Source organism: Carcharodon carcharias (genome assembly GCF_017639515.1).
Source record: "Carcharodon carcharias isolate sCarCar2 chromosome 37 unlocalized genomic scaffold, sCarCar2.pri SUPER_37_unloc_1, whole genome shotgun sequence".
Classification (NCBI taxonomy): Eukaryota; Metazoa; Chordata; class Chondrichthyes; order Lamniformes; family Lamnidae; genus Carcharodon; species Carcharodon carcharias.
Window position 1 is genome coordinate 1668717 of NW_024470758.1, and position 72089 is coordinate 1740805.

Consider the following 72089-nt stretch of genomic DNA (forward strand, 5'->3'; position numbering starts at 1 on the left):
CAAGGGCAATTAGGGACGGGCAACAAATGCTGGGCCTTGCCAGCGACGCCCACATCCCATAAGAAAGAGTACATTTTAAAAATCAAAAACAGAAATACCTGGAAAAACTCAGCAGGTCTGGCAGCATCGGTGGAGAAGAAAAGAGTTGATGTTTCGAGTCCTCATGACCCTTCCACAGAACGTTCCGTTGAAGGGTCATGAGGACTCGAAACGTTAACATTGCTCTTCTCCGCCGATGCTGCCGGACCTGCTGAGTTTTTCCAGGTAATCCTGTTTTTGTTTTGGATTTCCAGCATCCGCAGTTTTTTGTTTTTACCTTTACATTTTAAAAATCATTGGGAGTAGTCCGCTGGACATTGATTCAGTGACTGATTCCTCACTTCCCCCATATTCTTCTACCAAATTCAGTTCAGGCTGTCCCATTTGGGCAATCTCCTGGGTAGGAGGCCCCAGCCCTTCAGTTTGCTCGTAATTAATTGGTCCCTATCAGGTTTCGAGGAAGCTGACTGACACGTGCCGATTCGTGGTCTGATTAATGACTCGCCTTTGATCTCTCTCGACAACACTGCCTGGCTTCGATAACCCATCCGGACCGTTACTTCACATGAGCTACTTCACAGAAGGCATCTCACAGTTCAGCAGTCGAATAAAAGCATGGGATACTGCGCGTGCTGGAGATCGGAAATGAAATCAGAAAGTGCTGGCGAAGAAACACAGCAGGTCTGGCAGTGTCTTTGGAGAGAGAGAAAGAGAGTCAACGTTCCTGGTCCAATATGAATCTTCCTCACTTTCTGTTTTTACTTTTGTCACAGTTCAGCATGATTGACAATAATAAGTTGTTACCCATCAGCCCCTCTCCTGATATCCCAAAGCATGCTGGGTAGTTTTAGAAAGCTTCAGCATCTTATCTTGCATCATGGTTGTGGCGGGGGGGCGGGGAGGGGGCCTGCACCGGTCCTTCTTCCCACAGCTTCCATATCCGACACTTGGTGGTTGAGGGATACGGTGAGTTGGTGAGTGAGGGACATGGTGAGTCGGTAAGTGAGGGATTTGGTGAGCGAGGGATATGGTGAATGAGGGGTATGGTGAGTCGGCGAGCAAGGGATGTAGTGAGTCAGCAAGTGAGGGACACGGTGAGTCGGTAAGTGAGGAATTTGGTGAGTGAGGGGACATGGTGAGTCGGTAAATAAGGGAATTGGTGAGTTGCTAATTAAGGGATTTTGTGAGTTGGTAAGTGAGGGCTAAGGTGAGTGTAAGTGAGGGATTTGGTGAGTGAGGGACGTAGTGAATCAGTAAGTGAGGGATTTGGTGAGTCGGTAAGAGAGGGATATTGTGAGTCGGTAAGTGAAGGATGTGGTGAGAGAGGGACATGGTGAGTTGGTAAGTGAGGGAATGGTGAGGGAGGGATATTGTGAGTCGGTAAGTGAAAGATGTGGTGAGTGAGGGATATGGTGAGTCGGTAAGTGAGGGATTTGGTGAGTGAGGGATGTAGTGAATCAGTAAGTGGGGGATTTGATGAGTCGGTAAGAGAGGGTTATGGTGAGTCAGTAAGTGCGGGACATGGTGAGTTGGTAAGTGAGATATTTGGTGAATCAGTAAGTGAGGGATATGGTGAGTAGGTAAATGAGCAATATGGTGATTTGGTAAGTGAGGGATATGGTGAGTGAGAGATATGGTGAATCGGACAGTGAAGAATTTGCTGACTCAGTAAGTGAGGGATTAGGTGAGTCAGTAAGTGAGGAATTTGGTGAATTGGTTAATGAGGGATATGATGAGTCAGTGAGTGAGGTGTTTGGTGCCTCAGTATGTGAGGGATTTGGTGAGTCGGTGAGTGAGGGATTTGGTGAGTGAGGGATATGGTGAGTTGGTGAGTGAGATATGATGAGTTAAGTGAGGTATTTGGTGAATTGGTAACTGAGGGATTTGGTGAATCATTAAGTGAGGGATATGGTGAGTTCATAAGCGAGGGATATGGTAAGTGAGGGATTTGGTGAGTCGGTAAGTGAGAAATATTGTGAGTGAAGGACACGGGGAATTGGTAAGTGAGGGATTTGGTGAATGAGGGACATGGTGAGTTGGTAAGTGAGGGAAATGGTGAGTCCGTTAGTGAGGGATTTGGTGAATCGGTAAGTTAGGGATTTGGTGAGTCAGGGATATGGTGGGTTGGTGTTCCATGGATGTGGGGAGTTGCTTGGTGAAGGGGTTATCTATCAGCATGGTTTTCTGAGCTTTTACCAATTAACAATAGCTCTGGGGCCTGGGCTGTTTACATCCAAATGGTAGATGCTCAGCTCAGGCATCTGGGGGAGCCAGGGAGGATCCTGCAGAATATTTCAGTGGTCCTGGACGAGGGCCGAGGAAGAACTGTCAACCAGCTTTGCTGCCCTCCACCCGCCTCGGCGATGGATGACAATGGCCTCCATGGTCAAGCAGCCCATTGACGTTCAACGCCCAGGCTAAGATATTGGACGAGAGCTCAGGCACTCACCGAGTTTCGAAGGAGGAGCACGAAGGGTGGAAGGACGTGAAAACGAATAGGCTTTAAGGTGAATTGAACACCAACCAGCTCATTCAGAAGGCGATGCAGAAAGAGGATGGTCCAAGAGTAATGGTCTCCTCAATAATCCTGACAGCTAGTCAACAAAAAGATATCGGGATCTTGGGACAAGCTAATTAAGTTGCGAAGAGAATTACTCTGGCCCAGGGGCTCAGTCTACAGCTCCAACCCCCGTAATTGGGTGGGTACATGTGGGGCTGAGGTCTTTAAATATGTTCCAATGTGGGGTCCAAATCAGGGGTCACCTTGGGGTCAAACCACCCCCACCCTGGGTCCCAGCAACTAAATAAACAGTCCCATATGGGGGTCCTGAGTGATAAACACAGGATTGATCAGGGTTGACCCCCCCTCCCTGGTTGATGCTGATGTGAGCCAATCTTGGGTGGACACGGGGTGAGGGGGCCTGCAGCGGGGCATGGCTTCAATCATCCTTAAAGACCTGGGGAAGGGTAGCAAGGGGCATTGGTGGGTGGTAAAGCTCCTGACCAGTGGCTCAATCCATCCCCCTCCCCACAACCCAGGCTAGAACCTGTACGAGGGCAGGAATGGAATCAGCTGTGATGCCCCCCATGTACGAACAGCCCACCAGCAGGCTGTGTGGACAAAGAGCAGCCGGCTTTTGGATGAGACGTTCAACCGAGGCCCCGTCTGCCCTCTCGGGTGAACGTAAAAGATCCCAAGGCCGCTATTGGACAAAGGGCGGAGGCCGGGTGGGGGCAGGGGTGGGTGCAGGAGTGTTGGGTGGAGTTATCCTAGGTGTCCTGGGGCCCAATATTTATCCCTCGACCAACATCATAAAAAAAAAACCATGATTGTCCGGTCACTACCACATTGCCGTTTGTGGGATCTTGCTGTGCGGAAGATAGGCAGCCACATTTCTTGCAGCAATGTGCTAAGGCTAACTGGATGCATATATTTGCGCACAGATATGCTCACACACACACACACACACACAGTCAGTACAGACAGGCAAACTGGTAGCATTAACAAGGGTGCCAACCCTGACGGAGTTTCACTGGGATGGGCATCAATTGAAAGGAGATTGGGTGGGGGGGGGGGGGGGAATTTGATCGAGGTGGACACGATTATGACAGGTTTGGATAAGGTAGACAAAGAGAAGCTGTTTCCATTAGCTCTTGGTGCAAGAGCGAAATGGCAGGGTGGAACAGATTTAAGGTTTTGTGGAGAATGTGAGGAGGAACCTTTTTTTTCGCAGTGAGTAGTGATGACCTGGAACTCGCTGCCCACGAGGGGGTTGGGGGGGTGGGGGTGGAAGCGGAGACGATGGATGATTTCAAAAGGATGTTGAATGGGCGCGCGAGGGAAATAAACTTGCAGGGATATGGGGATAGAGCTGGGGGAATGGTACTGAGTGGATTGGTGTACGGAGAGCCGGTATGGACTCGATGGGCTGAGTGGCCTCCTTCTGTGCTATATTGACTCCAAGAACTTGTAACCATATCGATAAACATCACAGGAGCATCATCAAACAAAATTTGACCCACCACCCCCCCCCCCCACCATAAGCCACAGAAAGAGATATCAGGGACAGGTAACTTGAAAGCTTGGTCAAAGAGGTCGTTTTTAAGGAGTGTCTTAAAGGAGGAGAGAGAGGCGGAGAGGTTTAGTGGGGGGATTGCTAGAGAGAGGCAGAGGGGTTTAGGGGTGGAATTCCAGAGCTTAGGGCATCCCCCAGGCAACTGAAGGCACGGCCGCCAATGGTGGAGCGAAGGGAATCGGGGGGACTCGAAGGGAATCGGGGCAAATCATCAAGAGGCCGGAATCAGAGGGACGCAGAGACCTCGGAGGGTTGTGGGTCTGGAGGAGGTTATAGAGATAGGGAGGGGGGGGTGTTGAGACCATGGATGGATCTGAAGAGAGGGGTTAGAATTTTAAAATGGAGGCGTTGCTGGACTGGAAGCTAGTGTAGGTGAGAGAGCACAGGGGGCGATGGGCAAGCGGGACTTGGCGCGAGTTAGGACCTGGGCAGCAGAGCTTTGGATGGGCTGAAGTTTACAGGGGGGTAGAATGTGGGAGGCCACAGCAAGGGGAGCATTGGAACTGTCAAGTCTGGAATAAGCAAAGGCCTTTGCTTGGATGGGGGCAGATGAGCTGGGGTAGAGCCAGAGATAGGACTATCTGCGCAATTTTGAAGTGGAGGCAGTCGGACTCCCAGGACTTGGCTGATCTCTGGAAGTGCACCTTCTTATAGGAAAATCTTCTTGTCCACAAGGTTTGTTTCCCTGGATATAACCTGCTGACTATGAATTTTTATGAGCCTATTACTGGTGGCTATTTTTAGTTTCTAAGTAACGCTCTCAGAGAGGACAGTGGGTAATCTCAGCTGAAGTAAACCATGGGCTGATCTGCAGGAGGCAAGGCGATTGCACGTCTATGAGTTTAGCTCTGTTTAAATCGTCCCGCCGTGGGTTTAACAGTCTGACTGGGGCTAGGCCGCAGAATAGAAACAAAGGCCGGGAAACTGAGAGACGATGGGTGGCCCCACGCGCAATATGGGACCGTCAGGTCAGCAAGCGGTGAAAACCGGACGACTCTTCTCCAGCGCATATACCAACGTCCTGGTCAAACAGGAACACAGGCGGTCCCGAGTTACGCTGTCAGGCTGCGGCCCGGTGTCTCTCTTTTCTCTCCCTCTCGCGCCTCCGAGCCAGAAATTGCTGGGCTTCGAGCCCCCTCGCTTCCCAGGCTGACACCTCCCCCCGCCCCCCGCCCCCCCACCGCCAGTGCCGGTGCCAAGGGCATCCTGCACTCTCTTTTTTGTTGAGCTGAAACCCCGCCTGCCCTCTCAGGTGGACCTAAAAGATCCCACGGTCGCGACTGGAAGAGTGGGGGTGGAGGTGGGGTGCGGTGCGGTGGGTTTGTTGGAGGGTGGGGGGGGGTGGTGGGGGGTTGCTTCTTCCCTGTCTCCCGGGTCCTCGATCGACGCGACTACAAACTGGGCGTCGTCACGCTGCTGCTGGTGGGATCTTCCTGTGCACAAATTGGCTGCCACGCCTCCTCCGTCACAACGGTTGACTTCGCTTCGTGGGGTGCCTCGTCGGCTGGAAAGCGCCTTGGGCCCTTCGGGAGGTTGTGAAAGGCACAAGGGGTGGGATTTTCCCGTACCCATCCGCCGCTTGGATCTTCCGGTCCCGCCGCATGTCAATGGACTTCTGAGGCCTCGCCCGTGACTAGGCCGGAAAATCCCGGCCTGTATCGTGGCAAGGTTTACTCTTCTTTCGGGCGCTGGGTGGAGACGGCCTGGCTCTGGAGGGGTTCATGGAAAGGCAGCAGCGATGGCTGGCCTAGCAGAATCTCCCCCTTTTCCCTTTCTCTGTAACCTCCGCCAACCGCCTGTGGTCTCACCCCTTCCCCATCCCTGAATCCTCCCCCAGCACACCCACAACCCTCTGAGATCCCCGCACTCCTCCAATTCTGGCCTCTTGAGCATTCCCACCTCCCCCACCCCCCCGCGATTTCCATTGCTCTGCCTTTGGGCGGCCGGGGCTTCAGCTGCCTGGGGCAGGTTGGCGGGGGGGGGGGGGGGGTGGCGGGGTGAGGTGGGCCTCCGCTCTGGAATGCCCTCCCTAAACCTCTCCCGCCTCCCTCTCTCTCTCTCCTCCTTTAAAACGCTCCTTAAAACCAACCTCTTTGACCGAGCTTTGCGTCACCTGTCCCTAAATATCTCCTCTTGTGGCTGGCGGGGGGGGGGGGGGTCAAATTTTGGCCAAAAAAACCCTCCTGTGAAGCACCCTGGGACGTTAAAGGGCTGACTGTTGCTAACTGCTGCTATCATTTAGAAATTACGTGCCCTTATGCATATTAACTCTCCACAGGGACGCACTAGCAAATCCAATAGTCACCTCTCCCGACTGCTCCCGTAAGACTGAGGAGGCGCTTTATGCTGACTCAGGACAAAGGTTTGGGATTAATAATTTAATGCCTGATTAGCCGGCCATCACCTGCCGAGGGAGAGGCAGGAGCACTGAGTAGACAGACGCGGAGGGTGCAGGAGGAGGGAGCAGAGACCGGATCCCCCAGCATTCAGCCAAGGTGAGTCCCCAGTGTACCGTCTTGCCAGGCATGCAACAACGATGAGCACCCAGCCCCGATTTGGGACCCTGTGGGCGGCCGGCTAATATCTCTCGTGGTGGGAATCCATTGGGATCTGGGGGCAGCAAAGCTGGAGCTTAACTCCTTAAAGACTGGAGGCCGGGAATGTTTATTCACCAGTTTTGCATCAGTTGTCTGTTCTCTCTTCTAATAGGAATTCGAAGGTCCTGGTCCTTGGCCTGTGCATCAACCTTTGAAGGACATATTGAGAGCGCGGTTAGCAAAGTAGATGGGATCTTGGGGCTTCATATAGACGGGAACTGTGTACAGAGAAAGGAAAATTACACTGAACCTTTATAAAGCTTGAGTATTGTGTCCAGTTCTGGTCACCGCACTTTGGGAAGGATGTGAGGGTCTTTGAGAGGGTGCGGAGAAGATTGACCAGAACAGTCCCAGGGATGAGAGGATTTTAGCGACAGGGGTTAGGGGGTTGGAGAAGCTGGGGTTCTCCTTGGGGCAAAGGAGATTGAGTGGGGGGGGGTGGGATTTGATAGAGGTGGACAAGATGATGACAGATTTGGATAAAGTAGACGAAGAAAAGCTGTTCCCATTAACTGGACACAGGTTTATGGTTTTGGGCAAGAGGTGCGGGGGGGGGTAGGTTATGAGGAGGAATGTTTTTCCCACAGCGAGCGGTAATGACCTGGAACTCGCTGCCCATGAGGGGGGTGGAAGCGGAGACGATGAATGATTTCAAAGGGAAATTGGATGGGTGCTCGAGGGAAATAAACTTGCAGGGATACGGGGATAGAGCGGGGGCGAATGGGATTGACTGGGTTGGTATAGAGAAAGCTGGCATGGACTCAATGAGTCGAATGGCCTCCTTCTGTGCTGTAATGACCCTGTGAGTCTACTTGGACATTGAAACAGGAGTTTTTTTGGCCTTTCACGGGATATGGGTGTCGCTGGCTGGGCCCAGCATTTGTTACCTATCTATAACTGCCCCTTGAGAAGGTGGTGGTGAGATGCCTTCTTGAGCTGCTGCAGTCCTGGTGGTGTAGGTACACCCACAGTGCTGTTAGGGAGGGAGTTCCAGGAGTTTGACCCAGCGACAGTGAAGGAACGGCCAATATATTTCCAAGTCAGGGTGGTGAGTGTCTCGGAGGGGAGCTTGCAGGTGATGGTGTTCCCATGTGTCTGCTGCCCTTGTCCTTCTGGATGGTAGTGGTTGTGGGTTTGGAAGGTGCTGTCGAAGGAGCCTTGGTGAGTTGCTACAGTGCATCTTGTAGATGGTACACACACTGCTGCTACTGTGCGTCGGTGGTGGAGGGAATGAGTGTTTGAGAGAAATCATGAGCCCAGTACTTGAACTGTTTCCAGGCCCCTTATTCCCCCCTCCCACTCCCCCACATTAACCACCCCCCTCAATCCTGCATGATATTTTTTCCCCTTTCAAGATTCGCCAATCAATTCACCAAACAATCATAGAAAGGTCCTAGTAAAATGATAATGCCCATTGTTGGCATCTGGTTACAAATATTGTCTGATATCTATGCAGTGTGGGTCACTAGCTTTAAGAGCATGATGGGGTTTCTATAAATGCCCTTTATGTTAAAGACCCTTTATGCTGCTTCTCTGCGATTTGAATGGATTTTTTTTTTACCAGAGGTACAATGGATGATCGGGAATATTCCCCACGTCCCCTTCCCCCAGAGAAATTTTAATTCCACAGCGTGACCACCTTCTGCTAGATTTTAAACAGGATGGTGCAGGGCGGGGTGAAACTAGGTTGGAGTAGAGATTTGTAAAACCTTTCTTTGAACAATCTCTCGGTGACAAAGAAGGATTTCACCCCCAGGCTTTGTAAGAATAATAAACCGGCCGAGAGTGAATCAACACCTTGTTTTGCATCACTCCCGGTTGATAGTTTCTTACACTGATTTTGATGAGGCCCAGGATTCTCAAGCTCCTGCTACATCAATGCCGCATGTCCTCAAAATTGTGTCTACTTCAGGGCACAGTACACATTTAGACTGCTATTTACCCACTGGTTTAAACTCAAGAGGGAATTTGGAGAAGCATATAGTATTCAGTTTTCCGGTACTAAACCTTAAAAGTGACAACCCCAATCTCCCACCCCCCAAACCCCCAACCCCCCCCAACATGAGATAAGGAGGAATTTCTTCTCTCTGAGGGTCGTGAGTCTGTAGAATTCTCTCCCCCAGAGAGCAGTGGAAGCTGGGTCACTGAATGTATTCAAGGCTGAGCTAGACGGGTTTTTGATCGACAAGGGGGTCAAGGGTTATGGGCGTCGGGAGGGGAGCAGTCAAGGATGTAGAGCTGAGACCCCAACTAGATCAGCCATGATCTTATCAAATGGTGCAGCAGGCTCGAAGGGCTGAATGGTCTACCCCTGCTACTAACTCCTAGGGTCCAACTTAACCCCACTCCCAACCATACCCACAAACTCTCCCCCATCTCCAACCCCCTACCTCCCTCCCACTCTCCCCTCAACATCCTCCCAAACTCCCACCCCCACCTCCAAATCCCCTACCGCCCCCCCAACCTCCACCTACACCCCCACCCCAACCTCCCCCCGAACACCGCCACAATACCACCAACCCCCCTACTACACCCGACCCCCCCTCACCGCACCTCCAATGCCCCTACCTTCCCCCAAACCCCCTCACCACGCCTCCAATGCCCCTACCTCCCCCCAAACCCCCTCACCGCGCCTCCAATGCCACTGCCTCCCTCATCCCCCCTCACCACACCTTCAATGACCCTCATACCCCCAAACCCCAATCACCACACCTCCAATGCCCCTAATGCCCCCAAACCCCCATCACCACACCTCCAATGCCCCTACCTACCTCAACCCCCCTCACCACACCTCCAATGCCCCTACCTACCCCCCAACCCCCCTCACCACTCCTCCAATGCCCCTAATACTCCCAACCCCCATCACCACACCTCCAATGCCCCTACTTACCCCAACCCCCCTTACCACACCTCCAATACCCCTAACTTCCCCCCAACCCCCCTCACCACACCTCCAATGCCCCTAATACCCCCAACCCCCCTCACCACACCTCCAATGCCCCTAATACCCCCAACCCCCATCACCACACCTCCAATGCCCCTACCTACCCCATAACCCCTCACCACATCCCAAATGCCCCAATGCCCCCAACCCCCCTCACCACACCTCCAATGCCTCTAATACCCTCCAACCTCCCTCACCACACCTCCAATGCCCCTAACTACCCCCAAACCCCCTCACCACACCTCCAATGCCCCTAACTACCCAAACCCACATCACCGCACCTTCAATGCCCCTAACTACCCCAACCTGCCCTCACCACACCTCCAAAGCCCCTACCTAACCCCCCACCCCCAGCCTCCAACCAGCCACCACCTCCCCGCCGCCGCCCTCTCCCCCACCACCCCACCCCTCACCCAAACACACACAAGCGTCCAATTGGCTCTGGAACGATCACAGGGATTGCACTGACCGTTTTCCAGCCGGGAGCAACCTCGCGACAGCTGCCTGTCTGCTGCTGAACTCCGGGCGCAGAAAATAAAATGGCAGCCAGGAAGCTGCGGGCGGGTCCCTAAGACCATAAGACATAGGAGCAGAAATGAGGACATTCGGCCCATCGAGTCTGCTCCGCCATTCAATCATGGCTGATAAGTTTCTCAACGCCAATGGTCGGAGGCAGCAACGTAGCAGCTGCCAGTCAAAGTGACCCAAACGACCGGCTTTAAAAAATATTAAAAATACTCGGACCCCCTGTCAGCCTGATCTTTTTATAAAGACCTTGTCCTGGCTGGACAACAACGAGGAACTCCATCCTGAACACCCAGCCCGAGCTCCCCCTAGCAACCCCCCTCCGCACCCCTGGTGATTGTCGGAGCCGCACTCATCTAGGCAAGAGGATCTGAGTACAGGAGTAGTGAAGTGTTGCTTCGATTGTATAGAAGCTTGGTTAGGCCGCACCTGGAGTAGTGTGTGCGCAGTTTTAGTCCCCTTACCTCAGAAGGGATATTATTGCCATAGAGGGAGCGCAACGAAGGCTTGTTCCGGGGATGGCGGGACTCTTATGAAGAGAGATTGGGGAAACTGGGCCTGTATTTTCTAGCGTTTCGAAGAATGAGAGGTGATCTCACTGAAACCTACCAAATACTTAAAGTAATAGACAGGGTAGGTGCAGGGAAGATGTTTCCCCTGATCGGGGAGTCTAGAACCAGGGGACACAATTTCAAAATAAGGGAGAAGCCACTTAGGACCAAAAGGAGGAGACATTTCTTTACTCAGAGGGTTGTGAACCTTTGGAATTCTGTACCCCAGAGAGCCGTGGACAATAACGTAAAGGGTTATGGGGATAGTGTGGGTAAAAGGCATTGAAGTGTTCGATCAGCCATGATCGTATTGAATGGAGGAGCAGGCTCGATGGGCTGAATGGCCTCCTGCTGTTCCTATGTTCCCACGCGGAGAGTATTCCATCACACTCCTGACTTGTGCCTTGTGGATGGTGGGCAGGCTTTGAGGAGTCAGGAGGCGAGGTGTCACAATGAGTGTGTAACAGAGAGGGTGTCATAACTGGGAGTTTGATGTTGCAGACGGGAGACTCCCTGGAGTTGCTGCCTGGCTTTTAGCGCCTGTGGGTTGTTTCTCTCTTTTGAGCCAGTGTCCGCGCTTTGAAGGCAAACATTAGGATAATCCCCAACGGAGAGATGTCTGATTGAGGTGGAGGCTCAGATGAAACGCCTGTCGTTAAACAGGATCAGCGCGTTCCCCATGCCAGTTCCTGAGCTGACAATTTTGTTCCCCGAGGCATCTAATCTCACTTCCCCGGGGTAAATCTAAATTTTACATTCGATGTTAACTTCCTAGGTTCAATGGCACAGGTGGGTGTGGTGGTGTGTACATAGAGCTGCTTGCACAAGCTGTCAGAGCATTTACTGTCGTGTTGGAAGTGGTGTCAACCGTGCCTCACCGGTTCTCTTGCTCTGTCCTCTCAGCCAGAAAGCCCTGGGATTGGGCGTCCCCGCGAGAGGCTTGTGCACAAAATCCAAGCTGACATAACCAGGAAGGGGGGCGCTGCACTGTTGGAGGGTCAGTACTGAGGGTGTGCCGCACTGTCGGAGGGTCAGTACTCAGGGTGTGCTGCACTGTCGGAGGGTCAGTACTGAGGGAGTGCTGCACTGTCAGAGGGTCAGTACTGAGGGAGTGCTGCACTGTCGGAGGGTCAGTACTGAGGGAGTGCTGCACTGTCGGAGGGTCAGTACTGAGGGAGTGCTGCACTGTCAGAGGGTCAGTACAGAGGGAGTGCTGTACTGTCGAAGGGTCAGTACAGAGGGAGTGCTGCACTGTCGGAGGGTCAGTACTGAGGGAGTGCTGCACCGTCGGAGGGTCAGTACTGAGGGAGTGCTGCACCGTTGGAGGGTCAGTGCTGAGGGAGTGCTGCACTGTCGGAGGGTCAGTACTGAGGGAGTGCCGCACTGTCGGAGGGTCAGTGCTGAGGGAGTGCTGCACTGTCAGAGGGTCAGAACTGAGGGAGCGCTGCACTGTGGGGGTGTCATCTTTCAGAAAAAGCATTAAACCGAAGTTCCGACTGCTGTCCTGTGCGGATGTAAAATACTCTGTGACTGCTATTGGAAGGAGAGCAGGGGGGAGTTCCCCTCAGTGTCCTGGGGCCAGTATTTACCCCTCAACCGACATCATGATGACAGATGATCTGGTTATTGTCACATTGCTGCCTGTGGGATCTTGCTGTGTGCAAATTGGCCACTGTGTTTCCTACATTACAACAGTGGCTACACTTCAATAAGTACTTCACTGGGTGTGACATGCCTCAGGATGTCCTGAGGGACACCCACTCTGTTGTTCCTCCTTCCTTTGCCGGGGACACTGGAGGGTAGATATCTGCCTAAAAGCAGCACCCGGGATGTGTCGATCAACTGCCCTCTGTCATTGTGACTCTCTCCTGCTTGCCATGAGTGCTTCGCGGGGCATCGCCTGATCTGGCCTTGAGCTATTTGGCCATGGTAGGCAGCATGGCCCAGTCAATTCTGACCTCACCCTGACCTCGCCCACCCCACCACACCCACTGTGACCCTTGCAATTGGGCAAGGCGGGAGGGAAGATTGGGAGTGGTGGGGAAACATCCCCCTCCCACCCACCACTCTGGTGTCAGGGCTGACTGAACAAGAGAACCCATCGCTCACCGTGAGGCTTGGCATCGGGGCCACCGCATGTACCCACCTCGATGGAAACCAGTGAATTCATTGATGTCCCGTTCTGGACTGTCATTAGGATCTTACAGCACAGAAGGCGGTCTTTCTGCCCATCCTGTCTGGTGCTGGCCCCTCCAGATGAATATCACTCCCCACTCTCTTCCTCCGTAACCCTACACAACCGAAGCTTGTCCTGCCCCCTGCCTCCCACACAAACACCTGATACAGGAGCAGGAGTAGGCCACTCAGCCCATCGAGCCTGCTCCGCCATTCAACACGACCATGGCTGATCTTGGGCTTCAACTCCATCTACCCCCCCCGGCTCCCCAATATCCCTTCATTCCCCGAGACACCAAAAATCTGTCTATCCCGCAGCCTTAACTGGATTCAACGATGGAGCATCCACAACCCTCTGGGGTAGAGAATTCCAAAGATTCACAACCCCTGTGAGTGAGGAAATTTCTCCTCATCTCAGTCCTAAATGATCGGCCCCTTAGCCTGATACTGGGGCCCCCCGTGTTATAGATTCCCCGACCAGCGGAAACAATCTCTCAGCATCCACCCTGTCACAGCCCCTTCAGAATCTTGTAGGTTTCACTGAGATCGCCTCTCATTCTTCTAAACTCCAGAGGATATAAACCCAATTTACTCAGCGTCTCACCATAGGGCAACCCCCTCATCCCAGGGACCAATCTAATGAACCTTCGCTGTACCAACACAAGTCTATTCCCCCCCCCACGTCCTCCTCCCTGCTTCCCCGGGTGGGCCAGACCGAGTTAAGGGAAGGTCTGAAGAACATCATTACTAGAACGTCACTGGTTAGGCCCCAGCCGGAGCATTATGGGTAATTTTGGGGAGATGGTGGTGTAGTGGTAATACTGCTGGACTAATAATCCTAGAGGCCCAGGTTAAAGTTCTGGGGACACGGGTTCAAATCCCACCAGGGCAGTTGGTGAATTATTCAACTAATAAATATGGAATTGAAAGCTAGTCAGTAATGGCGACCATCATCGATTGGTGTAAAAACCCCATCTGGTTCACTAATGTCCCCTTTAGGGAAGGAAATCTGCTGTCCTTACCTGGTCTGGGCCTACATGTGACTCCAGACCCCACAGCAAATGGGGTTGACTCTTACCTGCCCCCTGAAATGGCCTAGCGAGACCACTCAGTTCAAGGGGCAATTAGGGATGGGCAATGAATGCTGGTCTTGCCAGTGAGGCCCACAGCACATTGGAAAAAAAATGTGGTTCATGCTTTTTCTCTCTTCCCTCATTCCAGAGCTCGCCACTCGCTCCTTGCCATGTTCTTCTCCTCCATCTTCCACTTGAATGATCGCCACCTGGGCCTCACGCCCCCCACCGAGGAGGAGCTGGTCACCAACACCCTGACCCTGGAGCTCAGCTCGCAGCTCAAGCGGGCCGAGAAGATGCACCGCGAGCGCCTGGCCGAGTGGAAGCGGGCGAAGCAGGGGGTGGACTACAGCTGGCTCATGGCCCAGCCCAGGCACGGCTACCAGATCTCCCCGCAGGAACAGCTCGAGCTGGAGGAACTGTGCTCCAAGATCAAGCCCTCCCAATGTGGGCCTTTCATACTCAGGTACAGAACCACCTTTCAAATCCTGGCCTCACCTCCTTCCGTTTTGAAATGTGTAGACGGGCAGAGAGAACCTAGATTTAAGACAGAGGAACTGTAGAAAAGGGCCGAAGTGGAGGCCACTGCCTGGAGTACCATGAGCAGTTTGGTCTCCCTTACCCAAGGAGGGGCAAGTTTTGCCATATGGGCCGAATGGCCTACTTCTGTGCCATAACAACTCTAAGGATACCACCAAGTATTATTATGAGGGGCATAGGCAGAGTAAATGTGAGTGGGCTCTTTCCACTTCGATTAGGAGAGATGAACACGAGAGGACATGGCTTTAGGGTGAAAGGGGAAAGGTTTAGGGGGAGCATTAGGGGGAACCTCTTCACTCAGAGAGTGGTGAGAGTGCGGAACGAGCTGCCATCTGACGTGGTAAACGCGGGCTCACTCTTAAGTTTTAAGAATAAATTGGATAGATACGTGGATGGGAGAGGTCTGGAGGGTTATGGACTGGGTGCAGATCAATGGGACTAGCGGAATAATATTTCGGCACAGACTAGAAGGGCCGAATGGCCTGTTTTTCTGTGCTGTAGTGCTCTATGGTTTTATGGTTCAAGGTTCACAATCCTGAGTTCTGGGATAACAGGACTGTGCTTTGAGGAAAAAATGAGCAAATTGGGCCTATATTCCCTGGGGTCAAGCAGAATGAGGGGCGATCTCATTAAAATGCATCAAATTCTTAGAGGGCCCTGACAGGGTAGATGCGAAGAGGACGTTTCCCCCTCTGGCTGGGGAAATCTAGAACACACGGGGTCATGGTCTCAGCCAAGGGGGCGGCCATTTTGGACTGAGCTGAGGAGGAATTCCTTCACTCGGATAGGCTGTGACTCTTTGGAATTCTCCAGCCCCGGAGGGTTTTGGCTGCTCAGCCGTTGAGTATATTTAAGGTTGAGATGGATAGATCGGGAAACGAGGGATATTGGATAGCGCGGGAAGGTGGAGTTGAGGTGCGTTCAGCCATGATTTTAGCCAATAGGCGGAGTAGGGTTACCAACTGTGGTTCAGTGTATTCCTAGAGGTTTCATCACATGACTTGACCCCACGCTTCAGCCATTAGTCGGCCAACACATCCATCCTTGTGATGTACGGCCTTCCTACGCCAATTGGAAAACAAAAAGACTCATTACCTATTGACTCATTGATGGTCAGCCAAACACCCCTTCCTACCGCCACCCCATCCCCTCCACATTTTCAATATTTTTATATCTGGTGAAGAGAAAAGTTCAAGGACAATGACAAAAAAACCTTCAATCTTTTTTAATCTCCAGATGATTTTCCCCAGTGTCCTGGAGATTAATCTTCAATTCCTGGAGGCTCCAGGCCTGTCCTGGAGGAGTTGGCAACCCTAGGTTCAAGAGGCCAAATGGCCGACGTTTTTATTCTTATGTACAAATCTTTAAAGATGGCAGGACAAGTTGATGAGGTGGTTAATAAGTTATGTGGGTTACTTGGGTTTATAAATAGAGGCATAGAATGTAAAACAATAAGATCATTACTAGAACGTCACTGGTTAGGCCCCAGCCGGAGCATTATGGGTAATTTAGGGGAGATGGTGGTGTAGTGGTAATGCTGCTGGACTAATAATCCTAGAGGCCCAGGACAATGCTCACCAGGTTCAAATCTCACCAGGGCAATTGGTGAATTTATTCAACTAATAAATATGGAATTGAAAGCGAGTCAGTAATGGCGACCATCATCGATTGTTATAAAAACCCCATCTGGTTCACGAATGTCCCCTTTAGGGAAGGAAATCTGCTGTCCTTACCCGGTCTGGGCCTATATGTGACTCCAGACCCCACAGCAAATGAGGTGGACTCTTACCTGCCCCCTGAAATGGCCTAGCAAGACCACTCAGTTCAAAGGGCAATTAGGGATGGGCAATAAATGCTGGTCTTGCCAGTGAGGCCCACAGCACATTGGAAAAAATATCCTGGGCCCTGCAATTCAGGAAAGATGTAACAACCTTGGAAAGAATAAAGAGGTGGTTTAATAGAATGTTATCAGGGATGAGGCACTTTATAGGAATGCAAGAGGCTATTCAGCCTCTTGAGGCTGTTCCTCCATTCAATGAGATCATGGTTGATCTGAGACCATATCCCTTAAAACCTTTGGTTAACAAAAATCCATCAATCTCAGATTCAAGATGAACAATTGATCCAGCATCGATCACCATTTGCAGGAGAGAGTTTCCAAACTTCTCCCACTCTTTGTGTGTGGGAGTGTTTCCTAATCTCACTCCTGAAAGGTCTGCCTCTCATTTTTAGACTCTGGCCGCTAGTTCTAGGCTCCCCCAACCAACGGGAATAATTTCTCTCTATCGACCCTATCTGTTCCCCTTAATTGATTGAAAACTTCAATTAAATCTTCCTTCAACCTTCTAAATCCCAACCCCAGTTTGTGTAATCTCTCCTCGTAATTTAACCCTTGGAGTCCAGGTATCATCCTGATAAATCTACACTGTGCTCCCACCATGGTCACTATATCCTTCCTAAGGTGTGGTGCCCAGAGCTGCTCCCAGTGCCTCCAGGTGCGGCCTAACCAGGGCTTTGTACAGCTGAACCCTGACTTCTACCCCCCTTGTGTTCCAGTCCTCCAGATATAAAGGCCAACATCCCATGAACCTTTTTGATTATTTTGTGGACCTGTTCGTGACATTTTAATCACCTGTGTACCTGACATTGAAGTGGGGATATTCGCTGATGATTGCACAATGTTCAGCACCATTCGCAACTCCTCAGATACTGAAGCAGTCCATGTCCAAATGCAGCAAGACCTGGACAATATCCAGGCTTGGGCTGACAAGTGGCAAGTAACGTTCACGCCACACAAGTGTCAGGTAATGACCATTTCCAACAAGACAGAATCCAACCAGCGCCCCTTGACATTCAATGGCATTACCATCACTGAATCCCCCACTATCAACATCCTGGGGGTTACCATTGACCAGAAACTGAACTGGACTAACCATATAAATACTGTGGCTGCAAGAGCAGTTCAGACGCTGGGAATCCTGCGGAGAGTATCTCACCTCCTGACTCCCCAAAGCCTGTCCACCATTAACAAGGCACAAGTCAGGAGTGTGATGGAATACTCTTCAATTGTCTGGATGAGTATAGCTCCCACAACACTCAAGAAGTTTGACATCATCCAGGACAAAGCAGCCCCGCTTGACTGGCATCACATCCATAGACATTCACTCCCTCCACCACCGACACACAGTAGCAGTAGTGTGTGTACCATCTACAAGATGCACTGCAGGAACTCACAAAGGCTCCTTAGACAGCACCTTCCAAACCCACGACCACTACCATCTAGAAGGACAAGGACAGCAGATAGATAGGAATACCACCACCTGCAAGTTCCCCTCTGAGTCACTCACCATCCTGACTTGGAAATATATCGGCCGTTCCTTCACTGTCGCTGGGTCAAAATCCTGGAACTCCCTCCCTAACAGCACAGTGGGTGTACCTACACCACAGGGACTGCAGCGGTTCAAGAAGGCAGCTCACCACCACCTTCTCAAGAGGCAACTAGGGATGGGCGGTAAATGCTGGGCCCAGCCAGCGACGCCCACATCCCACAAAAAATGGAAAGAAAATACCTGGACCCCTGAAGTCTCTTTGGGCCTCCACTGTTTCTGGCTTTTCACCATTTTGAAAGTCCCCCTGTTCTATCCTTGCTCAGTCCAAAGTGGGTGACCTCACATTGAAATCCATTTGTCACAGTTTTGTTCATTCACTTAATCTATCAATCTATTTGTAATTTTAAGCTTCCATCTACCCGATCTTTGTGTCACGGATAATCTTGGATCTGTGATTCTCTATCCCATCATCCAAGTCATTAATAAAGACGGTGAATCGTTGAGGCCCCAACACAGATCCTAGTGGGACACAACTAGTCACATCCTGACAATGCGAGTACCTGCCCATTATCCCTCCTTTCTGTCTGCTGTCGCTCAGCCAATCCCTGAACCAGGTTACTGTGGTATAACGGTCCAGCACATTGGTTGGATCCAGTGTCGTTGGTTAGTTGGGGCTGAGAGTTCTGAGTTGCACACTTGTTTTGGGTTAACCGAGTTGGTACAGAGACAGAGAACATTAGTAGATGGTTGTTAAAAATGCTGTTTATTTACAAACGGAACTCAGCAGCTACACTTGTGTGCTCACAACTTAAAACTCTGTCTTCTCTCTTCAATGTCTAACTCAAGACTCTTCTACAGAGGTAGCCTGCATTCCTGCAGTGGTTCAAGAAGGCAGCTCACCACCACCTTCTCAAGGGCAACTAGGGATGGGCAATAAATACTGGCCTGCCCATCGAAGCCCACATCCCGTGAATGAATTTTTAAAAACCTCTGCTATTGGGTATTAAGACCATATGATCTTACATTATAAAACTTGTCTTAAAGGTATATTGCACATCAGATTACAACATCCCTGCCCCTTTACTGGAAAATACGTTTTACAATTTTAAAAAATATATCAAGTCATTTAAACAGATCAATTATTTACAAAGTCAGTCTCTCTGGGGATTTCCTTATGTGTGTAAAGCGTCTCAGCTCCACAGCTTCTGAAGTTTGATTTGGAACCTCCTCTACTGGAGTCGCCTGAGCATCTGGTTCTTCAGTAGGTGCCTGTAAATCTGTTTCTTCAACTCTCTAAGGTACAGTCAGCCCTTCAAACACATTTGAGTTCTTTCAACAGGAGACGTTGATTCAGTCTTGAACACTGATGGAATCACTTCTGGGTATTTGGTTTCTCCTCTTATGTGATCCACATGTCTCCTTATTCCTCGAACTTCGGCTGTCACCTGGTAGGAAACAGGTCCAGTTACTGCACTTATTTCACCGAACCACCATGCTGGTCCTTCTCTAAAACTTTTCCACAAATACTTTCCCTCCTACGTTAAATGTTCTGTCCCCGACTGTGACAATCATCTCCAATTTTCTGACCTCCCTGCCTTCTTTCTACCTTCCTCTCCCAAGCTTGGCATCATTAGGCTCAGTCTCGATTGGAGACAGCGCTTCATCAACAATTCCACAGGTGTGACACCTATTGTCAATTGAGGGGTGGCCCTATAATGGAAAAGGAAACGCGCTAATTTAATTGCTATCGAATCCTCCAGACAATTTCTTCATACCAGATTTGAACATCCGACCTGCTCTCTCAGCGAGTCCATTAGAAGAAGGGTGGTATGGAGATGGTTTCACATGAACAACACCGTCGAGGCTCGTAAATCGGTTCAATTCAGCGCTCGTGAATACTGTTCCATTGTCTGATACTAGCACTTCAGGTAGTCCATTAATTGCGAAGTCTCTTCTAGCAGAAGGTGCGGGCGACCCCACTTCATATATGTCTGTCCATTTCGAATGAGCGTCCGAGATAAGTAGAAACCTTTTTCCCATAAAAGGTCCCACACAGTCGAGGTGTACCCGTTCCCGTGGCCTTCCTGGCCACTCCCAGGGGTGTAACGGGGCTGTTGCAAGTAATTTTGGTACTTGTTGACACTGTATACCACTTCTCACTAAACTTTCTTTTTCTCCATCCATTCCCGACGAACGTATAGCTGCATGCCATTGCCTTCATTTTGGAAATTCCAGGATGTGCACTGTGAAGTTCGGATAACAATGGCTTTCGTCCTTTTGGAAGAACAATCAGTCAAGCTCCCGGCAATAAAATACCTTCTTGGCTGGGTTATCTCATATCTTCTCTGGAAACACGGCTTCATTTCGTCAGATGCTTGTTTTTGTGACCAACTATGATGAAGAACTTGATTTCTGATTTTGCATAAGACGGGGTCTCGATTTGTCCAATCTTTAATCTGTCTGGCACATATCGGTGATGAGTCCAGGAAGTCCAATAACAAAACGTGTTCCTGAGGAATTGGAACCTCCTCATCTTTTACTTGCAAGGGTAAACCGCTGAGTGCATCTGCATTTGCAATTTGACTTCCGGGTCTATGACTAAAAGTATACTCATACGCTGCCAAGGTCAACGTCCATCTTTGTACTCTTGCTGAGGCTATAGGAGATATAGCATTGTCTTCACTGAATAGTCCTAATAAGGGCTTGTGGTCCATTATGATAGTAAAATGGTGACCCTGTATATATTGATGTAACTTCTCAACACCGAAAATGATCGCCAGGCTTTCTTTTTCAATTGGAGAGTACTTTTTCTCTGCAGTACTGAATGTTCTTGACACATAAATCTATAGGTCGTCCTGATCCATCACCCATTCGATGGGAAAGCACTGCTCCCACTCCATAGGGAGATGCGTCACACGTTAATATCAACTCTTTCTTTGGGTCAAAATGTAGTAGAAGGGCCGATGATTGTAACAACTGTTTCACTTTTGTGAAAGCTTCCTCTTGTGTTTGCCAAGACCATCTCTAGTTCTTCTTGAGCAAGTAATACAGGGGTACCAGCACTGTCAACAAATTAGGCAAGAAGTGTCCATAGTAACTGATCATCCCCACCAAAAACGATTTCAGTTCGGGTGTATTCTTTGGTGCTGGGGCTTCTTTAATGGCTTTCACTTTTTCTTCAACTGGACGTAGGCCTTGTGAATCGACCCTGTGACTGAGGTAAGTCACCTCTTTCGCCTGGAACGTGCGCTTTTCCTTTTTATCAATCTCGCTCCAACCTGCGAGAAACATTTTGGAACTTCCTCCAGGTTCATCAAGTGTTCCTTTTCAGTGAGTCCAGTTACAAGAACGTCATCCAAATAAACTACAACGTGGGGCAGTCCCTGTGGTAAACTTTCCATGGCTCTCTGGAATATGGCACAAGCTGAAGATATGCCAGAAGGTAAACAGGTGGATTAGTACAACCCTTTTTGTGTATTTATGGTGACAAATTTCCAGGATGCCTTCTCTAATTCCAATTGTTGGTCGGCATGACTCATATCTAATGTCATGTAGGCTCCTCCACCTGCCAATTTAGCATATAATTCAATTTTACTTATGGGGTGTCTATCCAATTTTGCCACTATATCGACTGTTAATTTGTAGTCCCCACAAATTCGAATGCTTCAAGTCAAGCAAGTACAATTGGTGCTGCCCACTCTGAAAATTGCACTGGTTGTATCACTCCCAGTTTTTCTAATCTGTCCAGATCGGCTTCTACCTTAACCCACATTGCATAAGGTACTGGTCTTGCCTTCATGAATCTTGCTGTTGCTTCTGGATCTACATGAATTTTTGGCTTGCAGCCCCTCAATTTTTCCAAGGTCTTCCTTGAAAGCGGAGACATATTTTTGTCACGGCTCTGATAGCCCATTAGTTCTCAGCTGGAAGATTTCAGTCCATTCTAATTTAGTTTCTTTCAGTCAGTTCCATCCAAGGAGACTAGGCCCCTTGCCAGCTGCTACCATCAAGGGTAATCTCACTGTTTGAGCTCTGTGGTGTACTGTGACTTTACATACACCCTTGACTTGTATGTCTTCTCCTGGGTAAGTTTTTAATTTGGTATCAATTTCTTCTCAATTCAGCTTACGTTCTCCATGATTCAGGTATCTGAAAGTACGCTCACCAATCACTGTAGTGGCTGCTCCAGTATCCACCTCCATTCTGATAGGCTTCTCATTCACTCTCATGGTTCCATAGATAGGCTCTGTTCTTCCTACCTTTAAATTATACAATGAATAGGTATCAGAATCTATTACTTCAGGCTTTTCAATGCTGTTTATCTCAATGGGTTTTTGTTTTTGTCTGAAAGTCTGCCCGATTCTATCTTTACAATGTCTCATGAGGTGTCCATTTCAATGGCAGAAGGAACATTTGATCTTTTAAAACTGTGATTCATTACAAGGTTGTCTGCTTCCGTCTCTCTTACTATTATGTCACGTTTTTGCTGCTAAGTTATCCCTTTTAATTTGTCTGCTAGCGGTGGCTGCTTCCCCCTTCTGCTCTTTTAGGTTGAGGGTCCCCAAACAACATGGAGGACGGTGCCATTTTGTGGACCTCACGTGGCTCCTGAGTCTCGCGCCGCACCTTCTATTGCCACAGCGATTTCCAATGCCTTCCGAAAATTTAAAAATTTGTTTCGGCCAGTAATCTCTTCTGAAGCGCATTTTCATTTATACCGCACACCAGATGCTCTCTAAGCACATTGACAGATGGACCAAACCCGCAATATTCAGTTAATTGCTTCAGGCTTGCCACATAACTAGCGACTGCCTCCCCTGAGATTGGCTCTATTCCTCGAGTTAAATTTAAACCGTTGCATCGTCACCGACGGCTTGGGCTGGTAATGGTTCTTTACAGGGTTTGGTAAGTCATTAAAACTTTTCGAGTTTGCTGCACTGAGCGCCAACAGATTCTGAATCAGTCTTACTCCCACACGTGGACAAAAGGATCGTGTGCCTCTTGTCCTCATCCGTAACGTCGTTCACTGGGGAGAAGAACGCGAGGCGTTCAACATAGTGAGACCAGTCATCCGAGGCTGGGTCGAAAGGCTCCAAATTGTGCCAGGCTCTGAAAGGGATTACTCCAACGATCAAGAAGGAAATTTTCATTTACTTACAACCATCGTGCGAGGTATGGCCCAATTTCAGTTCTTCTGATTTCCTTCGTTTTCTTGTTTTTTTTAACCTCGTTTCTTTCCGTGGTTTTTCACGCTTTTACCCTCATCGCCAGTTTGTTGGATCCAGTGCCCTTTGGTTTCTTTTAATTCAGGTTGCACGATTGTTCCGGGGTGACCGAGTTGGTACAGGGACAGACAACGTGCGTAGATTGTTGTTAGAATAAACACATGCTGTTTATTTATAAACTAAACTCAGCAGCTACACTTGTGTACTCATAACTGAAAACTCTGTCTTCACTCTTCAGTGTCTTACTCGAGACTCTGTCACAGAGGTAGCCCGCGCTACTCTGCTATTGGGTATTAAGATCATGTGATCTTACATTACAACACTTGTCGGAAAGGTATATTACACATCAGATTACTACAACATTCTAAGTGGGATAGATTTCGAACAGCTCTACCAACTCAAGACTGGGCATCCATGAGGCACTGTGGGCCATCAGCAGCAGCAGAATTGTACTCAAACACAATCTGTAACCTCATGGCCCAGCATTTCCCCCACTCTACCATTACCATCAAGCCAGGGGATCAACCCTGCTTCAATGAAGGGTGCAGGAGAGCATGTCAGGAGCAGCTCCAGGCACACCTAAAAATGGAGGTATCAGCCTGGTGAAGCTACAACACAGCAATACTTGCGTGCCAAAAAGTATAAGCAGCAAGCAATAGATGAAGCTATTGCTCTGAGGGAGTGCTGCACTGCCAGGGCTCAGTACTGAGGGAGTGCTGCACTGTCAGAGGGTCAGTACTGAGGGAGTGCTGCACTGTCAGAGGGTCAGTACTGATGGAGTGCTGCACTGTCAGAGGGTCAGTACTGAGGGAGTGCTGCACTGTCAGAGGGTCAGTACTGAGGGAGTGCTGCACTGTCGGACGGTCAGTACTGAGGGAGTGCTGCACTGTCAGAGGGTCAGTACTGAGGGAGTGCTGCACTGTCAGAGGGTCAGTACTGAGGGAGTGCTGCACTGTCAGAGGGTCAGTACTGAGGGAGTGCTGCACTGTCAGAGGGTCAGTACTGAGGGAGTGCTGCACTGCCAGGGCTCAGTACTGAGGGAGTGCTGCACTGTCAGAGGGTCAGTACTGAGGGAGTGCTGCACTGTCGGAGGGTCAGTACTGAGGGAGCGCTGCACTGTCGGTGGGTCAGTACTGAGGGAGTGCTGCACTGTCAGAGCGTCAGTATTGAGGGAGTGCTGCACTGTCAGAGGGTCAGTACTGAGGGAGCGCTGCACTGCCAGGCTCAGTACTGAGGGAGTGCTGCACTATCGGAGGGTCAGTACTGAGGGAGTGCTGCACTGTCAGAGGGTCAGTACTGAGGGAGTGCTGCACTGTCAGAGGGTCAGTACTGAGGGAGTGCTGCACTGCCAGGGCTCAGTACTGAGGGAGTGCTGCACTGCCAGGGGCCTTTGGATTTCCAGCATCTGCAGTTTTTTTGTTTTTATCTTTTTGTTTTTATCTCAGTACTGAGGGAGTGCTGCACTGTCAGATGGTCAGTACTGACAGAGCGCCATAACCAACTGATCAGATCTAAACTCTGCAGTCCCATCCAGTCGCAAATGGTGGTGGACAATTAAACAACTCACTGGAGGACGAGGCTCCATAAATATCCCCATCCTCATTAATGGGGGTGCCCAGCAAAAGATAAGGCTGAAGTATTTGCTACAGGTACAGCGATATATTTCCAAGTCAGGATGATGTGTGGCTTGGAGGGGAACTTGCAGGTGGTGGTGTTCCCATGTATCTGCTGCCCTTGTCCTTCTAGATGGTAGTGGTTTTGGGTTTGGAAGGTGCTGTCGAAGGAGCCTTGGTGAGTTGCTGCAGTGCATCTTGTAGATGGTACACACACTGCTGCTACTGTGTATCGGTGGTGGAGGGAATGAATGTTTATGGATGGGGTGTCAATCAAGCGGGGCTGTTTTGTCCTGGATGGTGTCGAGCTTCTTGAGTGTTGTGGGAGCTGCACTCATCCAAGCAAGTGGGGAGTATTCCATCACACTCCTGACTTGTGCCTTGTTAATGGTGGACAGGCTTTGGGGTGTCAGGAGATGAGATACTCTCTGCAGGATTCCCAGCCTCTGACCTGCTCTTGTAGCCACAGTATTTATATGGCTGGTCCAGTTCAGTTTCTGGTCAATGGTAATCCCCAGGATGTCGATAGTTCATATTTCCTTTCTGTCATTTTTTTTTTGCTGTTCCTTGTACCTTTTCCACTGGCCGGGTTCTGCGATGTCTTTTGGATTTTTCTAAGCTTTCTCTTGTAGTTTCACGTGGTCTTGTACATCTTCGGTTGTCCATGGCTGTCCTTTTCAGCAAGAAGGACTCTTTCCCAATCGGTGCTGTGTCCAATCAAATTCTTTTTTTTCGAACACCTCGCACTGTTCTGTCAGTTTACCCTTTAACAGGTTAGTCCAGCTGACAGCGGGCAGTCCCTGTCCCCTCCTATTGAAGTCGGCCTGATTGAGAGCTGGAATCTTAACGGCTGCCTCACGTCTTCTCCCTTTCAAACACTACATTGAACTTGATCATATTACGATTGTTATTTGATAAAGGTTTGCAAATCGTTAAGCTCTTAATTAAATAGGACTCATTATGAAACCTGCCTCCTTTTTGGTTCTCGGAAATCGACATTTCAGTCTTCACTGATTGACCTGTTCTGCATTTCCAGCATTTTTCCTATTTTTTTATATATATATCCCTATAAGATAAAGATTCTTTGAATGGCTAATGCACAAATTGACTGACTTACTATGCAAAGTCTTAACTACAGACAAGCCTAGCAAATAGCAATTTGTAGGTGCAAAGTACATTCATAAAGCTAACTTGAGACAAGGTCTTAAATAACAGGAAGTTAATAAGTAACTTTGCAATACTGTACCTTAAGTATTACATGTGCAGTTTTTATTTATTTTGTACTGTACTTATTTAATCGAGCTGTCAGGCTGGTAACTAAATCTGACTCGTTGTGAAGTCTAGACTGCCCCTTGGCTTGTTCTAGGACATATTATTACAGTAAACTACCCGTGGCGCACGCAAGAAACTCAACAGCCTTCTGACATGAATGCGTCTGCTTACTCCAAACTATATTAAAGTTAATCCCACCCTGCACCCCCCCCCCCCCGACTCTGAAACCACTCTGCCTTTGCTACATGCTTGTCCAATCTCAGCATTTATACATTCTACCACTTCACAGCTACCACTGTGAGGGCCTAGCGCAATCCAAAGATGGTTTTAAATCCCCAGCAGTTTCTTCATTCAACACACTGCCTGCCTGCTTATCCTGTTTGATCCTCTCTTATTATCGAAGTGATTTCACCCTTAATTATTAAGGCTACACCTCCCACTCTACCGTTCTCCCGTATCTTTCCTGTCAACCTTATAGCCTATTATATTTGGTTCCCAGTCCTTAACACCTTGCAGCTACGTCTCCGTAATGGCCACCTTGTCATAACCTCCAAGTTGAACTTCCGCCTGCAATTCACTTGGTTCGTTCCTTACCCTCTGTGGGCAGGATTTTCCGGCCGGCGTGTAATCGCGATGTTTCGCTCGGTGGGCACGTGCCGGAGTGGGCTGCCCCGCCGATATTTAAGGAAATAATTCATGTCATTGTTAACGCAGGCGAAAAGGCCCAGCGGCCTTCACGTTTCTTAGGAAACCTCGTCCGCGGGCGGGATGAGGCTTCCTAAAGCTGTCATTAAATAAATAAAGCAGAATTTTTACGAGATATAAAATCATGTCCCACCTCATGTGACTTAATCAAATTTTTTCCGCCATTTATTTTGTTATTTCAATATCGAGTCAACCTCCCTGAGGCAGCTCCGTGCCTCGGGGAGACCGAGGTGCTGTCTCGCATGCATGCACGCAAGAGCGCCGGCCCCGACTCTCCGTCCTCAACAACCCCCCCCGCCCCCCACCACCACCACCACGGCCCGCACAGGTAGCGCCGGGCTCTACGTCTCAGGTCTTACGCTGGGTGGGCCTTAATTGGCCCGCCTGCGTAAAATGGCGGCACGCAACCGATCGTGGGCAGCAATCGGCTCCGCGATCACCCCCCTCGCCTGAAAAGGTCAGGCCTATGTGTCTGTGTAAAGAACACCTATTTGGGCCACACCCCCTAACTTCTGCCTTGCTCTAATATTTCACTTCCACATTTCTTTCTACTCTCTCTCTGTCTCCCCTCGGTTAATTATTTTACACCTTTTAGCTTTTCCATTAACTGCAGTACACGCGTCCTGACTGTTATTTCACTCCCCTGCTTTCCGCTGGCTTTCAAACTGTTACTGCCGTGTCCCTTCCTCCAACTTAGTGGTTAAAGCCCTTGTGACTGTCTCATGCACCCTTCCTGCTCTGGGCCTGGTTGAGGTTTATCAGTTTCACTGTGACTACTTCCCATGCAAGATGGTCACCTGCGCACGCTCACTGGTCCACACAGACGTCACTCTGCCCGGTCGGAAAGCAGTTAACGTCCTGAATACACGCCGGATACAATTTTGCCACGCTATGTTCCAGGCGAACCCAGATGGTGGGCCTAAGATAAAAGCAAAATACTGCAGATGCTGGAAATCTGAAACGAAAAGAGAAAGAGCTGGACAGACTCAGCAGGTCTGGCAGCAACTGTGGAGAGAGAAACAGGGTTAACGTTTCGAGTCCGTGTGACCCTTCTTCAGAGCTGAAGGGAAGTGGGAATATGATGAAATTTATACTGTTTAGGGGATATGGAGCAGGTGGAGTTGGATCGAAGGCCAGTGATAGGTGGGAGCAAAGGAGAGATTGCCAAAGATGCCATGAACTAAAGGACAAAGGGAGTGTTAATGGTAGTGGTAAGGGCTAAAGGAGGTAATGCTGCTCATTAAAGCTTGCTGCCTGTCCCCATAATTATCCAATCACCTACGATAGCCATGAGGAGGTTGGGTGGTGCAGTGGTCAGCCACCCCCTGCCTCTGAGGCAGAAGCCCTGGGTTTGAGTCCCACTCCAGGACTTGATGGCCAAGGAAGGTAACTGTGGTAATCTGAGGTGCAATACCCCTTTAAGAGAATGCGAGCAGATTGGCCACATGACTGCATTACCCAATTGCTGTGTAGCGCGGGCTACGTTGTTAATCAGTAGTTTAGAATAGGGTCTGGTTGGAGAAGCACACGTTGTGTTAGTGCTCTGTTACCTGGTGTTAATAAACAGCATGTGTTTCGTCTTACATGGGTCTCTGTGTCTGCAGCATCTTGTTCACCAACTCGCTCACTAGTAGATAGGAGTGCAACCGTGTTCGCTGAGTACAGCAACCTGATAGAAGGAACGTAACAACTGGCGACGAGGTAAAACCACGACCAGTCGATGACACCAAAGAAAGCCACGGAAATTTAGCAGAAGTGAAACAGCCGTACCTTGCGAGACGATTGTAAGTACAGCCTTCACCACAGTCGTCAAAGTTATCTCCCTCCAGAGTGCCACAGTTTGGCTGTATCGAAACGTTTGATCAGACCACGATGACTGTTTACATTATATTGAACACCTCACATTCTTCTTTTTTGGACAACGACCGTATCGGGGGGAGGAGAAGAGGCGAGCAGTCCTCTTATCGGATGTGGCAGTAAAACACGTGGCCTAATTCGTAGTCTAATGACGCCCGATGCCCCAGATTCCGAGAGCTTTGATGAGCTGGTAGTCATGTGAAAAGCCACTTTCAGCCGAAACCCTCGGTAACAACGCAGCGTTTTAAAATTTAATTCGAGGTGTCGCGCCCCTGGACAGACAGGCGCTTGCTATGCTAGCAGCCTTAAAATGGCTGACAGAGCACTGTGAGTTCGGGACATCGATTAACGACATGTTAAGAGACCGATTGGTATCTGGGATTAATGAAGACGCTGTTCAAAAAAGGTTGTCAGAAACGAATTTAGACTCCAGCAATGGAAAGCGCAGTCAGGGACTCAGAAGCAATCAAGCGAGCGCAAAATGGCTCCGCCCTTCATGCCGGGAGGGTAGTACCGGTTAGAAATGGCGCCGAAGCGCAGGGCTCTGGGGCAAGGCGGGAAACAGCCACCATTAACAGGCCAGCAAAAAGCAATGGTTTAACAGAGAAAACCCACAATAATAACGGCAGAAATGGGATCAGACAGCCTACAAGCGAACGGCAATTCGAAAGAATCGAGTGCTTTTACAGCCATTGTAATGGGCAGATTATGCGATATTGTACAGGCAGATTAAGATAAAACTTTAAGCAGAAAGATGGAAATCATGAAATCCACATAGTAGAGGACCCGGAAGAAACAGAGTCAGATATTAGAGTCAGATAGCTGCTGCTTCATGCTCTCGTCGGGACCTGGAAAATTTTATTAATTTTGCTTCCAATTTCCACCCCTCCATCATTTTCACATGGTCCATCGCTGACACTTCCCTTCCCTTCCTTGACCTCTCTGTCTCAATTTCTGGTGATAGACTGTCCACCAATATCCATTACAAGCCTACCGACTCCCACAGCTACCTCGACTACAGCTCCTCACACCCCGCTTCCTGTAAGGACTCCATCCCATTCTCTCAGTTCCTTTGCTTCCATCGCATCTGTTCTGATGATGCCACTTTCAAAAACAGTTCCTCTGACATGTCCTCCTTCTTCCTTAACCGAGGTTTTCCACACACGGTGGTTGACAGGACCCTCAACTGTGACCGGCCCATCTCCCGCGCATCCGCCCTCACACCTTCCTCTCCCTCCCAGAAACATGACAGGGACCCCTTGTCCTCACTTATCACCCCACCAGCCTCCGCATTCAAAGGATCATCCTCCGCCATTTCCGCCAACTCCAGCATGATGCCACCACCAAACACATCTTCCCTTCACCCCCCCAGCAGCATTCCATAGGGATTGTTCCCTCCGTGACACCCTGGTCCACTCCTCCATCACCCCCTACACCTCAACCCCCTCCCATAGTACCTTCCCATGCAACTGCAGAAGATGCAACACTTACCCCTTTACTTCCCTTCTTTTCACCGTCCAATGGCCCAAACATTCCTTTCAAGTGAAGCAGCATTTCACCTGTACTTCCTTCAACTTAGTCTACTGCATTCGTTGCTCCCAATGCTGTTTCCTCTACATTGGAGAGACCAAACGCAGACTGGGTGACCGCTTTGCAGAACACCTTCGGTCTGTCTGCAAGCATTACCCAGATCTCCCTGTCGCTTACCATTTCAACACCCCACCCTGCTCTCATGTCCACATGTCCGTCCTTGGCTTGCTGCATTGTTCCAATGAAGTTCAACGCAAACTGGAGGAACAGCACCTCATCTTCCGACTAGGCACTTTACAGCCTTCCGGACTGAATACTGAATTCAACAATTTTAGATCATGAACTCTCTCCTCCATCCCCACCCCCTTTCTGATTTTTTCCCCCTCCTTTTTGTTTTTTCCAATAATTTATATAGATTTTTCTTTTCCCATCTATTTCCATTATTTTTAAATGTATTTCCATCAATTGTTTTATCTCTACCTTTTAGCCTTTTTCGATTCCTTCACCCCACCCCACCCCCACTAGGGCTATCTGTTGCTTGTTCTGCTTTCTACCCTTAATTAGCACATTCCTTTAGCTAATATCACCACCTTCAACACCTCTTTGTCCTTTTGTCTGTGACATCTTTTGCTTATCTCCACCTATCACTGTCCCTCTATCCAGCTCTCTTGTCCCAACCCCCCCTTAAACCAGCTTATATTTCACCCCTTTTCTACTTTTCCTTAGCTCTGTTGAAGAGTCATACGGACTCGAAACGTTAACTGTGTTCCTCTCCACAGATGCTGCCAGACCTGCTGAGTTTTTTCCAGGTATTTTTGTTTTTATTTTAGAGTCAGATATTTATTCACTACGCAACTCAAAAATGGGTAAAACAGAGCCAATCTACGTGACACTGGAAGTCACCCATCGGAATGGAGGTGGATACAGGGGCATCCATGTCAGTTATTGTGGAACATTTGTTCAAATATCTGAATGGGGGAGTCCACACTACATCTGAAAAATTCAGATGCTAAATTAAAGAAGTATACTGGTGACGACATACGAGTAAGATATATGCAAAGATCCAGTAAAGTATGAAAATCAGTCTGTTAATCTCCCCATAATAGTGATAGCGAGCAGACGACCGAGTTGCCCTGGAAGGAACTGGTTAAGAGAGATTAATCTTGAGAGACTACTGAGATCTCAATCAGAAGCAGGAAATGTTACTGTTTGGTAAAAGGAGCACGTAAAAATTCAACAAAAGGAACTCGTAGAGCTGATGCTTCAGGACAGAGCTCGAGTTGAAGTCAGTAACCTCCAAAAAGTAAACCTGCTGAAGGACTTTCGCAAGTTGCAAGATTCCCTCAGATCCCAATTTGTACCATTAAATAGGTATGAGGAAGACCAGAAAGAATTCAGCATACCTCTGGCAGAGATGAAGAATAAATTAGCGGAGAAAACACAACGATGCTTAATTCTCCAGGAAACAACTAACAAATATATAAAAGAACGGGAAGAGCTGAAGAATCAGCTACATGGAAGCCAAGAAGCTTTAAAAATAGAGACCCCTGAGTTTTCAAAGGAGCTGACAGATGAGGAAGTGCTGGAAGACCCGACCACTGAGTTCACTCAAGTTGAGCTCGTACCTGAGCCTAGTCTGGCCAGCAGGGAAGTTGAAGAGGAAGCCGAGGTTAAAGTCAGCGCTGCCAAGAGGAAAACCCATCAAAAGAAGACATGCAGGAAGAGAAAGCAAAATTACTAACAAGGCCCTGAATGTTTTTTTTAACGCAACTGGAAGCTGATCGTACCGTGTTGAATTTAGCCTTGCCCAACATCCTGGTTTTGAGAACCTTCCTGACAGTTGATCTTCATCTTGTTGAACTTGGAGGGGAGGGGCAGCAGGAGTGTGCGCGATTGGGCCCAAAAGAGGGTGAAAGAATTCCCGTTGGAGTCTACACCACCTGTGGAAGGAACTCCCCGTTGCTTCGGAAGTGCCTGTAGCATCCGTTGAGCCTGAGAGAGTCGAAGAGACAAAGTTTCAGGTTCCTACTGGGGAGCCTAGTGGACAGATGCCCCCTGAGAGGGTAAACCAGCCAAAGTCGTAGAACTACGATGTTTGACGCATTTGAAGAAGCCTCCAGAGAGACTGAACTTGTAAATAGTTTAATTATGTAAATAGTTGATATATCGTAAAGATTGTAAATTGTACTTCCGAGTAAAGGGGGAGGGATGTGGTAATCTGAGGTGCAATATCCCTTTAAGAGAATGTGAGCAGATTGGCCATGTGACTGTATTGCCCAATTGCTGTGTAGTGCGGGCTACAATGTTAATCAGTAGTTTGGAATAGGGTCCGGTTGGAGAAGCACATGTTGTGTTAGTGCTCTGTTACTTGTGTTAATGAACATGGGTCTCTGCGCCTGCAGTATCTTGTTTACCAACTCGCTCACCAGTAGTTAGGCGTGCAACAGTGTTCACTGAGCAGAGCGAAACGGCAGAGAAGGTAAATAATAATAACGCGGCCAAACAGGTTGAGTATGAACTTATAAATCCTTCCAACACACGCCACTGGCAGGCGGTAAGAGCAGGAGAGACTCCTGGTCAGCCATGTGCTGGAAAGAATGTTAGGAGCCTCTACCATCACCAAGCACAGCTCCAGACTACAACGTGCATGTGAAAAGTGGCAACCAGGGCTCCCTGAACTATGACACAACGCCACCACAATTAGGCTTCCCACCCTTTGCCTCTTGCCTGCTTTGGACAGCCAGAGAGCCTTCCGGAAGTCTTTGCCCTCATCCTCACGGGTAGCGGGTATATTGATACGGGAAGATAGGATCAGTTTCTGTGGTTCCTCGCTCGCTATCTCACCTGGCCCTCACTCTGCACAGTCTATGTCACATCAACCCCATTCCGAATACGCGCCTCAGAGGGAAATTTAAAAAAAAATCTTTCAACCAGAGGGCTGTCTCGGCCGGGTTGTTAAGTATATTCAAGGCCGAGATAGGCAGGTTTTTAATCGGTAAGAGAATCAAGGGTTATGGGGAAAAGGCGGGAAAGTGGAGTCGAGGATTGTCAGATTGGCCATGATCTCACTGAATGGCGGGAGCAGACTCGATGGGCCGAATGGCCTACTTCTGCTCCTACGTCTCGTGGTCTTATGAGGTGACCGGATTTCAGTGGTGAGGAGAGGTTGGAAAAATTCCGGACCGTTCTCCTTGGAACTGAGAAGGTTAAAGAGGTGACCCGTTGGAGGTTTTCAAGAGGATAAGAGGTTTTTAATAGAGCGAGAGAATCTGTTCCTTCTTGTTGGGGAGGCGTCAGTAACCAGAGGTCAGAGATTTAAAATCATTGGTGAAGGACCTAGAGGGGAGATGAGGAGAAACGTTTTCACTCGGAGAGTTGTCGGGATCGGGAACACTCAATCTGAAGAGGTGGTGGAAGCCGATTCCATAAATAATTCTAAAAGGTCACTGAAAATGAGGAGCACAGACAAAGGAGTATAGGGCGTGGGCCCGAGGCAGAACTGCTCTTTCAAAGAGCCAGCACAGGTGTGATGGGCTGAATGGCCTCTTGTTGTGCAATAAGTTTCCCCCCGAGTTTTTAATTCATTCTGGGGATGCAGGCACCGCAGGCGAGGCTACCATTTGGGAACACAGAGAGAGGAGGAGGCCATTCAGCCCCACGAGCCTGTTCCGTCATCCACTTTGATTCCTGGCTACAAAATGGTCAAGCAGGAGGAGATTAGCGTCGTCTGTCGGGCCTGCTTCACACTCATGAGGGCTGGACAATCAGACACTTCCCTATCCACCCCCTGGCCCATGGAATCTCCTCAGTAAGGTTACAAACCAAAGAACATTACCCCAGGACCAAGAAGGGACAGAAGAGAATCTGGAAACCTCCATTCTGACCCCTTTTAAGCAGTTGAAAGCAGTCTGGGATATCAAAGGGACTAATTATTATTAATAAAGACACTTACTTTCAAGGCTCATTAAAATGATGAAAGGTTTTGAGAGACTAGATGTAAAATATTTTCACTTGAAGGGAAGAGAAAAACTAGAGGCCAGCAATATAGGGCAGTCACTAATGAATCCAATGAAGGAGGTTTAGGGGAGATGTGAGGAAAAGCTTTTTTACCCAGAGGGTGGTGAGGGTCTGGAATGCGCTGCCTGGGAGGGTGGTGGAGGCGGGTTGCCTCACATCCTTTAAAAAGTACCTGGATGAGCACTTGGCACGTCATAACATTCAAGGCTATGGGCCAAGTGCTGGTAAATGGGATTAGGTAGGTAGGTCAGGTGTTTCTTACGTGTCGGTGCAGACTCGATGGGCTGAAGGGCCTCTTCTGCACTGTGATATTCTGTGAATTCAGGAGAAACGTCTTTACCCAGAGAGTGGGGAGAAGGTGGAACTCGATACCACAGGGAGTGGTTGAGGTGAATAGGCGGAGCAGGCTCAAGGGGCCGAATGGCCTTCTCCTGCTCCCAATTCTTGTTCTTTACCCAGAGAGTGGGGAGAACGTGGAACTCGCTCCAACAGGGTTGGGATGAATCGTGTTGACGCATTGAAGGGGGAAGCTGGATAAACACAGAGGGGGGGGACAAAGGAATAGAAGGATAGAAGAATAAGCAGCTGAAGAGGAATAAATTACAGGGTCAAGGAGAAAGGGCAGGGTCGTGGGACTAGCTAACCCGCTCTTATAGAGCCAGTATGGGTTTGATGGGCTGAACAGCCTCCTTCCGCACTGTAACCCTTCTATGATTCTATTACAGCTCCCAAAACATCCCAGGGGCTCATTATACTCTCTGGGAAAGGTGGAACCATCCCGTTTGAGCCTGGCATAGTTTGAACGGGTGCCCCTTGGCCCTTGCCAATCTGTCAAACAGGAGCCATCTGTGAATAAGGCATGGCATCCAACCCTCCCATTATTTTATAAACCTCCGCCAAGTCTACAGTGCTGCACAGAAAACAGACCCAACTCTTGAAGCCTATGGGAGCAATGAAGGTGCCCTGAGGAGGTGGTGGCGGGCCTTCCATCCTGAACCCTGGTGTAACCTGCTCTCTCTCTCTCTCTCGAGGCCACTTCAGAGGGGCAGCTGAGAGTCAGTCACATTGGCGTCGGGCAGGAGTCACATGTGGGCCTAGTGTGGGCGAGAACAGCGGGCTTTCCTCTCATAGGGAAGTCAGTGAACAAGCCTGGACTTCAACCGCAATCCAGGCAGCTTCATTGTCACTCTTAGTCATACCAGCGTTTAACTTGAAAGGGTCGATTTATAATTTGCGTTCAAAATTCCTCAAACGTTCCCCCTGATGGGATTCGAGCTCACGTTCTCTCTGGCCCAGTCCTGAGCTTCCAACGCAAACACGTCACGTGACAAAAAAAATTCATGCACGGGGATGTGGGCCTCGCTGCCTAGGCCAGCATTTAGCACCCATCCCTAGTTGCCCTTGAGAAGATGGTGGTGCTAGGCCATTTCAGGGTTAAGAGTCAACCACATTGCTGTGGGTCTGGAGTCACATGTAGGCCAGACCGGGTAAGGATGGCAGATTTCCCTCCCTAAAATGGCATTAGTGAACCAGCGGGTTTTCATGACAAGCATTTCATCATTAGGCTTTTAACTCCAGATTTTTATTGAACTCAAATTTCACCATCTGCCTGTGGTGGGATTTGAACCCAGGGTTTGCAGGATTACTAAGGTCAGCAACAATACCACTACACCATTGCCTCCCCTCTTTGGGGGGCGTGATGAGCGTAAGTCTAACTGTTCGCTTCAAATACATAATTAGCAGAGTGGAGTCAGGGAAAACCAGCATCAATTTGACATTGAAGCTCTCTCCGGTCACACAGTCTGCAAGTATTCAGTCAGGAGGGGTCACACTTGCAGAAAGCCCCTTGTACAGAATGACAGAGAGCTGCTTACCAGTGCAGAAAGCAGAAGAGGCTTGTCTGTTAGTAGCTCAGGGGCAGAACAAAAGAATTTTCAGAAATAGCATCTTTCGTGACCTCAGGACATCCCAAAGTGCACTGCAATTCATAAAATACTTTCCTTCAAATAGAATCACTGTTGGAATGTATGGAACCACAGCAGTTAATTTGCACACAGCTAGATCCCACAAACAGCGTTGCGATGAATGGTCAATTAAATCATCGGAGCAAAGCTCCTTCTACACAGTCCCCATCAAACACTCCCAGGACAGGTACAGCACGGGGTCAGATACAGAGTAAAGCTCCCTCTACACTATCCCCATCAAACACTCCCAAGGCTGGTACAGCACGGGGTTAGATACAGAGTAAAACATTCTGACAGTTGTGTATGGAAATTTCTGCCTGTTTTGCCTCTCAGGTTTCGGAGGCTGGTCCAAGAGTTTGAGTCTGAGGCCCCGGAGATTCCCCGGGTATTTCGCCTGGCCCTGTTGGACTTCATCGAGCAGGAGGAGGAAGAGGAGGCAAGACAGATCCTGAGGAGGCAGGCCATGGGCGAACGGAGGAACAGCCTCTCAATCCTCACCTGGAGGTGCAGACTGAAAATCAACCCATTCCAACGGGAGGATCACATGCAGGAGGCGGCACTGGGACTGCCTGTCACCCGCAGAGCCAAGAGCTTGCCCGAGTTCAACGTCCGGGGGGACAATTAAACCCTCCGAGCCTGGTGAGGGCAAGGCTTTCACTCCCCCGGTGTCCGAGTAAAACTGGAAGGGGCGGCCAGCAGTGTGTGTGGTGTTGTCTTGATGATATGTGCGTGTTTTTTTTTAACCGTTATAATTAGCAAGACAGGGCTCCCTACACTGCTGAGAAAACATAGGGCTCCAGATTTGGTGAGTTTACGCACTAGAAGAACTTACAGCACCGAAACAGACCATTCGGCCCAACAGTTCCATCCTGGACTTTATCCTTCACTCTAGCCTTCTCCCACCCCCTGCTTCACCTCACCCCATAAACATATCCTCCTATTCCTCTCTCCCTCATGTGATTATCCAGCTTCCCCCTTAAATGCAGCGACACTATTCACCTCAACCGGTCCCTGTGGGAGTGAGTCCCACACTCTCCCCGCTCACGGGGTAAGGAAGTTTCTCCTGAATTCCCGATCGGATTTATTAGTGACTGTCTCATATTGGATGGCCCCCACCCCTCAGCTCTGGTCTCTCCTACGTCTTCCCTAAGTCTACCCGATCAAAACCCTTTTCATAATTTTAAACGCCCCTATCCGATCACTCCTCAGCCTTCTCTTTTCCGGTGAACCTTCCATCGCAACAAACTCTCAGTTCCGGTATCATCCTTATAAATCTCCGGGAAAGGGTTTCAGTTTCAAGGCCCATGGAACGAATGGGTGGAGAGGGGACTGGGGTCCAGGTACACAGGTGATTAAAATGTCACGGACAGGTACACAAAATAATCAAAAAGGCCCATGGAATACTGGCCTTTATATCTGGAGGACTGGAACACAAGGGGGGTAGAAGTCAGGGTTCAGCTGTACAAAGCCCTGGTTAGGCCACACCTGGAGTTACTGGGAGAAGCTCTGGGCACCACACCTTAGGAAGGATATAGTGATGTTGGGGGGAGCGCAGTGTCGATTTACCAGAATGATACCTGGACTCCAAGGGTTAAATTACGAGGAGAGATTACACAAACCGGGGTTGTATCCCCTGGAATTTAGACGGTTAAAGGGAGATTTGATGAAAGATTTCGAGATAAGAAGGGGAACAGATAGGGTGGAAAGAAACTATTGCCACCGGTTGGGGGAGTCTTGGATTAAAAGGGGCAGAGGCTAAAAATGAGAGGCAGACCTTTCAGGAGTGAGATTAGGAAACACTCCCACACACAAAGGGTGGGAGAATTTTGGAAACTCTCTTCCCCAAACAGCAATTGATGCTGAATCAATTAATTTTAAACCTGAGGTTGACAGAATTTTTGTTAACCAAAGGGATTAAGGGATACGGGGCGAAGGTGGGAAGCTGGAGATAGGTCACAGGTCAGCCACGATGTCATTGAATAGCGGAACAGGCTCAACAAGCGGAATGGGGGCTGAATGGTCTCCTCCTGTGCCGGTGTTCCTAGGAGCCGGTGTGAGGGACCTCGATTTCAACACGGTGAAGGTAGAGAGAGGAGCTCGAGGGGCTAGAGTGGGGGATGGGAGTGCGGGGGACAGAAAGACCATGCTGAAGAGATTAGAAAGAAGAATATCTGCCAGACAACTATCATTCTCTTGGAGTCTGCCCAGGAACGCAAGAGAATGTAGCTGGGCAGGGGCTAGTACAATGTATTAGTAATACGGTAATTAATAACTACTAATATTAGTAATACTACTAATACAACACATACAAGTGTTGGATGGGGTTACAACACCAGCAGAGCGTTGAGATGCCCGAATTTTCACCTGTTTCTTACGCGTAATCTCAGACTAACAGGGCGGCCATTTTGGATTGAGATGGAGAGACATTTCTTCATCTGGAGCATCCTTCGGGATTCTAGAGCACCCTTCAGGATTCTGGAGCACCCTTCGGGATTCTAGAGCACCCTTCGGGATTCTGGAGCATCCTTCGGGATTCTGGAGCATCCTTCAGGACTCTGGAGCATCCTTCGGGATTCTGGAGCATCCTTCGGGATTCTGAAGCCCAGAGGGCCTTAGATGCTTTGTCTTTGAGTATGTTCAAGGCTAAGATTGATAGATATTTGGGCTGTTAAGGGAGGGTATCTTATTAAAATGGTGGAGCAGGCTTTAGAGGACAGTGCGGCCTACCTGCTGCTCCTATTTCTTCTGCTTTTAATAGAATCTTCGAGTTCACGGCACAGAAATCTGCCAGTGGCTTCTCAAGCCCGCCTCTCTGCCCTGTACCGCTTGGAATTCATAGCGTCCATATTTCAACCCATTTCGCCGTTACATCAAATGACTTTTGCATATTTCACGTCTTAAAGAACCCCAGGCTCACCCAAAGCTACACCTGTAACTGCTTCAACCCCATCCCGGAGCTGTAAGTTCAAATGAATTGTTCAGACTTGACAAGATGTGGGAACTCCCGTGGTGGGTGTGGTCTGTTCACTGCCTGTTGCTGGTTAACATTGAAGGGGGAGCTTGAACACAGTTCCTTCCACGACCTCAGGAAGATCCCAAAGCGCTTTACGGCCAGCTAAGAGCTTTCCCGAAGTGTTGTGACCCTCATAACGTAGGGAACGCAGCTGCCAATTTTCGCACGGCAGAATCCCATAAATGGCATCATGTCCAGGCGCAGCAAAAAAAAACAGAAAATGCTGGAAAAACTCAGCAGGTCCGGCAGCGGTCTACGGAGAGAGAAAGAGAGTTAACGTTTCGAGTCCGTGGGACCCTTCTTACAGACTGGAAACGTTAACTCTGTTTCTCTCTCCACAGACGCCTGCTGGACCTGCTGAGTTTTGCCAGCCTTTTCTGTTTCTGTTTCAGGTTTCCAGCATCTGCAGTATTTTGCTTTTATCTTGACCGGGTGGCCTGTTTTACTGATGTTGGTTAAAGGTTGTATATCGGACCAGAGCGGTGGGGAGAATGCCTTCCCTGCCCAATCCCAGTTCCTCTTCTGTGAGATCGCTTACAAGAGGGTTTGTTGTCTCATCTGGAAGAAACACACCTGACAGTGCAGCACTCCTGCAGTACTGAGTTAGGTAACAGCGATAATTTCAATAAGTTATTTGTGGGTGTTAAGAATGAGTTTTAGCTTTAATGTTTAAGTTTGATTTGTATTTCTGTACCTGTGCATTAGGAAAAGATCAAGTTGAGTTTTAGTTTCACTTTAAAAGGTGCCTGCATTTCTAACAAGAGTTTAGGCAGTAAGAGAAGTTAGGCAAACACAAGAGTAGAAAAACTGGGCTGTTGCATAGCAATGGGGGAGCAGAGAGGCAGGTCCCTCCCACAGACACACACACAAGAAACAAGAAACAGCAGTTTGATTTGGAAGCTGTTTGCTTTCAGTTGGGTTCGAAGACAGTTGCCAAGCAGAAGCAACCTAGAAGGGTCAGATAGGTAGTCCCAAGCTAAAGCAGAAAGTCCCCAAGAATGCAGGGAAGTGGAACAGGAGAAAGTCCCAAGCAGATCTTCTAGTCAAAGGAAAGACAGGAACCTGGAAAAGATCCCGTTAAGTGAAATTAAGAGTGAGGGGCAGAGAGAGGCTCCAAGCCTCAAGCTTAAAGCTCCACATTGCAGGAAGCAGAGTCAAAGCAATATAAAGGCTTGTAAGAAGCCAGAAGGTCCAAAGAGACTGCTGAGTCGGTGAGAGAGAGTGCGTGGAAGACAGCTTGAATGCATGTGATGACCCAGGGAAGAGGAACATCAGAAGGAGAGTTTGAAACCCTGGAGGTGGACCCTTGAGGAAGGTGTCTGAGAGAAAGTGTCGGTTTGGGAGAAGATTCCAAAGCGAGTCCTTGGAGAGTGGAGATTGGAAACCCTCGCATGAAAGCCAGAGTTCAGTGAGACTGGTTGGCTCATGGTGTGACAAGCATCTGGGGGAGGGGAGTGAGTTGATGAGGGATCCATAGCATCTGATTGAGGTGGCATCTGTCACTTGGTTTCAGAGTGTGGTGTGTCTGATCATAGGTCACCAGTTGGTTTACAAGGACTGTACTTACTGTGAACTTTAGAGTATAAGATATCTTTTGTAATTTGTGTTATCCTTACAAATCTGTACATATCCGTAAAGGTATAGTTGTAGCTGAAGGAGTATTGTAATATAATTCATCTTTTCTTTGTTTAATAAATGTTTTATGCTTTTGTTAAAAGTTCATGAGCTGACTCCTGTGACTCTGTTCAGTAGCCACTCTCCATGTATCGAAACAAACAGATAAACGTTCGGATCTATTGAGCTGGGTTCCACTCTGGGATCAGGCGTGCCCAGTGGTGACCTCAGTGGGGATCATAACACCCGGGCATTGGGATGAATTGGCCTGGACTGTGAGGCTCAGGCCTCTGGAGTGGGACTTGGACGCGTAACATTGTGGCTCAGGAAGGACAGAGTCAGACCCCTAAAGCCATGGCTCACACCTATCGGAGGCAGTGGAATCGATGGTGATGCACCAGCCCACTACACAAGAACGAGCTGGGTTTGGAGATGTGGGTCTGGGAACAAATCTCTCATATGGGACAGGGGCTCTTTGAAATTCACCCTCCACTCCCCCCACCTTCTCAGTGACCCCCCTGCGATGTTCACAGCCCCCTTTAGAGCCCCACCCAAATGGCCCACTCCCCTTAACTGAGACCAGGTGATGTTCCCCATATCCGCCAAGCCCATTGCCCTTTCCTTCGGCCTCTCAGGTCCCGGACAGGAGAAAATGGACTTTGTATCCGATTGCCATTCCTTCTCCCCGCTGCTACATGTGATGCCTTCCCTGAAGAATGGTGGGTCAATGGTCGTTCTTGAGTAACCAAAACACTGCTGCCGGTATCCTAATGCAGGCCAAGTCCCACTCACCCCATCACGCTCCCCCTACTCCAAACCCACCCCACCCCATGCTCGCTGGTCTACATCAGTACAATTCTCACCCCCATTCTCCAATCCCTAAATGGCCTCACCTCTCCCTATCTTTGTCACTCCCTCCAGCCCCACGACCCTCCGAAATCTGTGCTCCTCCAATTCTGGCCCCTTGCGCATCCCCAATTTTAATCGTTGTGCTAGTGGCAGCCGTGCCTTTAGCTACTTGGCCTCAAAGCTCTAGAATTCCCTCATTAAACCTCTCCGTCACTCGACCTCTCTCCCTCTCCTCCTTTATGACGCTCCTTAAAAATGACCTCTTTGACCGAGTTTTTAGTCACCTGTCCTAATACCTTTTTTTGACACTCCTGTGGACATTTTACTATGTTAAAGGCACTATATAAATGCACATTGGTGCTGTTGACTTAGCAATAGTGACACCACTGAAGGGCAAGGGGAAATGGCCAGGCTACCTCTTTACTGGAGGGACCTGGCACTATGAGTGGCACATGTGCAACCTGTCGCTTGCCAATCCCAAGTCTTCATTGTTGTCCAAGCTCCTGCCTCGAAGATAATGGATCCATTGTCGAGGTCATAGTCTCCGCTTTCCCACTCGGAATGCCAGCTTCGCGGGTTGGGAATAGCCAGAGATCGGACTTCTCCTTTCCAAGGAGCAGGTCCCCGGGTTCACACCCTGCAGGATAGGTGTGGAATGGCCAATGGTTAAGGCTGCATAGTTATCATATACCCGACAAGTCCCAGTGGCAATTGAGGACCAGAGATTATTTTACAGCATAAGATATAGGAGCAGGAGAGGCCATTGAGCCCCTTGAGCCCACCCTACCATTCAATGAAATCATGGATGATCTTCTATGTCAACATTTTCTTGCCCTATCCCTATATCCACTGATGCTTCAATATTTCAAAACCTATCGAGCTCAGTCTTGAACATACTCAATAGCTGAGCCTCTGGGGTAGAGAATTCCAAAGACTCACCACCCTCTGAGTGAAGAAATTCCTCCTTATCTCAGTCCTAAATGGTTGTCTCCGACCAGTGGCTAGAATCCACTGGGAGAGGAGGTCAAAGAATGCATTGTGAAACTTTATATCTGGGCAAACACACTGATTACTAGCTCCAGGGATTGATCACTCCACCTCCACTTCTTCCAGGATCCTTGAGTACAATGTTAACCCCCAAACTCTGCTCTGTTCGACTCCACCCTCACTGTCTGCGCAAGTCTCTCCCCTCCAGTTCTGACCTCAGGTTACTGAAAGTGACCATGCAGGTACAGCAGCAATTAGGAAGGCAAATGGTATGTTGGCCTTCATCACCAGGGGATTTGAGTACAGGAGTAAAGATGTCTTGCTGCACTTGTATAGAGCCTTGGTGAGACTAAACCTGGAGTATTGTGTTCAGTTTTGGTCTCCTTATCTAAGCAAGTATGTACTTGCCATAGAGGGAGTGCAACAAAGGTTCAGCAGGCTAATCCCGGGGGTGGCAGGATTGTCTTATGAGGAGAGATTGAGGAGACTGGGCCTGAATTCACTCCTCAATTCTCTGAGTTTATAAGAATGAGAGGCGATCTCATTGAAACCTACAAAATTCTTACAAGGCTCGACAGGGTAGATGCAGGAAGGATGTTTCCCCTGGCTAGTGAGTCTAGAACGAGGGGGCACAGTCTCAGGGTAAGGGTCAGGCCATTTAGGACTGAGATGAGGAGGAATTTCTTCACTCGGAGAGTTGGTGAATCTTTGGAATTCTCTGCCCCAGAGAATTGTAGATGCTCAGTCATTGAGTATGTTCAAGACTGAGATCGATAGATAGTAAAAGCATCATGGGGTATGGGGATAGGGTGGGAAAAGGGCATTAAGAAAAGATCAGCCATGATCTAGTTAAATGGCGGAACAGGCTCGAGGGGCCGAATGGCCTACTCCTGCTCCTATTCCCTATGTCCCTAAGAGACAGAACTGGTCAAAAGTCTCCAGTGTGTCCTCTGCATCGTTATTCCATACATGTCCTCATCGATCTGGCCATGGTTGATCACCCCGTCCTCCCACAATGCAAAGGGAAGAAGATGTCAGGAGAGCAAGGTTCTTTGACTTGGCCACCTGACTTTGGGTAGCTTCTGCCTCAGAGATAATGGATCCACTCGGGGTGGACTGTGTCCCTTGGTCCTTGTCTGAGGGTACAGAGGAGATCACTGACCTTGTCTCGCTCCCTCTTGAAGAGGTCAGGTGTCCAAGTCAATTGGAGAAAGTACAGAGTAGGTTCACAAGACTGATTCCAGGGATGAAGGACTGTAGCTATGAAGATAGATTGAAGAGGTTGGGACTGATTTCCTTGGAGAAAATATGGCTGAGAGGAGAGTTGTTTGAGGTATTCAAGATCCTGAGGGGTATGAACAGGGTAAATAGTGAGAAACTGTTCCCACTCAAGGGAGCATCAAAACCTAGAGGGCACAGATTCAAAATAATTGGCAAAAGGAGTAGAAGTGACGTGAGGAGTCTGGAACAAACTTCCTGAGAGGGTGGAGGAGGCAGATTCGACTGAGGTATTCAGAAGGGAATTAGATTGCTATCTGAAAAGAGAGGATGTGCAAGATTACAGGGATAAGACAGGGGAATGGGACCAGGTGGAATGCTCCTTCAGAGAGTCAGTGCAGACTTGATAGGCAGGATGGCCGGCTTCTGCACCCTTAAGATGCTGTGATTCAAGGTCATCATCGTTGAATGGGTTCATACAAGATGATCTTTGAGCATCTGTCCCAGTCTTCCTGCAAATATTGCAGCAATTGTTTTTCACAGGGAGACACTACAATGTTAGTTGGCTCACTTGGGGTCTGACATGGGGAGACAGTGGGCGCAGTGGTAATGTTACCTACTCACCAATAACCAGCTCACTGATGCTCACCAGGAGCACTCGGCCCCAGACCTCAACAAAACTTTGATATCCCCATGGGCACAACTTAATTGGGGGGTGAGAGTGACTGTCCTCAATATCAAGCCACCGAGGAGCCCCAGTAAAACTGAAATCAATAAGAAAAGGGGTAAGTGGTGAGTTATGGTTGTTGGAGGTCAATCATCTCAGCTCCAGGACATCACTGTAGGAGTTCCTCAGGGTAGTGTCCTCGGCCCAACCATCTTCAGCTGCTTCATCAATGATCTTGCCTCCATCATAAAGGTAGAAGTGGGTATATTTGCTGACGGTTTCATGGTGTTCAGCTCCATCCCTGACTCCTCAGATACTGAAGCAGTCTGTGTCCACATGTAGCAATACCTGGACAACATTCCAGCTTGAGCTGATAAGTATGGACTAACATTCGCACCACACAAGTGCCGGGCAATGACCATCTCCAACAAGAGAGAATCGAACCATCACCCCTTTATGTTCAACAGCATGACCATCACTGAATTCCACCACCATTAACATCCTAGGGGTTACCATTGACCAGAAACTGAACTGGACCAGCCATATAAACACTGTGCTTACAAGGGCAGGTCACAGAGGTTGGGAATTCTGCAGCGAGTAACTCACCTCTTGATTTCCCATAACCAGATGGTAAGGCACAAGGCAGAAGTGTGATGGAATACCCTCCACTTGTCTGGATGAGTGCAGCTCCCACAACACTCAAGAAGCTCAACACCATCCAGGACAAAGCAGTCCCGCTTGATTGGCACCACATCCACAAACATTCACTCCCTCCACCACCGACGCACAGTAAGAGCAGTGTGTGAACCATCTACAAGATGCACTGCAGCAACTCACCAAGGCTCTTTCGACAGCACCTTCCAAACCCACGGCCACTACCACCTCTGAGGGCTATCACACAGACTTGTTTGACCCCCAGCCCTGATTTTGAAGGGGACCGTTTCAGATCTCCCACTCACGACAGTTGCAGTCTTGAAGCAATTGCGCTATTGTGAAGTTTCTCGGACATCCAAATCTATGGAGCACAATCCACAGAGCCTCTGGATTTACTGAGTCAAATGCTTTGGTCAGGTTGATGAAGGCAAATAAGAGTTCCTGGTGCTGTACTCAACATTTGTCGGGCTAAAGTAATGGACAGGGCAATGTCTATGGATGTGATTTATATGGACTTCAAGAGAGCAAGGATATAGTCCCTCATAAGAGATGGTTAGCTAAAGTTAAAGCTCACGGAATTGAAGGCGAATTCTTGACCTGGTGGGGAAGTTGGCTGAGTGACAAGAGACAGAAAGGAAGGATAATGGGCAGGTACTCTCATTGGCAGGATATGGATAGTGACGCTCTGTCTTGGGGCCTCAGCGATTCACTATACTTATTAACAACTTAGATGATGGGATACGCATACGTATGTACATATGTATGAATTAGGAGCAGGAGTGAGGCCACTTGGCCCCTCGAGCCTGTTCCGCCATTCAATACGATCATGGCTGATCTGATTATAACCTCAATCCCACATTCCTGCCGACCCCCTGATAACCTTTCACGAATCTATCTAGCTCTGCCTTAAAAATATTTAAAGACTCTGCTTTCACTGCCTTTTGAGGAAGAGAGTTCCAAAGAGTCACGACCCTCTGAGAGAAAAAAATTCTCCTCATCTCCATCTTCAATGAGTGACCCCTTATTTTTAATCAGTGACCCATGGTTCTAGATTCTCCCACAAGAGGAAACATCTTCTCCACATCCACCCTGCCAAGACCTCTCAGGATCTTAAAGGTTTCAATTAAGTCGCCTCTTACTCTTCTAAACTCCAGCCTTTCCTCATAAGACAACCTGTCCATTCCTGGTATTAGTCTGGTAAACCTTCTCTGAACTGCTTCCAACACATTTACATCTTTCTTTAAATAGGGAGATCAATACTGTACACAATGCTCCAGATGTGGTCTCACCAGTTCCCTGTATAACTGAGGCATAACCTCCCTACTTTTGTAATCAATTCCCCTCACAATAAATGATAATATTCTATTAGCTTTCCTAATTACCTGCTCTTACTGCACACTAACCTTTTGTGATTCATGCACTTGGACACCCAGATCCCTCTGAACCTCCGAGCTCTGCAATCTCTCACCATTTAGATAAAAAGCTTCTTTTTTATTCTTCCTGCCAATATGAACAATTTCACATTTGCCCACATTAAACTCCATTCGCCAGATCTTTGCCCACTCACTGAACCTATCTATGTCACTTTATAGCCTCCTTACATTCTCTTCACAATTTAATTTCCCACTTACCTTTGTGTCTTCAGCAAATTTAGCCACCATTCCTTCAGTCCCTTCATCCAAATAGTTCACATAAATTGTAAAAAGTTGAGGCCCCAGCACTGATCCCTGTGGCACACCACTTGTTACATCTAGCCAAACAGAAAAAGACCCATTTATGCCAACTCTGTGCTTCCTGTTAGCTAGCTAACCTTCTATCCATGCCAATATGTTACCCCCAACACCATGAGCTTTTATTTTCTGCAATAGCCTTTAATGTGGCACTTTATCAAATGCCTTCTGGAAATCTAAGTACAGCACATCCACCGGTTCCCCTTTATCCACAGCACATGTGACTCCTTCAAATAACTCCAGTAAATTGGTTAAACATGATTTCCCTTTCACAAAACCATATTGACTTTGCCTGATTGCCTTGAATTGTTCTAAGTGCCCTGCTATAACATTTTTAATAATAGCTTCTAACATTTTCCCTATGACAGATGCTAAGCTAAATGCCCTGCAGTTTCCTGCTTTCTGTCTCCCTCCCTTTTTGAATAAAGAAGTTCTATTTGCTATTTTCCAATGTAATGGGGCCTTCCCCAAATCTAGGGAGTTTTGGAAAATTAAAACCAGTGCATCAACTATCTCACTGGCCAATTCTTTCAAGACCCTAGAGTGAAGTCCATCCGGACCTGGGGATTTATCAGCCCGCAGACCCAACAACTTGCTCAACACCACTTTCCTGGTGATTGTAATTTTCCCGAGTTCCTCCCTCCCATCCTGTTCCTGATTTACAGCTATTTTCGGGATGTGACTCATGTCCTCCAGGTTGAAGGCCGAAGCAAAATGCCTGCTTAATTCATCGCCCTACCTACCATTATCAAATCCCCAGATGCACTGCCTATAGGACCAACACTCACTTTGTTAACTCTTTCCTCATTTAAATATCTATAGAAGTTCTTACTATCTGTCTCTATATTACTAGCTAGCTTTCTCTTACTCATACTTTTCCCTCCTTATTAATCTTTTTGTCATTCTTTGCTGCTCTTTATATTCTTACCAATCTTCTGACCTGCTGCCCATCTGTGCGCAATTATAGCTTTTTCTTTAAGTTTGATACTCTCTTTAACTTTCTTAGTAAATCATGGATGGTGGGTCCTCCTCTTGGAATTTTTCTCTCTCATTGGAATGTATATATTCTGTGTATTCGGAAATATCCCCTTAAATGTCTGCCACTGAACCTCTATTGACACATCCCTTAACCTCAATTTCCAGTTTACTTTACTCTGCTTTCATGCCCTCATAATTGCCCTTATTTAAGTTTAAAACACTAGTCCTAGGAGCACTCGCTTCTCCCTCAAAATGAATGTAAAATTCAATCATATTATAGTCGCTGCTACTTAGGGGTGCCTTCACTAGGAGATTACTAATTAATCGTATCTCGTATCTCGTTGCTCAATACCAGGTCTGGCATAGCTTGCTCTCTGCTTGACTCCAGAACATGCTGTTATAAGGAACTGTCCCAAAAACATTCTATGAACTCTTCATCTGCTCTCCTTTGCCCATCTGATTTTTCCAGTCTATATGTAGATTAAAATCTCCCATGATTATTGCTGTACCTTTCTGGCAAGCTCCCATTATCTTCTCTTTTATACTTTGACCTACCGTGTAGTTACAATTAGGGGGCCTGTACACCACTACCACAAGTGATTTCTTGCCTTTATTATTCCTCATCTCAACCCAAGCCACTTCTACAACCTGGTTTCCTGAACTTAGGTCATCCCTCTCTAATGTGCTCGTACCATCATTAATTAACAGAGCCACCCCTCCACCTTTTCTAACTTCCTGTCCTTCCTAAATGTCACATACCCTTCAATATTCAGGACCCCAATCTATGTCATCCTGTCTCTGTAATGGCTATCAGATCATACTTCTTCATTTCTATTTGCGCTATCAGTTCACCTGTTTTGCTTCGAATGCTATGTGTGTTTAGATACAGAGCCTTTAGTTTTGTCCTTTAATTATTTTTGTAGCATTTAGCTTTATTGGCTGATTTACTCAGGTTTGTACTCTCTGTCACAGTCCTGTCACAGTCCATCAGTTCTCATATTAATACCTGTCTCTCTTATCTGCATGGTTCGGTGTAGGCCATTCTAACAGTACAGATCCCACTTCCCTAATACTGGTGCCAGTGCCCCACAAACCAGAGCCCACTTCTCCCACACCAGCCTTTGAGCCACGCGTTCATTTCTCTAATCTTATTTGTCCTATGCCAATTTACACATGGCTCAGGTAATAATCCAGAAATGATTCCCTTTTTGAGGCTCTGCTTCTTAATTTAGTGTCTAACTCCTCATACTGACTATGCAGAGCCTCTTTCCTCATCCTGCCTATGTTGTTGGTACCTACATGGACCATGACAACTGGATCCTCCCCCTCCCACAGCAAGTTCCTCTCCAGCCCTGAGCATTTGTCCCGAACTCTGGCACCAGGCAGGCAACACAGCTGCCCGGACTCTCGCTCTTTGCTGCAGACAACAATCTCCCTCACTATACTGAATTCTACTACCACCACATTCCTTTTTGTTCCCCCCCCCCACTTGGATTGCTTCCTGTACCATGGTGCCATGGTCAGTTTGCTCATCCAACCTGTAGTCCCCGCTCTCATCCAAACAAGCTGAGAAAACCACACTCCTGGATTCCTGCCCTCTGGGTCCTCTTACCTGCCTCACTCGCAGTCACATTCTCCTGTCCCTGGTTACTGACCAAATCGGACGACCCTATCCTAAGTGGTGTGACTGCCTCCTGTTATAAAGCATTCAGGTAACTTTCCCCCTCCCTGATGTGTTGCAGTGTCTGCAGCTCAGCCTCCAGATCAATGACTCTGAGCCAAAGCTCCTCAAGCCTCAACCACCTACTGCAGACTGTTTGTCCTGGATCACAATGTTATCCAGGAGCTCCCACTTGCTGCAGCCTTGACACATCACCTGTCCTGCCATCCTTAATGTGTTTTAATTAATTGCTTAATTATATTAATCACTTATTTGTGTTGCTTTCTTATACATGTTATTAACTTTACCACCAAATTGTGTTCTATTTTAAATCTTCAGGATAGAATAGAACTTACCCATTTACCAGATACTCACCAGTTAGCTCTGTTCCCTGTAGTAGAGTGACAGTCAACTCCTGTGGGCTGAGAAAGATAGAAAAAGGAAACAAACACCTCCTTCCCCGAACTCCCCCTCTCACCAAACTCCAAGTCTTCACTCAGTTAGTCAGCTGCACTCTATTTACCCAAATTTGTCCATGACACAAAGATAAGTGACATTGTGCGCGGGGTAGATGGAAGCTTAGAATTACAAAGAGCTATTGATAGATTAAGTGAATGGGCAAATCTGTGACAAATGGATTTCACTGTGAGGTCACCCACTTTGGACCGAACAAGAATAGAACAGGAGGGCTTCCAAATTGGTGAAAAGCCAGAAACAGTGGAGGTCCAAAGAGACTTGGGGGCGGGGTCCAGGTACACAGATAATTAAAATGTCACGGACAGGTACAGAAAATAATCAAAAAGGCTCATGGAATGCTGGTCTTTATATCTGGAGGATGAGAATACAAGGGGGTAGAAACCATGCTTCATAAGGCCACAAGGCATAGGAGAAGATATAGGCCATTCGGCCCATTGAGTCTGCTCCGTCATTCAATGAGATCATGGCTGATCTGATAATCCTCAACTCCACTTTCCTGCCTTTTCCCCATAACCCTTGATTCCCTTACTGATTAAAAATCTGTCTATCTCAGCCTTGAATATACTTAATGACCCAGCCGCTACAACCCTCTGCGGTAAAGAATTCCACAGATTCACTACCTTCTGAGAGAAGAAATTCCTCCTCATCTCTGTCTTAAATGGGTGCCCCCTTACTCTGAGATTATGCCCTCTGGTCCTAGACTCTCTCACAAGGGGAAACAACCTCTCAGCATTTACCCTGTCAAACCCCCAAGAATCTTATATCTTTCAATAAGGTCACCTCTCATTCTTCTAAACTCCAATGAGTACAGGCCCAACCTACTCAACCTCTCCTCATAAGAAAATCCCTCCATACCTGGGATCAATCTAGTGAACTTTCTCTGGACTGCCTCCAATGCCAGTATACCTTTCCTGTAGATAAGGGGACCAAAACTGCTCACAGTATTCTAGATGAGGTCTAACAAGTGCCTTGTATAGTTTTAGCAAGACTTCCCTATTTTTATACTCCATTCCCTTTGAAATAAAGGCCAACATTCCATTTGCCTTCCCTATTACCTACTAAACTTGTATGCTAGCTTTTTGTGATTCATACACAAGGACCTCAGCATCTCACCTGTACAAGCCCCGGTTAGACCATACCTGAGCAGTTCTGGGCACTACATCTTAGAATAGATAGAGAGAAACTATTGCCGCTGGTTGGGAGAGTCTCGGACTAGGGGGCAGAGTCTAAAAATGAGAGCCAGGCCTTTCAGGAGTGGGATTAGGAAACACTTCCACACACAAAGGGTGGGAGAAGTTTGGGAACGCTCTTCCGCAAATGGCAAGTGATGCTGGATCAATCGTTAGTTTGAAATCTGATTTTTGTTGATCAAAGGTATTAAGGGACATTGGGAAAAGGCGGGTATGTGGAGATAGGTTGTAGATCAATGATCTCATTGAATGGCGGAGGAACGGGCCTGAGGGGCTGAATGGCCTCCTCCTGTTTCTAAGTTTCCCTGTTCCTTTTCTGCCTGTTGCCCCTCTATCTCTATTGTCTCCCTCTCCCATTCCCTCTCTATCTCCCCTGTCCCTGTTCCCTTTTCATTGCTCTGCCCATCTTTTCCTGTCTCTATTTCCCCCTCTCTCTCCCCTATCTGACTCTCCCCTCTTCCCCCTCTCTATTTCTCTCCTACCTCATTCCCCTCAGCCGTTCTCTCTGCTCCACCACTCTATTTCCTGTCTTCACTCTTACCTAACACTTTGTCACTGCCACCTCTTTCTCTCTTTCCCTTTCATGTTCCTTCCACATTCTTCCTATCCCTTCTACCCCTCTCTCTCTTTCCCCTTTCTCTAACTCTTTCTCACTCTCCCTGTGCCCCTTTCTTTTCCTTACCATACACTCTCTCCATCTGTCTCTCACTCTCCCTCTTCTCTCTCTCCACCCGTATCTGTCTCCTGCCCTCCCTCTTCCCCCTCTCCTTCCCCCTCTCTCCATCGGGTTTCTGCACCCTTCCGTCTCTGTCTTTCTCCCTCTCCCCTTTCTTCTCCTTCCCCTCTCATAACTTCCCTCTCTATTCCTCCTATCTTCAATTCCTTCCCTGTTCCCTCTCCTTATCCCCCTCCGTCTCCTTCACCTCTCTCCCCTCCCCTTCCCCCCCCCTCCCTTTCCCTTTCCTACCCTTCTCTCCCCTACCCCCCTTTTCTTCCGTCCTCTCCTTCCCCCTTGTCTCCCCTTCCCCCTTGCCCCCCCTCCCCTTGGCCAACTCTCCCCTTGTCCCCTTTCCCGCTGGCCAAATCTCCCCTTGCCCCCCTCTTTCCCTCACTCTCCATCCCCCAGCCCCCTCCTTTCTCCCCCTTTATCTTTCCCCCCACCCAATCTCTCTCTCCTTCTTTTCCCTTCCCCCACTTTCTCCTCTCCCTTTCCATCTCCTTCCCCCTTGCCTCTTCGCTCTCTCTCCCACTCAATCTCCCCTTCCCTCTCTCCCATTTACCCTCCTCTACTTGCCTCTCATCCCTTCCCTCTTTCCCTTTTCACCCTGTCTCTCTCCCCCTTTCAATCATTCCTTCCCTCTCTCTCTTCCCACCCTCCCTCTTTCCCCCACTCCTTCCCTCTCTCCCCCTCTTTCTACCTCCATCCCTCTTTCTCCCTCCATCCCTCATTCCCTTCCTCCCTCTTTCTCCCTCCACCCTTCCCTCATTCCCTCCCTCATTCTTCCATCCTCCTTCTCCCACTCCTTCCCTCTCTCCTCAACCCTCTCCCTCCTCCCGCTTTCTCCCTCCAACGCTCCTTTTCTTCTCTCTCTCCTCTTTTCCCTCCATCTTCCCCCTCTTTCTCCCATCCTCCCTCCTACATTCTTCCTCCCCCCAACCTCTCTTTCACCCTCCCTCCCTCTGTCCATCCGTCTCTACATCTCCCTCCCTCTTCCTCCCACCATCCCTCTCCCTTTTGCCCTCCCTCCTTCTCTCCCTTTCTCTCTCCCTCCCTACCTCTTTCTCCCTCTCCTTTCCTCCTCTCCCACCCCTCCCTCTTTCCCTCCCTCCCTCCTTCTCCCACCCTCCCTCTCTTTTTCTCTTTCTCCCATCACTCCCTTCCCTTTCTCCTTCCCTCCCTCCCTCACGTTTTCCCGCTGCCTCCCTGTCTCTCCCCCTCCTGCCTCCCCCTCTCTTTCCCCTTCCCTCCCTCTCTTTCCACCTTCCTCTCTCTCTTTCCCCCTCCCTCTCTCTCTTTCCCCTCCCTCCCTCACTCGTTCCCCTCCCTCCCTCACTCACTCTTTCCCCTCCCTCCCTCTCTCTCTTTCCAACTCCCTCCCTCCATCTTTCCCCCTCCCTCTCCCCAACCTTCCCTCTCTCTCTCTCTCTCTCTTTCTCGCTCCCACTCCCACCCTCCATCTCTTCCCCCTTCCTCTTTCTCCCTCCCCTCCCTCCATTTTTCTTCCTCCCTCCCACTTTCTCCCATTTCTCTCTCCCTCCCTCTTTCTCCCTTCCTTTGTTCTGCCCTCCCTCTTTCCTCATCTCTCAATTCTTCTTTCCCCATTCCTCCCTCCTTCTCCCTCCTTCATTCCCTCCCTCCTTCCCTCTCTGCTCCGTCCTGTCCCTCTCTCCCTTCTTTCCGTATCTCCCGCACCCTCCCCCTTCCCCGCCGTCCCACCAACTTCCTCCTTTCTCCCACTCTCCCTCCCTCTCCCTCCTCTCCCACCCTCCCTCTCTCCCTCTTTCTCCCTCCCTCCTTCTTGTTCTCCCTTCCCTCCCTCTTTCTCCCTACTTCCCACATTCTCTCCCTCATTCTCCCACTCCTTCCCTCTCTCATAGCCCTTCTTCGTTCCTGCTCCTTCTCCCCCTCCTTCTTTCCCCCACCGTCCCTCACTCTTTCCATCCGTATCTCCATCTCTCTCCCTTTCTCACCCTCCCTCTCTCCTGCCCTCTTTCTCCCTCCCTCCCCACTCCCTCCTTCTCCCTCCATCCCTCCCCCTCCCACTTTCTCTGACACACCCTCCCCCTTCCCCTGTGTCCCCCCTCTCTATCTTCCTCCCCAACTCCCTCCCTCTCTCTTTTTCCTACTTCCTTCCTTCTTTCTTCCTCCTACCCTCTTGCCCCCTCCCTCCTTCCTTCCCTCTCTCCCTCCCTCTCTCCCTCCCCCTTCTCCCTCCACTGCCACCCTCCTATACCCTTCCTCCCTCCGTCTTTCTCCACTCCCTCCCTCCCCCTTTCTCTCTCTTTCATCTTCCCTCCCTCTTTCCCCTTTCCTCCCCCCTTTCTCCCTACCCTCCCTCCTCCTCCCTCCCTCTTTCTCCCTACCCTCCCTCCTCCTCCCTCTTCCCCTTCCCCGCTTCCTCCCCCTATTTCTCCCTAACCTCCCTCCCTCGTTCCCTCCCTCCTTCTACCACTCCTTCCCTTTCTCCTCACCCCTCGCTCCCTCCCTCCTTCTCCCATCCCTCCCCTCCCATCCCACCCCTCTTCCCTCCATCTCCCCCTTCTCCCACCCTTTGTCTCCTTCCCAACCTCCTTCTTCCTCCATCTCCCCCCTTTCTCCCTCCCTCCCTCATGCCCTCCCTCCTTCTTCCTCCCTCTTTCCCCCTCCATCCCTTCCTCTCGCTCTTTCTCACACCATCCCTCTCTTTCACCCGCCCTCCCTCTTTCCCCCAGCCTCCCTCTGCCTCTCCTCCTTTCTCCCTCGCTCTTCCCCTCTCTCCTTCCTTCCGCCTCCCTCTCTCTCCCTCTCTCCCTCCCTCTTCCCCCTCCCTTTTCTCCCTCCTTCCCGCTCTCCTTCTCTTCCCCCTCCCTTTCTCCCTTCATTTTTCCCCCGCCTTCCCTCTCCCTCCTCCCTTCATCTTTCCCCCGCCCTCCCTCTCCCTCCCTCCTTCTCCCTCCCCATTTCTCCCTCCCTCCCCCAATTCTCCCTCCCTCTTTCTCCCCCTCCCTCCCTCTTTCTCCCCCTCCCTCCCTCTTTCTCCCCCTCCCTCCCTCCCTCTTTCTCCCCCTCCCTCCCTCTTTCTCCCCCTCCCTCCCTCTTTCTCCCTCGCTCCCTCTCTCTCCCTCTCTCCCTCCCTCTTCCCCCTCCCTTTTCTCCCTCCTTCCCGCTCTCCTTCTCTTCCCCCTCCCTTTCTCCCTTCATTTTTCCCCCGCCTTCCCTCTCCCTGCTCCCTTCATCTTTCCCCCGTCCTCCCTCTCCCTCCCTCCTTCTCCCTCCCCATTTCTCCCTCCCTCCCCCAATTCTCCCTCCCTCTTTCTCCCCCTCCCTCCCTCCCTCCCTCTTTCTCCCCCTCCCTCCCTCCCTTCTTCTTTCTCCCCCTCCCTCCCTCCTTCTTTCTCCCCCTCCCTCCCTCCTTCTTTCTCCCCCTCCCTCCCTCCTTCTCCCCCTCCCTCCCTCTTTCTCCCCCTCCCTCCTTCTCCCCCTCCCTCCCTCTTTCTCCCCCTCCCTCCCTCCCTCTTTCTCCCCCTCCCTCCTTCTCCCCCTCCCTCCCTCTTTCTCCCCCTCCCTCCTTCTCCCCCTCCCTCCCTCTTTCTCCCCCTCCCTCCTTCTCCCCCTCCCTCCCTCTTTCTCCCCCTCCCTCCCTCCCTCTTTCTCCCTCCCCTCCCTCTTTCTCCCTTCCCTCCCTCTCTTTCTCCCACTCTAACCCCTTCCCCTTCTCCTCTTGCTGCTCCCTCCCTCCCCCGTTCCCCCCTCTCTCCCCGCTCTCTCTCCCCCCATGTCCTGCCGCCTCTCCCCTTATTACGTTTCCCGGTGCTGGTCCCGTCACAAGAGCCGGGACTGGGGACATGTGTCAAAGGCAAAGCAGCGACTCAGGCCGGACCCAGGATGGGATGCGGAGCGTCAAATCAAAATATTCCAGGTGAGTGTCTCCCCTCGCTCCGCTCCCCGGCCCCCACCCCAAAAAAAAACCTCGCAGTTAATCGAGAAATTATAAACTCCAAATAAACCTTCAGTATGTGCTGCAGAGTGAAACCCCCAAAACCAGAGGCTGTGCCCCAAAACTGTATCAAACTAGAGAAGCAGTGAACCCCCAGATTGTGTCCCCTGAATCTCAAATTCAGGCACCAAGCTCCAGGCCGGGTACTCAGCACCCACCTACCCACCTACCCACCCCCAAATTCAGGCACCAAGCTCCAGGCCGGGTACTCAGCACCCACCTACCCACCTACCCACCCCCAAATTCAGGCACCAAGCTCCAGGCCGGGTACTCAACACCCACCTACCCACCCCCAAATTCAGGCACCAAGCTCCAGGCCGGGTACTCAACACCCACCTACCCACCCCCAAATTCAGGCACCAAGCTCCAGGCCGGGTACTCAGCACCCACCTACCCACCTACCCACCCCCAAATTCAGGCACCAAGCTCCAGGCCGGGTACTCAACACCCACCTACCCACCCCCAAATTCAGGCACCAAGCTCCAGGCCGGGTACTCAACACCCACCTACCCACCCCCAAATTCAGGCACCAAGCTCCAGGCCGGGTACTCAGCACCCACCTACCCACCTCCAAATTCAGGCACCAAGCTCCAGGCCGGGTACTCAACACCCACCTACCCACCTCCAAATTCAGGCACCAAGCTCCAGGCCGGGTACTCAACACCCACCTACCCACCTACCCACCTCCAAATTCAGGCACCAAGCTCCAGGCCGGGAACTCAACACCCACCTACCCACCTCCAAATTCAGGCACCAAGCTCCAGGCCGGGATCTCAACACCCACCTACCCACCTACCCACCCCCAAATTCAGGCACCAAGCTCCAGGCTGGGTACTCAACACCCACCTACCTACCTCCAAATTCAGGCCCCCAGCTCCAGGCCGGGTACTCAACACCCACCTACCCACCTACCCACCTCCAAATTCAGGCACCAAGCTCCAGGCCGGGTACTCAACACCCACCTACCCACCCCCAAATGCGGCACCAAGCTGCCGGAACTTGCATTGAATCCACTTCATAAATACTGTGGCTACAAGAGCAGGTCAGAGGCTGGGAATCCTATATTGAGTAACTGACCTCCTGACTCCCCCCAAAGCCTGTCCACCATCTACAAGGCATAAGTCAGGAGTGTGATGGAATACTCCCCACTTGCCTGGATGAGTGCAGCCCCCACAACACTCAAGAAGCTCAACACCATCCAGGACAAAGCAGCCCCGCTTGATCGGCACCACATCCACAAACATTCACTCCCTCCACCACCGACGCACACTGGCAGCAGTGTGTGTACAATCCAGAAGATGCACTGCAAGAATTCACCAAGGCTCCTTAGACAGCACCTTCCAAACCCACGACCTCTACCATCTAGAAGGACAAGGGCAGCAGACACATGGAAACACCACCACCTGCAAGTTCCCCTCCAAGTCACTTGGAAATATATCGGCCGTTCCTTCACTGTCACTGGGTCAAAATCCTGGAACTCCCTCCCTAACAGCACTGTGGGTGCATAATCTTCATGTAAGGCATCAAAGCAGATGAGGCATTGAGAATAGATTAATATGGGGGGCAGGGGGAGTGGGCAGAGGAAGGGGAGCGAAAGTCTTGGCCCTAAGATCATTGGACAGAGCAGACTGGGAATAGGGGCATCAGTCAGTGCAGGAACTGTGGTATAACTAAGAGGTAGAGGGAGGAAGGAGGATTTATACAGGGGGAAAGTGTTGGAGGGAAGAAGACATGAAATTTTAAGACAACTCAAAGTGCTTTACATGCAATGTAGTACTTTTTGAATTGCAGTCACTGTTATAATGTAGGATACGTGGCAGCCAATTTGTGCACAGCAAGATCCCACAAATGGCAATGTGCCAATGATTTGATAATCAGCTTCAGTGGTGCTGGTTGAGGGATAAATATTGGTCCCAAGACACTGGGGAGAACCCCCCACTTCTTCCAGTAAGGACTGGGGGGTCTTTTACTTCATCTTTAAAAGGTAGGTAGGGCCTAGATTTAATGTCTCAATGCAAAGACAGCCATTCCGACAGTGCAGCACTCCCTCAGTACTGACCCTCCGACAGTGCAGCACTCCCTCAGTACTGACCCTCTGACAGTGCAGCACTCCCTCAGTACTGACCCTCTGACAGTGCAGCCCTCCCTCAGTACTGACCCTCTGACAGTGCAGCGCTCCCTCAGTACTGACCCTCTGACAGTGCAGCGCTCCCTCAGTACTGACCCTCCGACAGTGCAGCACTCCCTCAGTACTGACCCTCCAACAGTGCAGCTCTCACTCAATACTGACCCTCCGACAGTGCAGTGCTCCCTCAGAACTGACCCTCCGACAGTGCGGCACTCACTCAGTACTGACCCTCCGACAGTGCGGCGCTCCTTCAGTACTGACCGTCTCTCAGTGCAGCACTCCCTCAGTACTGACCCTCTGACAGTGCAGCACCCCCTCAGTACTGATCCTCTGACAGTGAAGTACTCCTTCAGTACTGACCCTCTGACAATGCAACACTCCCTCAGTACTGATCCTCCGACAGTGTAGCACTCCCTCAGTACTGCCCCTCTGACAGTGCAGCACCCCCTCAGTACTGATCCTTTGACAGTGCAGCACCCCCTCGGTACTGCCCCTCCAACAGTGCAGCACTCCCTCAGTACTTCCCCTCCAACAATGCAGTGCTCCCTCAGTACTGCCCCTCCAACAATGCAGCACTCCCTCAGTACTGATCCTCTGACAGTGCAGCACTCCCTCAGTACTGACCCTCCGACAGTGTAGCACTCCCTCAGTACTGACCCTCTGACAGTGCAGCACTCCCTCAGTACTGACCCTCTGACAGTGCAGCACCCCCTCAGTACTGATCCTCTGACAGTGCAGTACTCCTTCAGTACTGACCCTCTGACAATGCAACACTCCCTCAGTACTGATCCTCCGACAGTGTAGCACTCCCTCAGTACTGCCCCTCTGACAGTGCAGCACCCCCTCAGTACTGATCCTTTGACAGTGCAGCACCCCCTCGGTACTGCCCCTCCAACAGTGCAGCACTCCCTCAGTACTTCCCCTCCAACAATGCAGTGCTCCCTCAGTACTGCCCCTCCAACAATGCAGCACTCCCTCAGTACTGATCCTCCAACAGTGAAGCACTCCCTCAATAGTGACCCTCCAACAGTGCAGCACTCCCTCAGGACTGACCCTCTGACAGTGCAACACTCCCTCAGTACTGACCCTCCGACACTGCAGCACTCCCTCAGTACTGACCCTCCGACAGTGCAGCACTCCCTCAGTACTGACCCTCCGACAGTGCAACACTCCCTCAGTAATGACCCTCCGACAGTGCAGCGCTCCCTCTGTACTGACCCTCCGACAGTGCAGTGCTCCCTCAGTACTGACCCTCCGACAGTGCAGCACTCCCTCAGTACTGACCCTCCGACAGTGCAGCACTCCCTCAGTACTGATCCTCCAACAGTGCAGCGCTCCATCAGTACTGCACCGCTGACAGTTCAAGCTCAAGTCTCTGTTGGTAGCGCTGGACCTCGACCTGTGCCCAGAATAGCAGGGGTGGGCGTGTGGGCACCAGGGAGTGGGTGCGGTGTAGGGTTCTGGATTGAGGAGCCCGTTCAGGATTCATGCCCCATCCGCTTGCCTGTGCGGCGGCAGAGTATCGGACTCCGGTGTGAATCCCGCCGCGGCCAAACAGCCGATGACGCTCACTGCGCGGGCGCGTCGATGGAGATCGCAGGGGGTGCGGGACGAGCTGGTGCCTCCCAGCCTGTATCAGGTGGCAGGGGTCTGGCGCGGGTGCATCTGCATGTTGGCTGGTGGAATGTACTAACGGCTGCCTCGCCCTGACCGCAGAGCCCGTTGTTGATGATGTCAGCGAGGCTGAAGCCAACCTTCCTCCGACCCCTTCGCCTTCACCCGATTCCCTGGACGATCAGGCCACGCCCATAGACACCATCGACCTGTCGGCTGCAGGCTTCGGCACCAAGCCCCGGCGGATGTGCAAGGTCGGCCAGAGACCGAGGAGGAAGAAAAAGTCACGCTCGTCACCCGTACCCCAGACGTCCACGAACTAAGGCCAAAACGGCCGCCTTCAGGGTGAGAAACCGGGCCGTTGGGGTGGGGAACTAGGGAATGAACCGGGTCCGAGGCTGGCACAATCCCTCCCTGACGCCCCTCGATCCCGCTGATACCCGATCCAGGATCCCGGATCCCTGCCCCATCGTTCCTGGATATCATTCCCAATCCTTCCGTTAGCAGCGGGAGCGCATCTGGAAACACTGGCCGGGCCATGAAGACCCAGACCCGCGCTGCTGGACCCCAGGACTGACTTGCGGGACTCCCGCGTGAGCCCTAAATAGGCAAGGGGAGGAGCTTTGGCTTCGGTGGAGGGACGGGGGGACAACCTGGGGACTTCTCACTCCCTTGAGCAGATGCCAGCCCTCGGCTGGTGGTGAAAAAAGACACGTCATTGTTGTTGATGGTTTGCGTCTCGCTATTGTCACGACAGTTCGCAAGAAACCAAATGTACACCAGTGCTCGCTCCCTTGCCAACCAATCGGCACTCTCTTCTCATGCAGTATAAATTGTTGTTCCCTTTACAGTTTGGTAATCTTGCGAATTGTCCTGATGAGTGCAAGGTGAAAAGCTTCGACAATGTGTCTTTCTTCAGCCATACTTAAGTTTCATACTACCCAGATACCAGCCCGTGAATCACTGCATTTATTGGATTCAATTTCCAATCGGGCCTGGGTTGGATTTCAGCTCCCGATTCCTCCCCTCCCCTCGACCAAACCCTCCCAAGAGTTCTTTGCCTCTCAGCGATGTGGCATTACCCCCTTCCTCCCGTGTCAGCTGCGGCTCATTTGGCAGCACAGTCCCCCCCTCCTCTGCATCACAGGGTTCTGGGTTCAAGTCCCACGCCAGGGCTCGAGCCCAAAAATCAAGGCTAACGCTCCAGCGTCCCGCTGAGGGAGTGCTGCCCTGTCCGAGATGCCTTCTTTCAGGCACGAACGGCTGTGCAAGGTACCCATGGAAACGTTCCGAAGAAGAGCAGTGGAGCTCTCGCTAGTGCCCTGGCCAACATTCATCCCTCAATCGATGTCACAAAAACAGATTATCTGGGTCACTGGGTTGCTGTTTGTGGGATCTTGCTGTGCGCAAATGGGCTGCCACGTTTCCTACATTACAACAGTGACTATGCTGCAAAGTGCTTTGGGACGACTGATGGTCATGAAAAGCACTATATAAATGCAAGCATTTCTTTCTTTCTAATAGCTTCCTCTGGCTGGTGGTTGTGGGGGGGGGTGGTGTCACAATCTCAGACTAAGGGGCCAGACCATTTAGGGCTGAGATGAGGAGGAATTTCTTCAGTTGGAGGGTTGCGAATCTTTGGAATTCTCGACCCCAGAGGGCAGTGTAAGCTCAATCATTGAGCACGTTCAAGAAAGAGATCGATGGATTTCCAGATGTTAAAGATATCCAGGGGTGTGGGAAAGTGGGGCTGGGGGAGATCAGCCATGACCCTATTGAGTGGCGGAGCAGGCTCCGAGGGGCTGAGTGGCCTCCTCCCGACCTTGCTTGTCATGTCCCCCAGCACCCCATCGGTGGGCTGAATCTCGGGAGGTCGAGTTCTGCGGCCTTATGTGGCAGAAGCTTGGGAGTGTGAGCGGGTGAAGGGTTTAGGAAGGGCGATAGGGAGGTGAATTCTGCGCCCCCCTCCGCTTCCCAGAGTATCACATTGTCCATTCGGGGTGGATGAAATGGCGGCTGGGGGTGGTGGTGGGTGCTGCACAGATGTTGTCTGTGGATTCAAGCCCCACTCCAGACATTTACGAGTTAGGAGCAGGAGCCAATCATTTTGGCTCTTTGACCCCGTTCCACCATTCAACATGATCGTGGCTGATCCTCCACCTCAACTTCATCTTCCCGCACTATCCCCAAATCCCTTAATCTCCTTGGCATTCAGAACTGCGATTGATGGACAGTTGAACGTACTGAATGACTGAGTATTCGCGGCTCCCTGGGGTAGAGAATTCCAAAGACTCTCCGAGTGAAGAAATTCCTGCTGACCCTGAGACTGTGATGCTAGTCCGAGACTCTCCAGCCAGGGGGAACGTTTCCCTCGAAGAATTTCGCATTTTGTTGAGGTCGCCTCTCGTTCTTTTAAAACTCTGGGGAATATCTTTTTTACGCTTTCACGGGATGCGGACGTCGCTGGCCGGGCCCAGCATTTATTGCCCATCCCTAATTGCCCCCTTGAGAAGGTGGGGGTGAGCCGCCTTCTTGAGCCGCCACAGTCCCTGTGGTGTAGGTGCGTTCGGGAGGGAGTTCCAGGATTTTGCCCCAGTGACAGTGAAGGAACGGCCAATGTATTTCCAAGTCAGGATGGTGAGTGGCTTGGAGGGGAACTTGCAGGCCGTGCATGAGAAGTTAAACCAAGGGCCCCACTGCCATGTCAGGTGGAGGCAAAAGATCCCACGGCCACTGTTGGGAAAGAGAAAGCAGAGAGTTCTCCCCACTGTCCCAGGGTCAATGTCGATCCCTTCAACTAACATCATCTGTACAGATTAACTGGTCAAATAGCAACAGGACTATAGGTCAAGTGCTGGAAAATGGGATTAGAACAGATAGGTGCTTGATGGCCGGCAGGGACATGATGGGCTGAAGGGCCTGTTTCTGTGCTGTCTAACTCTATGACCCTATGAATAAATCTCTCACTGTGATTTGCTGGTCATTGCTGGACTGCAATATACGCCTGCGTTCAGTTACAGAACAAGTCAGGACAAGTTGAGAAGGCTGTTTAAGAGAAAAGAAAATGGGTTCCTCAGCTTCATAAATAGAGGCATTGAGGACAAGGGCAAGGAAGTTATGTCAAACATATAGAAAACGCTGGTTATGTCCCAGTTTGTTTCATTCTTTCATGGGATGTGGGTGTCGCTGGCTGGGCCCAGCATTTATTGCCCATCCCTAATTGCCCTTCAGAGCTGGGTGGCTCGTTAGGCCATTTCAGAGGGCACTTAAGAGTCAACCACATTGCTGTGTGTCTGGAGTCACATGTAGGCCAGACCAGGTAAGGACAGCAAATTTCCTTCCCTAAAGGACATAGGTGGACCAAATGGGTTCATTAACAATTGACACTGTACATTGGTACTGTACCCAGTACACCCACCGATACTGTACCCAGTACACCGATACTGTACGCAGTACGCTGACACTGTACCCGGTACACTGATAGTGTACCCAGTACACTGATACTGTACCCAGTACACCCACTGATACTGTACCCAGTACACTGATACTGTACCCAGTACACCGATACTGTACCTAGTACACTGATACCGTACCCAGTACACCGATACTGTACCCAGTACACTGATACTGTACCCAGTACACCGATACTGTACCTAGTACACTGATACTGTACCCAGTACACCGATACTGTGCCCAGTACACTGATACTGTACCCAGTACACTGATACTGTACCCAGTACACCCACCGATACTGTACCCAGTACACCGATACTGTACCCAGTACACTGACACCGTACCCCGTACACTGACAACGGACAATGATTTCATGGTCAGTGTTTAATTACAGATTTTTTAAAAAAATTGAATTCCAATTTCACCCTCTGCCATGGTGGGATTTGAACCCAGGTCCCCGTAGCATTACCAGTGACAAGACCACAAAGCCACCGCCTCCCCACTTGGAGGATTGTGTCTAATTCTGGGTGCCGTACTTTAGGAAAGGTGCGGGGGAGATTTACCAGAATGGGATTAGATGACTGAAGTGGAGACATAGGAGAACCTTGGATTTTTCTCCTTGGGGCTGAAGTTGAGGGGAGATTTAATTGAATTGGATAATTGAACTGGCTAAACAAAGGGGGCTGTCATTCCCTGGTTCACCCCTCAGGGCAATGCCTTGACCAGTCAGAGTCCACCTGCCTGGTTTGAATTTGACCAAAGCTGGGCAGTTAACTTTTCCATGCTGCATTCTCCACGGCAATGCCTCCACCAATCAGAGCCCACTGGCTAACCAACCAGCACTGATGCAGCATTAATTGGGTAACTTTACCAATGAGCCAGCACAGGCACAATGGGTTGAATGGCCCTCCTGTGTTGTATCATTCTATGGATTGCCTGTGAAGCACCCTGGGTACATCCTCTGGGTGTAAATGAAAGGCATTTTATCATTGCAAATCAGTGGGTTTTATTGCTTAAAATACTGAACGTGAATCTGTCCTTTGAAAGGAGGAGGATGCAGAATGCACAGCGTCAGAGGGCGTGAGAGAAGAAGAAGATGATGAAATCTGGGACTCAATGGCCACAGTCACCGACAGAACTGACTCAAAGAGGAACGTGGACCAACAGGAGAGCTCCAAGAGGTGGAAGCAAGTGTGCATAGATCCCTAGGTTTAACCAGAAGAAATGCTGTAGCTCGGTATCTCTCTGTAAAATCGATTTATTATCTCACCGGCCCCTGTGTCTCTCCTTCTCTGATCGTTTGGAGCTGCCGGGCTCTGTGTGTGTGTGTGTGTGTGTGTGTGTGTGTGTGTGTGTGTGTGTGTGTGTGTGTGTGTGTGTCAATCCCCCCACAGACCCTCCATCACGTGTCAGCTCCCACCGCCCCCTCACCCAGGATTTACTGGACAAAACATGTGCTCGATCCCCAGCCGCCTTTTGCGGTTTCTCCTTCGCAATTTTCATAGAGTCAAACAGCTCAGAGGAAGCCATTCGGCCCACTGTGCCTCTGCTAGCCTGTTTTGACAGAGCTATCCAAGTAACTCTACCCCCCTCCTACTCTCTCCCCACAGTCCTGCAAAGTTTTTCCCCTTCAAGTGTTTATCCGTTTCCCCCTTCTGAAAGTTCCTATTAAATCTGCTTCCGCCACCCTTTCAGGCAGCGCCTTCCAGATAACCACAACTCGCTGTGTAAAAACAAAATTCTCCTCATCTCCCCCCACTCTGGTTCTTTTACCGATTCTTTTCAATCTGTGTCCCCCTCTGGTTATCGACCCTCCTGCCACTGGGAACAGTCTCTCCTTATTTACTCTATCAGAACTCTTCATGATGTCGAACGCCTCAATTAAATCTCCCCCTTAACCTTCTCTGCTCTGAGGAGAACAGTCCCAGCTTCTCCAGTCTCCCCCGATGAACCAAAGTCCCCTCATCCCTGATCCCATTCTGGCAAATCTCCTCCGCACTCTCTCCGAGGCCTTGACGATCCTTGCTAAAGTGCAGTGTCCAGAGTTGGACACAGTACTCCAGCTCAGGACTAGTTAGTGTCTTATAAAGGTTCACCATAACTTCCCTGCTTTTGTACTATGTCTCTATTTATAAAGCCCAGGATTCCCATGTGCTTTTTTTTTAAAAGAAATAAAAACAGCCTTCTTGACTTGTCCTGCCACCTTCAAAGATGGTTCCCGGGTCAATCTGTTCCTGCACGTCTTTAAAATTGAGCTGTTTAAGTTATGTCGCCTCTTTGCGAACCTCACAGTACCTCACAATTCTCCGCATTAAACTGCATCTGCCACTTGTCTGCCCATTTCACCAGTCTATCTGTGTTCTCCTCAAGTCTTAGTTTCCTCCTCGTTGCTTTTCTCAGTTTCACCTGCAAACTTTAAATTACACCCTGTATACTCAAAGTCTGATATATATATAAACATAGATATCAAAAAGAGCAGTGGTCCTATTGCTGGTAAACTTTGATTCACTTGTCAGTCAAAAATCAATCTACCTCAGCCTTAAAAATATTCAATGACCCAGCCTCCAGCGCTTCTGGGGAAAAGAGTTCCCCAAACACATGACCCCCAGAGTGAAAACTTATCCTCATCTCTTATTCTTAAACAGTGTCCCCTAGTTCTAGGTTCTCCCACATGGGCAAACATCCTCTCAGCATCCACCCTGTCAAGCTCCCTCAGGAATGGAAACACGTAAGATCAGCTCTCAAGCTCCTAAACTCCAATGGATAGAGGCCCAGCCTGACCAACCATTCCTCATGAGATAACCTGGGATGGGGAGGGTTATCAGTCAAGTGAACCTTCTCTGAACTGCTTCTAACGCGTTTGTATCTTTGCTTAAATAAGGAGACCAAAACTGTGCACAGTACTCCAGATGTGGTCACACCAACAGCCGGTACAACTCCCAGAAAACACCCCTACTTTTATATTCCAATCCCCTTGTAATAAGCAACAGCATTCTATTTGCATGCCTCATCAATTGCTGGACCTACATACCAACGTTACATGATTCATGTACCAGGAAACCGAGAACACACTGACTCTCAGATTCCCACAATCTCCATCCATTTAAATTATATGTTGATCTTCTATTCTTCCTTTCAAAGTGGAAAAGTAAATATTTTCGCACATTGAACTCCATCTACCAACTATTTCCCCACTCACTTTAGGAGCCTGCTCAGGAAAAAAGTAAAGCCTTCTTCACAACTGAGGTACACTTCTAAACACGTCCCCACAGAGTAAAAAAAGAGCTATGTAACATCACCGTCACTGCTTTCAAACAGATATCCATTGTGAGCGACGCCACTGCCCTCATCAACCCTCACACATCAACACCAAATCCACTGTTCTCATCAACCCTCACACATCAACACCAAATCCAATGTTCTCATCAACCCTCACAAATCAACACCAATTCCACTGCTCTCATCGACCCTGACACATCAACACCAAATCCACTGCTCTCATCAAGCCTCACACCTCAACACCAACTCCAATGCTCTCATCAACCCTCACACATCAACACCATTTCCACTGTTCTCATCAACCCTCACACATCAACACCAACTCCACTGCTCTCATTGACCCTGACACATCAACACCAACTTCACTGCTCTTATTGACCCTGACACATCAACACCAACTCCACTGCTCTCATCGACCCTGATACATCAACACCAACTCCACTGCTCTCGTTCAACCTGACACATCAACACCAACTCCACTGCTCATATCAACCATGACACATCAACTCCAACTCCAATGCTCTCATCGACCCTGACATGTCGACACCCACTCCACTACTCTCATCAACCCTGACACATCGCCACCAACTCCTCTGCTGTCATCAACTCTGACACTTCAACACCAACTCCACTGCTGTCATCAACCCTGACATATCAACACCAACTCCTCTGCTCTCATCAACCCTGACACATCAAAATCAACTCCACTGCTCTAATTCAACCTGACACATCAACACCAACTCCACTGCTCTCATCAACCCTGACACATCGACATCAACTCCACTGCTCTCATTCAACCTGACACATCAACACCAACTCCAATGCTCTCATCAACCCTGACACATAAATACCAACTGCTCTGCTCTCATCGACCCTGACACATCAACACCAACTCCTCTGCTCTCATCGACACTGACACATCAACACCAAGTCCACTGCTCTCATCGACCCTGACACATCAAAACCATCTCCACTGCTCTCATCAACCTTTACATCAACAGCAACTCCACTGCTCTCATCCACACTGACACATCAACACCAACTCCACTGCTCCCATCAATTCTGACACATCAACACCAACTCCAAAGCTCTCATCAACCCTGACATGTCGACACCCACTCCACTACCCTCATCAACTCTGACACTTCAACACCAACTCCACTGCTCTCATCAACCCTGACACATCAACACCAGTTCACTGCTCTCATCAACCCTGACACATCAACACCAGTTCACTGCTCTCATCAACCCTGACACATCAAGACCAACTCCAAAGCTCTCATCAACCCTGACACGTCGACACCCACTCCACTACTCTCATCAACTCTGACACGTCAACACAAACTATACTGCTCTCATCAACCCTGACACATCACCACCAACTCCACTGCTCTCATCAACCCTGACACATCACCACCAAATCCTCTGCTGTCATCAACCCTAAGACATCAACACCAACTCCTCTGCTCTCATCGACCCTGACACATCAACACCAGTTCACTGCTCTCATCAACTCTGACACATCAACACCAACTCCACTGCCCTCAACGTCCTGGACACATGAACACCAACACCACTGCTCTCATCGACCCTGACACATCAACACCAACTCCACTGCTCTCACCAACCCTGACACATCAACAATAACTCCTGTGCTCTCATCGAACCTGAAACATCAACACCAACGCCTCAGTTCTCATCAACCCTGACACAACAACACCAATTCCACTGATCTTATCGACCCTTACACATCAACACACACTCCACTGCTTTCATCAACCCTGACACATTAACACCAACTCCACTGCTCTCATCAAACCTCTCTGACACAGAACACCAACTCCACAGCTCTCATTAACCCTGACACATCAACACCAACTCCACTGCTCTCATCAAACCTCTCTGACACAGTACACCAACTCCACTGCTCTCATTAACCCTGACACATCAACACCAACTCCACTGCTCTCATCAACCCTGACGCATCAAAAGCAACTCGAATGCTCTCATCGACCCTAACACATCAACAGCAACTCCACTGCTCTCATCTACCCTGAAACATCAACACCAACTCGACTGCTCTCATCAACCCTAACACGTCAATACCAACTCCACAGCTCTCATCAACCCTGACACATCAACACCGGCTCCACAGCTCTCATCAACCCTGAAACATCAACATCAACTCCACTGCTCTCATCAACCCTAACACATCAACATGAACTGCACTGCTCTCATCGACCCTGACACATCAACACCAACAACACTGCTCTCATCCACTCTGATGCATCAACACCAACTCCACTGCTCTCATCAACCCTTACACATCAGCACCATCTCCACTGCTCTCATCAACCCTCACACTTCAAAACGAACTCCACGGTCCACATCGACCCTGACACATCAACACCAACTCCACTGCTCTCATCAACCCTGACGCATCAACAGCAACTCGAATGCTCTCATCGACCCTAACAAACCAACAGCAACTCCACTTCTCTCATCTACCCTGAAACATCAACACCAACTCGACTGCTCTCATCAACCCTAACACATCAACACCAACTCCTCTGCTCGCATCAACCCTGACACATCAACACCAACTCCTCTGCTCTCATCAACCCTGACACATCAACACCAACTCCACTATTCTCATCAACCCTGACACATCAACAACATCTCCACTATTCTCATCAACCCTGACACATCAACACCAATTCCACTGATCTTATCGACTCTGACACATGAACACCAACTCAGCTGCTCTCATCAACCCTGACACATCAACACCAACTCCACTGCTCTCATTCACCCTGACACATCAACCGCAACTCCAATGCTCTCTTCAACGCTGCATCATCAAAACAAACTCCACTACTCTCATCAGCCCTGACACGTCAACACAAACTCCACTGCTCTCATCAACACTGACACATCAACACCAATTCCACTGATCTTATCGACCCTGTCACATGAACACCAACTCCACTGCTCTCATCAACCCTGACACATCAACACCATCTCCACTGCTCTCATCAACCCTGACACATCAACACCAATTCCACTGATCTTATCGACCCTGACACATCAACTCAAACTCCGCTGCTCTCGTCAAACCTGACACATCAACACCCACTCCACTGCTCTCATCAACCCTGATACATCAACACCAATTCCACTGATCTTAACGACCCTGACACATCAACTCAAACTCCGCTGCTCTCGATAACCCTGACACATCAACATCACCTCCACTGCTCTCATCAACCCTGACACATCAATACCAATTTCACTGATCTTATCGACCCTGTCACATGAACACCAACTCCGCTGCTCTCATCAAACCTGACACATCAACAGCAACCCCACTGTTCTCTTCAACGCTGCATCATCAAAACCAACTCCACTGCTCTCATCAACCCTGACACATCAACACCAACTCCACTGCTCTCATCAACCCTGACACATCAACACCAACTCCACTGCTCTCATCAACCCTGACACATCATCACCAACTCCACTAATCTCATCAAACCTGACACATCAACACCAACTCCACTAATCTCATCAACCCTGACACATCAACACCAACTCCACTGCTCTCATCAACCCTGATACATCAACACTATCTCCACTGCTCTCATCAAACCTGACACATCAACACCAACTCCACTGATCTTATCGACCCTGACACATCAACACAAACCCCTCTGCTTTCATCAACCATGACACATCAACACCAACTCCACTGCTCTCATCAAACCTATCTGACACATCAACACGAACTCCACTGCTCTCATTTACACTGACACGTCAACACCAACTCCACTGCTGTCTTCAATGCTGACGCATCAAAACCAACTCCACTGCTCTCATCAACCCTGACACATCAACACAAACTCCACTGCTCTCATCAACCCTGACACATCAACTCAAACTCCACTGCTCTCGTCAACCCTGACACATCAACACCACCTCCACTGCTCTCATCAACCCGGACACATCAACACCAATTCCACTGATTTTATCGCCCCTGTCACATGAACACCAACTCCGCTGCTCTCATCAAACCTGACACATCAAGAGCAACCCCACTGCTCTCTTCAACGCTGCATCTTCAAAACCAACTCCACTGCTTTCATCAACCCTGACACATCAACACAAACTCCACTGCTCTCATGAACCCTGACCCATCAACAGCAAGTCCACTGCTCTCATCTACCCTGAAACATCAACACCAACTCGACTGCTCTCATCAACCCTAACACGTCAATACCAACTCCACAGCTCTCATCAACCCTGACACATCAATACCGGCTCCACAGCTCTCATCAACCCTGACACATCAACATCAACTCCACTGCTCTCATCAACCCTAACACATCAACATGAACTGCACTGCTCTCATCGACCCTGACACATCAACACCAACAACACTGCTCTCATCCACTCTGATGCATCAACACCAACTCCACTGCTCTCATCAACCCTTACACATCAGCACCATCTCCACTGCTCTCATCAACCCTCACACTTCAAAACGAACTCCACGGTCCACATCGACCCTGACACATTAACACTAGCTCCACGGGCCTCTTCAACACTGACACATCAACACCAACTCCACTGCTCTCATCAACCCTGACGCATCAACAGCAACTCGAATGCTCTCATCGACCCTAACAAACCAACAGCAACTCCACTTCTCTCATCTACCATGAAATATCAACACCAACTCGACTGCTCTCATCAACCCTAACACATCAACACCAACTCCTCTGCTCGCATCAACCCTGACACATCAACACCAACTCCTCTGCTCTCATCAACCCTGACACATCAACACCAACTCCACTATTCTCATCAACCCTGACACATCAACAACATCTCCACTGCTCTCATCAACCCTGACACATCAACACTAATTCCACTGATCTTATCGACTCTGACACATGAACACCAACTCCACTGCTCTCATTCACCCTGACACATCAACCGCAACTGCAATGCTCTCTTCAACGCTGCATCATCAAAACAAACTCCACTACTCTCATCAGCCCTGACACGTCAACACAAACTCCACTGCTCTCATCAACACTGACACATCAACACCAATTCCACTGATCTTATCGACCCTGTCACATGAATACCAACTCCACTGCTCTCATCAACCCTGACACATCAACACCATCTCCACTGCTCTCATCAACCCTGACACATCAACACCAATTCCACTGATCTTATCGACCCTGACACATCAACTCAAACTCCGCTGCTCTCGTCAAACCTGACACATCAACACCCACTCCACTGCTCTCATCAACCCTGATACATCAACACCAATTCCACTGATCTTAACGACCCTGACACATCAACTCAAACTCCGCTGCTCTCGTCAACCCTGACACATCAACATCACCTCCACTGCTCTCATCAACCCTGACACATCAATACCAATTTCACTGATCTTATCGACCCTGTCACATGAACACCAACTCCGCTGCTCTCATCAAACCTGACACATCAACAGCAACCCCACTGTTCTCTTCAACGCTGCATCATCAAAACCAACTCCACTGCTCTCATCAACCCTGACACATCAACACCAACTCCACTGCTCTCATCAACCCTGACACATCAACACCAACTCCACTGCTCTCATCAACCCTGACACATCATCACCAACTCCACTAATCTCATCAAACCTGACACATCAACACCAACTCCACTAATCTCATCAACCCTGACACATCAACACCAACTCCACTGCTCTCATCAACCCTGATACATCAACACTATCTCCACTGCTCTCATCAATCCTGACACATCAACACCAACTCCACTGATCT

General features: G+C 49.6%; 1 protein-coding gene across 1 annotated transcript; it reads left to right on the forward strand.

Moving 5' to 3' along the window:
* Nucleotides 1-7175: 7175 nt before the first annotated feature.
* On the forward strand, nucleotides 7176-36657 carry LOC121274492 (protein RD3-like). Its single transcript, XM_041181832.1, has 3 exons — nucleotides 7176-7255; nucleotides 14129-14446; nucleotides 36366-36657. The coding sequence occupies exons 1-3, from the start codon at nucleotides 7176-7178 to the stop codon at nucleotides 36655-36657; spliced, it is 690 nt and encodes a 229-aa protein (XP_041037766.1).
* The last annotated feature ends 35432 nt before the right edge of the window (nucleotides 36658-72089 follow it).

What these genes read in the sequence shown, in the direction of transcription:
- LOC121274492 (XM_041181832.1), top strand. Translation starts at nt 7,176, where the DNA reads ATGATGACAGATTTGGATAAAGTAGACGAAGAAAAGCTGTTCCCATTA. An exon ending in TTTATGGTTTTGGGCAAGAG is followed by an intron (nt 7,256 to 14,128) that starts GTGCGGGGGGGG and finishes CCCTCATTCCAG; the next exon opens with AGCTCGCCACTCGCTCCTTG. An exon ending in TGTGGGCCTTTCATACTCAG is followed by an intron (nt 14,447 to 36,365) that starts GTACAGAACCAC and finishes TTTGCCTCTCAG; the next exon opens with GTTTCGGAGGCTGGTCCAAG.